At 41.7% G+C, this 72,089-nt stretch overlaps 1 protein-coding gene across 4 annotated transcripts; it reads left to right on the forward strand.

The window, feature by feature from the left end:
• The first annotated feature begins 3,306 nt into the window (after positions 1–3,306).
• On the forward strand, positions 3,307–57,119 carry LOC135706765 (trithorax group protein osa-like). Of its 4 annotated transcripts, none has more exons than XM_065228417.1 (7): positions 3,307–4,143; positions 39,120–39,984; positions 40,050–40,709; positions 55,456–55,665; positions 55,762–55,827; positions 55,894–56,192; positions 56,263–57,119. In XM_065228417.1, exons 2-7 carry the CDS (start codon positions 39,311–39,313, stop codon positions 56,652–56,654), a joined length of 2,301 nt encoding a protein of 766 aa, XP_065084489.1. In that variant the 5' UTR covers positions 3,307–4,143; positions 39,120–39,310; the 3' UTR covers positions 56,655–57,119. The 4 variants fall into 4 exon arrangements, with proteins under 4 accessions (XP_065084489.1, XP_065084491.1, XP_065084492.1 ...); XM_065228419.1 differs by having other exon boundaries at positions 55,765–55,827; XM_065228420.1 differs by having other exon boundaries at positions 55,471–55,665.
• The last annotated feature ends 14,970 nt before the right edge of the window (positions 57,120–72,089 follow it).

A 72,089-nucleotide genomic window follows, 5' to 3' on the forward strand; every position in this document is an offset into this window, starting at 1 on the left:
CGAGTATTAGTACAAGACACTGAAGAAGTCTGCACATTGTAGACGAAATACGCGTATCTGTCAAGGATAAGCAAATAAAGTAGTGGAATTAAATGGAAAATACTAATCCTTCTCTCTCTCATTATAATATACGATACGCTAGAAACGATCGCCTCACTTCCACCAGATCACTATTTTATTTTTACGGATAGTCTCAGTTCTGTCGAGGCTATTCGCTCCATGAGGCCGGTAAAGCACTCCTCGTATTTTTTCATGAAAATACGAGAGCTTTTAAGTGCTTTATCTTTAAGATCTTTTGTCATCACCTTTGCATGGGTCCCATCTCATTGCTCGATTCCGGGCAATGAGATGGCTGACTCACTTGCTAAGGTGGGCGCTATGGAAGGCGATATTTACGATCGACAAATCGCCTACGATGAATTTTTCTTCATTTATCGTCAACAGTCGCTTGTCAGCTGGCAGAATAAATGGAGCGAAGGAAGTTTGGGACGATGGCTATATTCGATCATCCCTAAGGTGTCGAAGAGTCCTTGGTTCAAGGCGTTGGATGTGGGTCAAGACTTCATTCGTATGATGTCTCGCCTCATGTCCAATCACTATTCGTTAAACGCTCACTTGTTCCATTTTGGGCTGGGGGACAGCAATCTCTGTGAATGTGAACAAGGTTACCAGGACGCTGATCACATCCTTTGGTCTTGTGCGGAGTATCGTGGAGTCAGATCACATTTTTATGATTCCCTTCGCGCTCGAGGTAGAAAACCTAATGTTCCAGTTCGAGATATTTTGGGTAGACGCGATCTGTAGTTTATGAAACTTATACATGTTTTCTTTAAGAATATTAACCTTAGATTGTAAGTTTGACTAACCTTGAGTTTAGTTTTTGTTTTGTTCGTGTGGGTTTTTTTTTAAATGTTTGTTTCTGTAATAATTGTATAATGACACTGTGGATACCAAATTGAATAGGAATAAGTTCATGTTTTAGGAATAATCAAATATTTGTATCGTAAATCATAACTCAAACCTCCTCCTCCCTCTCCCCATCCATAAAACTGTAAATCTCTACTAACCTCGAGATGACCGCGAGTAATCGGTTCAGTTCCTTTAAATCTAGATTTAAGACATCAATTATGTATAACGCAAATGATAACTTGGCTTTGTAAAGTTTATTCAATTGAGCCTGTACAAATAAATTAATTAATAAAAAATAAAAAATAAAACAAATCAACAATTTTCGATTTTTGGTAGCAGCATTGAATTGAGTTTGGCATCTTTCTTCTATGCTCAAGATTGCTTGGAGTAAAAATCACGGATCATTATGACCACATAAAGGTCTCCCCTATTGTGATAACCACTTCCAATTGCCATGCTCTTCGCACGGAACTTTTGAATTTTGTTAAATTAACGTTGTCACTTCAAGCTGGTCGTTGGGGTAAATGCCGTGTATTGGCTGAAATCTTGGACGGATTCAAACGTCTTCTCAAGTACCTTACTGACAAATACTAAGATGACAAGCAGCCTTATTTTTTTTTACTTACAACACCAACACTGAACGTCTGTTCAAGGTTGTCCTGAAAGGTCTGCCGAGTGGTGAATCCGTGGATCAAATCAAAGATAAATTGACAAAATTTCTTGGAGTTTAACCAATCCAAGTAATCAAAATGAAAGTGAAATCCCGTCCTGGCGATTCGCGCAACGGCATTTCTGATGATTTTTATTTAGTTCACATCAAGTCTAGTGAACAACTGAACAAGTGAACGTCTAAGAAACAACTAATGCTCCATGTCTTAGTGAAATGGGAACACTTCAGGAAGATGGGGAGTCATCTTTGCTAATGATTGTATGCAATTAAGAAAAAATCACGGCACTCTAGGTCTACTTTCAGGAATTGATTATTTTGCCGGTGTATCGGGATATTCAAAGGCCCGTTTTCTGGCTACCGGTTAGCAGAATCGAAATGTTGATGGCATATTTTCTCCATGCTCATGATTGCATGCAATTTAGTAAAAAAAAATCGCGAATGAAACCGCATTGTCGCAGAGGCACCTCTCACGCTCCGACTGGCCAACCACAAGTAGTTCCCTGTATATTTCGTTCGAAAGTAGATAGTCATACCTTTGAAGTAGTGACTCAATCTTTAAATTTGGTATCGAAATTGACGAGAACCAGTCTTGTCAACATGAATTGACACGCATTTCCCTCGGGACTCTTCTGGGGGTTTCCGTTCCGGCTGGCCAACCATAGGTCACTTGTTCCAAATAAAAGTAGATAGCCATACCTTTTGAATGGTGGCTGAATCATAACTATTGTCAACATGCATCGGCACGCTGTTCGTAGCCTTGGGGTTTGTCAGTTAAAAAACCCAATCCAATCTTCTGATCATTCAGTCGGATTCGCAGTCGGTATGATTTCACCGACTCCGACTCCTCAGATCATAAAATTCCTTCCACAGCCCTGCTCGCAACTTGTACATTATTTGACACTTTACAGTCTGCACTTTTCGAGCACAGAATTGATTTGTTTTCCGTCAGCTTTCTGCGTGTAACTTACTGTTGAAGCAATTAGATATGTTTGCATCTTTCAAAGCACTGCAGCAGCTCATCCCTCAATCCCTGCTGCTCTCTGTCTCTCTCTCTTTTGCAAAATCATGTTATTAAATTACAATTTCTGTCCAACTAAAACGAAACGCAACGATCAACAACAGCAACATCAACAGCACAACTCCTCCAAGAGCCTCTTGAAATGAATGAAAAACTGTTTGTAATTTGTTATAAACAAAATCATTTTTCCTGCCTGGATTGCTGCTAGCGAAGCAGCGGTTCCTCAGCACCGTGCGGTAACCTCGTCGCTGCGCCGCCAAAAGGAAACCAAACACGGAGCACTGGCGATGTGATGCAATCCTCCGTCGACCGTTTTCCTCCGGGTCATGAGGCGGATCCCTTGGATGAATTCCTCCGCCGTCGTGCTTAGGCGAAAGTGCGCACGCGTCCCTCCAACCCTCCCACGTGGAAACCGGATAGCAGGCCATCTCAGGTTCCGTGGTGCTTCCGTCCCGCTTGCTCCAGAGCGCGGGGTGGGAGGGGTGGTTGCACTCGCTTTGGTTGGTGCACCGTTCATGTGCTTGCGCTTGGAGGTTCATTCACCAACACACCGAAGCAAGCCTACATCCAGGCGCAGTTGTAACACGTCGTCGTCGTCCCTTCGAGCCCGGCCTGGTATGGGTGCTCGCTCGCACTGCACTGTAGAGGTAGCCGTGCTTCACCGGTGCGGAGGAAATTCCGTCGTCAGTACGTTGTAAACTCGGTGAAGGTAAAGATGAGTTTTCACCGTGGTCCCGCCGTTGGTGATTCGCTCTGAATGAAGAGGGAGTGCTACAACTTGTGTGTGAGAAGAAAGTTTCCAACAAAGTTTTCAGCGGCAAAGTTTCCTTCGAGAAGTGAACAACTTTTGGCTTTGGGTGGTGAAACTGCAACCGAAAAGTTTTCAAAAACTCCTAAAACTTTTGCCCGGTTCCGCGAGTAAAAGTTTGACGAACACACAGTTTTGAGAAAAGTTTGCGCGAGTGAAGGCGGCAGGGAGGCAAAAAAGACAATTATTTTTGGCTGCCCGCCATCGAGGACGACGACGAAGGGTGGCGGTAATCTTGCGAGAAGTTGTTTGTGGGTAATAATCAAGGGAACGAAAAGTTTCCTGCACACTACTGCCCCCCTTCGGTGCGAAGGAACCGGTGAGACGCCCATCGAAGGCGCGGGAAAAAGTTTTTCCCGTCAATTTGCAAGTGGAAAATCATCGGGTGCAGCAGCGAGTCAAGGACGCGGACGCGTGGCGGACAAGTTGAAGTAATTAATTTAAAACAAATCAGCAAGCAAGTTCCCCCCGGGCGGGGTGAGAGTGCGTTGTGTGGTGCCGATTGTTGTAACAATATCATGATCGGAGGTGTTTGAGGGAAAACTTTCTTGTCGGAGAAGAGTTGTGATCAAGGGGCTACTGTGGCACGCTCGAGGTAGGAAAGGTGAAACGGTTCGGCTGGGCTTGGTGGCTGCCAAATGTACCATAGAAACGAAATGTTCGAAAGAGTGACAGCAGAAGTGAGTAATTGAGGTGAAGATAGTGGATACGTGAAAGAAAACAGTTTGAGAACCAAAGGTAAGTTTGATTTGGGGGAATTTCTAATTATTTGAATCAACATTTTTCCACAATCGATTAACGTGACAGTTTTGAAAATTTAAAAAAAAAACATCTGAAACGAAAACAGCAAGAATATTTGAAGGGCTAGTTTGGTAAAATTAAAAGCTGCCGCTTGTTTCAAGAATGCTTAAAAAAAAATCAAGATTTTTCGTAGAAAGAAAGAGACAAGGATTATTAATTTCCTTTTAATTCCACTACCTACTTGCCTTGGCAAGTAAATAAGGTAGTGCAATTGAATGGAAACTTCTAATCTTTCTCTCTTTATACATTATTTTGGCAGCCCTTTTTTTTGAAAATATTTTCAAGTGTTCTACGAACCCTAGGCGCTTTTTCAGTGGTCTTATTGCACCAAAGTATAACTTAAACATCCATCTTAAAGAGGAATGAGAAAGCTTTGGAATCACGATTATGTGAAATTATTGAAAAATAAAAGTCTGAAGGGCGGAAGGGCTCACAAAATCGGGTCAATATTGTATAGGTATTCCACTAAGAAGCCCACATTCATGGGGAAACATTTTTCCGTAATTTCCCCTACAAAATAAATCGGCGTAACTTTTTTTTTACTAGCGACAACTGTTGCGAATATCAACCATGCTGTTAATTATTGTCCACTGAACAGGCATATATGCCTTGAAGCATTATGAATTCAAATTTCAATTATTATTCTGCTTCAAAGATGTTGTCAGCTGTCAACTGTTTTTTGAAGTACTTCCACAGTTGTAAATTCAAAGCGTGCTCTGCGTACCAAAGCTTGAATTTGTATATAGTACATAATATAATGTGCTCAGGGAAGTCGAGGAAATTTCAAACCCGGCAGATTTTCGAGATTGGACTGGGAATCAAACTCACCTCCGGCTTGGCACTACCGAGCTTAAACTGACTAGGCTGTCTGAAACCCTTCGTTTAAGCCCATCTAAAATGATTTATTGATGTTCCTTAATTGCTTCTTAGCACACGTAAAGTACCAGGACGCAATTTTTTTTTTCAAAATGCTCGTTCTCAGCAATGTCATAACCGATTTTCATAAATTGGATTTTTATTGAAGGGGAATAGTGGATCTAATTTTTGACGTAGATAACGCGTAGATTTGCTGAACACTTCAAGAATGTCTTCTCAAATACGCCTGCTACGTCATTGCAGATAGAGGCTGCTGTTCGTGATACGCCGCTAGACAGCATCGACTTTGGAATTTTCCAGATCAGCGAGGAGCATGTCGAAAATGCATTACGTAAGCTCAAACATTCCGTGTCACCCGGTCCTGATGGGATTCCTTCCTCTGTGTTGTAAAACTGCTCGAGTTCTCTGATGACACCGTTAGTAAAACTGTTCAAACTACATTTCATGTGCCCAGCATGGATTCTACCCGAAACGATCTGTTACTACTAACCTCACTCAGTTCACCTCACGGACTTCAAGGCTCCATTCGATCGTGTGAATCATGATATCCTGTTGCAAAAACTCGAGAAGCTGGGGGTATCTTCCGCGCTTGTTAGCTGTTTTAGATCATATCTGTCTGAAAGATCCGTGAGAGTAAGGATTGGTTCGTCACATTCGGAGCCGTTTATGATTCCTTCTGGTGTACCGCAAGGGAGTAATCTTGGACCGCTGCTTTTCTCATTATTCATAAATGACATTGCCTTTGTGTTGCCACGTAGACAGCGAATATTCTATAATGACGATGTTAAGATCTTTATGATCATCACGTGCACTGAGGATTGCCTGGAGTTGCAGAGGATATTAGATTTGTTCGAGGACTGGAGCAAGCGAAACCTACTCGATTTATGCATAGCCAAATGCAACACAATATCATTCAGCAGGAAGCGGCAACCAATCAATTTCAACTACAGCATGTGTGGACAAACTCTCGAGCGCTTGTATCAGGTTAGGGATCTCGGTGTGATATTGGACCGCAAACTCACTTTTCGACCGCATTACGAAGACGTGATTGGGGCATGTTTAAGCTTGCTGATGGATTTCGTGATCCTCTCTGCCTGAAGTCCCTTTTCTGTGCACTGGTTCGATCTATTTTGGAATCTTCCGTGCTGGTATGGTGCCCGTACAACAGAAACTGGATTGACCGTATCGAGGCGGTGCAGAAAAAGTTTGTGCGCCTCGCTCTTCGCCACTTACCCTGGCGTGATTAGTTAAATCTTCCTCCATATGAACATTGTTGTTTGCTGTTAGGCATCGATACTCTGGAGAAGCGAAGATCCAATTTGCAAGCCATATTCGTCGCTAAGGTAATGACCAATGAAATCGATGCCCCAGATATTCTTGCTGAATTGCACGTATATGCGCCGCAAAGACGTAATTTCCTGCATCTTGCTACCCGGAACAGCCGTTATGGTCAACACGATCCTATCAGGATAATGTCTTCTCGGTTTGACGATGTTAGTGGACAATTTGACTTCAATGTTTCTGCTGCCACTTTTCAACGCCGCCTCAATGCACAGCGGTGAGTATCTGTCCAATCACTGCTAGGTCCTAGGATCTAGTTCTATAGGCCATCGTAATATGCGGGGCAAAATAGTCCTGCTGCATGTCAAATCATGTCAAACTAACAAGGTAAGATCATTGAAATCAGTTTATCGTGCATCCGATGTCAAATGGCCATATTCGAATCTGTTCCTGGGGTTCCGGAATCTGTTCCTTTAGGCCATAGTACAATTTAAAGAAAAATAACAATGCAGCAAGTCAAATCATGCAAGTACGAATGCGGTATGGAAAATTCATGGACCTCACTTATTATACTGCTATGATTTGGCCTGCAGCATAATTCCTTTGCCTTGAATACGATGGCCTATAGCACTGGATCCTGGGACCCCCAGAGCCGATGTCAACGTGGCCAGATGTCATCGGATATACCATAAACTGATTTCAGTCATAAACTTTCTATTGAATCTTTCGCTATAAAGATTCCTATCGTACATATTTAAGGGTTTATGAGATTCTAATCGAATAAGTCTTAACATTAATTTGGTATGCCATCAAAACGTTTAATTTTCTTCCCTTAGGTCTCTTTGTAGTCAATTTTTTACAACTATAAGTCAGTATTTGGTCACTTATTTCTTCAACATGGTCTCTAAAATCACTTTTTTGACAGCATTGATTGCTACCAGCCCTGTTAATGTTACATTAAGTTCTAACAAAAAAAAATTAAAAAATCCATTCTAGAATGCTATTTTTTATGACAAAATTCCTCTAGACCAGAAACTAGTTCAAACATGTTATCAAGTTAGAGACTTAGGTGTTGTTCTCGAATCTAAGTAGTAATTTGCTGATCACTACAACAGCATTATCTATAAAGCAAATAACATGTTCGGGTTTATCAAACGGTTTAGCGCCTGTGGTAAAATGCATAACGGAAAATTGTAAATGTTTGAAAAATCATTAATCAACCTATTGATACCGAATAAATCTGTCAGTTTCAATTGACGGCAATAGATTTGAAATTTGTGAATAAATAGCTGAGCTATGACTTTCAATCACTGCAAGTTTGCCGTTACACAGTTTACCAAAGGCATCGTGTTCGGAGTGTTAATGATCCTTACACAATCAGAGCACTGTACGTAGCATATGTGAGGTCTCTTCTTGAGTACTGTAGGGCTCCATATCATTATCAGGGCGTCACAATATCAGCTTCAATCGACCAAATCGATGCGACGAAGAGACTGCTGGATTTTTTTTTTCTGTTAAAGTCGAACAGCTTCGCAGCATTCTAGAACCTCAGTCGGCGTGCACAAACAAATGTGCAATCGCTTGTCTCTCTTTCTCCCGTCGCTCCATTGGTCTTCCTTTCAAGCTTCGGTGAACCGGATGAGTGAAAGAGCGCTCGACTTTGATAGTTTTCTCTTTCATGAAACACATCAACAGAGGTTTCATGACGTATATGACGGAAAATGAAAACACATATTTAAAGCATTTCTCACGTGAAAACACTTGAAGATTACACGTAATATGTTTAATTTATCTTCCATCCACATATTTATCTAAAAAAACTAACGAAAACGGAACATAACGCATTTGAAACAAATTGAAAGAGCGGTGATAGAGTGTTCGTGAAAGGGGATTGAAAGACATAATGAGGTTTCGTTTAACTAGAAAATCGACGTTACTTACATTGAAAGAGATGGGCATAGCAATGACGAGAAGATCCACAGCCAGCGTTTCCTTCTAAGCGTGCTTCTTTTTCATTGTCATTTCTTGCTGATAGTCTAGCTAGGCGTTATAGAAACAGGTTTGTAAGAGAGAAACAAAACACGAGTTCATTTTAGAGCTTCGAAATTGTAGAGCCCTGATCATTATACACATCTATACCGTATTGAGTCTGTTGAAAAGCAGTTCTTGTTGTTTGCTCTAAGAAAGTTTGGTTGGACGAGTTTTCCGTTCCCATCTTATGAGTATGTCAATATGTCAATAAATTTAGATGAGCTAAAAAGCGAGGGGACATCGTCAAGTCGACGATGATAGGAGCACATACCGTGGTAGAGGTAACAATAGCAGCAATTTCCAAACCTACGACTGGATGCCTTTTCTTCAGATAACAACTGGAGTGCGGTAAAAATCGACAGACACATCGTCGGTACATGAGCGAGTCGGCGATCATCTCTTTTTGCCAGTGGTGGTGGAGGGGGAATACCCCTCACCATCCATCTCCAACGAGGGAGTTTGGTAAAGAGAGATGATCAAACCGATTTGTAACTTCCTAAAGTTGTCCTTGCTCGCTTTCTACTCTCTATATACAATTTTCACACTGCCGTACTCTCCGCATCTATCGTATAAAAATTAACACTTTAGTCTGTTATTTGAAACTAGCATCTTCAACTATGACGAAAGTTTGCAATGAAAGCATTCATAAACGATGATATTTCGCAATCAATAAACAGTCCGGAGGTTGAGAAAAATTTGAATTTTTATGCTGGCACACGCTCACTTAAGGACTAGAAACTTATTTTATGTTAACAACCAAATAACAAACAATGCCAGAAATAGACCATTGAATAGAATGATGTCTTGCTGTAATGCATATTACACATTATTTAATTAAGAATGAGCAAAAGCTCACTTGAAAAAAATTTTTTTGAGGTCAGCTAGGCCATAACATTATTTTCTTTTCTTTTTATCTAGTTCGTTTATTTGAAAGGCTCAATCGCGTTAGCTTTACAGAGCCGATAGTTCATTGTTCTTTGTTTGTAACAAAATTCACTTAATTCTATATCTAGTAGGAGTTGGGCCTAATACTAGCGGCTTACCCAAGGTTAGAGGGGTACATTGTCGAAGGATAGGAAAAGAGAAGGAGCTTGGGGGCAGGGTTTCGTTGTCTCATCAGAGCGATATCGCCAGTATGAACGGTAGAACATTATTTTCTCATAACATACATACTACATAGGGGAAATGGATGTAATGTCGGCCTAAATGCCCCTAATTTGGGCCCATACATAAATTCAGCATTCGATTAAACTTTTAAAAGAGGCCAAAAATATCCATTGGTACTCATCTAGATAAAATTGAAAATATAGTAGATTTTTAGCGATGGGCCCAATCTTAGATCCATAGGCCAACTTTAGAGACATTTCTTCTATATAGTGGAAATTTGAACTTTTTCAATTGTTTGGCATGAAGGTTCTTTATGCCAAACAATGTCGAATGCATTTCCTATGTCTATTAGACCAACTCCAGTTGAGCAGCCGTCACATTTTTTTGAACGAATGAAATTGGTAACTCTTAAGATTTGATTGAATGCCCATGGTGAAATCCAAACTGCTCATCTACAAAACTTGAGTTCGTATTGACGGGAATCATCGTTCTATTCAAAATTATCTTTTCAAAGAGTTTACTTGTAAAAAATAAATACTAATAAAAATAAAAATAAATAAATACTTGTAAATACTCTCTGTGAGTTTTTTGATGAGGATATAAAAAATTCCATCGTCAAACAATGGCCTGGTGCTTTCATATTTTAAAATTATTTAGTTATAGATGTTAATTCATCCAAATCAGTCCCCCAGGAGTCAACAAAAATATTTTACGCGAAAGAAAATAATCAGATAATCCCGAGCAAAACTCAAACTGAAATTATGGGAACTCTCGAATTGCTTAGCAAGTTAGGGTTTAATTTCGAAACATTATTTTTAAAAGGTTTGTTCCTCAGTGCAGAAAATCGCTTTTTAATTTGGTTTTTGCAAATCTCTTCAGATAACTTTCATGGCAGGATCACGTGTTCTTTGATATTGCCGCCTACGAACATTTTTCAAACGAATCAATAGCTGAAGATCGTCGTCTATTATAATTGAATCGAATTTAACCTCTCAGGTTGGTACTGAGACAGCTCTAGCTTCAACTATAGAAGTAGTCAGAGATTCAAGAGCATAATTAATTTCATCTTTGGTTTGCAAAGGAATGTTTGGATCGAAGCTATATTCCAAAAATGTTCTATATTATTCCCAATCAGCTCTATGGTGATTGGAAATAGAGCTGTTGGGATTAGAAATTATTTCTTGGGATATTTCAAAAGCTACTGGAAGGTGATCAGAACCGAAGTCAGTTGAGTTGTTTTCATGCTGAAGAAACCAAGGGTTGAAATGTGTCCATGAAATGCTTGCTCAAAATGGACCGTATTTGAACAAACTGAACAACTTAATGAATAAGTTCAAAAAAGCAATACTAAACATCGAAATAAAGTTAAAAAGTTAATTTTAATATCATATCCAAGAGGAGGCACTTCAATCATGTCGAAAATCTCATGTAATGAGTATGATAAAAAAAAAATAAACAAATGCAGTAAAATCAGCATAATGTGAGTTCATGCACTGAATTAATGAAAATTTTGTCCTTTTTGGCAAGTAATGTTACACCATATTTTTGACACGATTGAAGTGCATCCACTTTGATGTGATGTCAAAATTATTAAAAAGATATGTGTTTACTGTCTGCGAGGGAAGCTATAGTTGATCGTTCCATGATATGGTCTTTCTGTGGATAGTGTATGTTGCCTTGAGAAGAACATAAGCTGACTATGCAATTAATCTCTCTCCGCTTTGTACCAACACATATGTACTAAAGAGTGCCGTTGGACTACCTGAACCTGATAATCCGTTTACAAAGGTGGATGCTGAACTTTCTGGTATCAAAGGGAAAATAGCTAGGTAAAATGATGGAAGCAACCGTTATAAGCGAGGCTCAGAAAAAAAACGTACCGGTGCATACCATGCCATTTCACTTCAAACCGTTCTCCGAAGGTTCATAAGTCATAATCTCCATTCTCCGAGAAGTCATAAACTCCATTTTTCAAGTGAACACTCTATTTATTTACTCATTGTAATTCATCGGACAGTAGTTGTCTTAATGAATAAAACTTAGATAATACACAAAAAAGCAACAGATAAACAGATTACAAAAAATAATCACAATCTTCTCAATCGGTTTCGAAATTGGTTGATTCAAATGCTTCTTCCACAGCGGAGAATGCCCGAATCATCGCAGACATTGGCTCATGGTATCCATATGCAGTCCGATGGAATTTTGATTGTAGTAAGGATTATGGTCGCAACATCCTTTGAGGAACACGGAAGTTTAATTGTGAAAGCAGTTGAGGGCAGTTCACATAGCCATTTAAAAGATTCGCTACAAATAAGGCTTGTTGCATTTTTCTGCTGTGTTCCAATGTGTCCACATCCAGGTTGGTCTGCATAAGGTGGTAAATTCATTGGATCGCGCCACGGCAGGCTGCGCAAAGCCAACCTCAAAAATCGTTTCTGAACACGTTCTATTCGGAGATTCCATACTAGCTCATATGAAGGCCAGACCACAGATGTATTCTCAAGTATGGGCCAAACTAAAGAGCAATATAGTCCCTTCAAGCAGTGAGGGTCTTTGAAATCTCGTGCAATCTTCGAATTAAATCCCAGTTGACGATTCGCCTTAGAGATGATCGACGAATAGTGAAGATTTAAGGTCAACTTTGGGTCCAAAGGAACACCTAGATGAGTCATACGTTCCGCTCTGCGAAGCCTTTACATTGTCAATGCTGTAGTCGCAAAGGTTTGAACTCTTAGAGCGGTGAAACGTCATCACTGCACACTGATGATGAGCTTATTGTGACGGCACCAATCCACAAACAAATCTAGCAGAGCTTGTAGGCGATGACAATCCTCAATCGAGTGAACTATGACGTATAGCTTAAGATCATCTGCATAAACGAGCTTGCATTTAACTCCCAACAAAGCTGCTACATGGTTGAAGAATAACGTAAACAACAGTGGACACAGGTTACTTCCCTGAGGTACTCCAGAGGTGCTGGTAGACGTAGAAGAGACACAAGATCCTAGTCGTACTCGAAGAGTTCGTCCAGTCAAGTAAGAATGTAACCACGACCTAAGTTGCTCAGACGCTCCTAGTCGGGAAAGCGTGAATAACAAAACCTTCTGATCGACTTTGTCGAATGTGGTTTTCAGATCAGTATATATGACGTCGACTTGTGCCTTATCCTCCATCGGGGTGATGCATGTACTGGTGAAATCCAAAAGGTTAGTAGCTACCGATCTACCGGGAATAAATCCATGCTGATCAGTTGAAATGTAGTTCTTCGAGCGATTTCGGACAAATTTGCTCAAGATGATCTCAAACAGTTTGGACACTTCCGAAAAACTGATTATACCTTGATAGTTCTTAATATCCCGTTTATTGCCAGCTTTGAAAACAAAAGGATGCTCAAAGGATGCATCAAATATGGCTGCTAATGGTTCTGTTAAGGCAGCTGAGCAACGGCAGAACACCACTGCCGGAATTCCATCTGGACCAGGAGAGAATGAGGTTTTCAGTCTCCTTACTGCTGAAAGTACCATATCCCGAGTTATTTGGAATGTGCTCAGTTCCACTTAGTCACTAGACGTATCAGAGGCAGCAGATTCAGCTTTAACGTCTCTTGTCATATTTTTATCGAAGGCAGATGCAAAGTGTTTAGCAAACATCTCACACGATTCCCTAAGAAAAGTGGACTCTTTCCCATCGAGTAAGGCCTGTACTCGAAAAAAAAAAAATGCACCAGACAAAAGTGTTCTTTTTTTTCTTTCCTTTATTTACCGTCGGTCTCTGTTCCGCAATCTAGTGCCAATCACCGACGGACATCGATTGCCATCCATTGACGGTAACCGAATGTGCAGGAAGGCAGCTTCCACACCTGCGTAGGATATCGCACCCATTCACAACACACATGGGCCGGGACCAACGGCTTTACTTCCCTTCCGAAGGAAGACGTGACCAGAGATTTTTATGCCTCAGAAAAATCCCACCGACCTCGGCTGGGGATTGAACCCAGACCCATTGGGGTGTTAGAAAGCAGTCACGCTTACCACTACACCCCCGGCGCCGGCAGACAAAAGTGTTCGTCAAAAGTTTATTTTAAGTCAGATTTTCTTGAAACTTTCAGGGAATGAACTAATCCATATGGATTAAGTTTCGGCATAATTACTTTATTCAATTTTTTTTTCCATCGCTGAAAGCCTGCACCTTTCCCTTAGACCCCTCATTACATTTTGTGCAATGGTGGTGCCGACTTTTTTTGTCACTTTCATCCATTCTTTCTTCAACTCCAGCTCCGGACGAATCTCTGGTGAATTTGGGGGGTTGGCGGTTTGTGGTACAAAAACAACGTTATTGTCTCTGTACCAATCCAACGTCGATCGCGCGTAAAGGCATGATGCCAGGTCCGCCCAAAATAATGTCTCGCCTCCGTGGGACCGCAGGAAGGGCAACAGACGCTTTTGGAGGCACTCGGTGCGGTAGATTTCGCTGTTGTGATGTACGGTTTACTCAGTTTACCGCATTGGCATATGGCCTGCCAGAGAAAGTATTTTTTGGCGAATTTGTCCACTTTCTTCTTCCTTATGTCTTTCGGAACATCAAACCGTGATTTGGCACCGTAGAACTCCCCAGCCCCGGTATCTGCTTTGCTTCTGCCTTGATGTAGGTTTCGTCATCCATAACCACACACATCGCTTTCGTTAACCACTCTCGATACAGCTTCGTTGCGCGGGATTTGACCGCCGTGTTTTGTTGATCACGCCGGTTCGGTGCCTTGCGGACCTTGAATACACGAAGCCCAGCTTGTTTCATGGTTTTCTGAACGAACCAGGCGGAACACTTTGCCTTCAGAGCCGCGTCGCGAATCGAAATGTTCGGATTACGCTTGAAATAATCCAACACCTTCCGGGCCTTCACAGGGTCAGCTGTCTTCGATTTTCTTCCACTTCCAGCCCGCCGCTCGGTCGTCTGGGACTTCTTAAATTATTTTACCACCCGAGACACAGTTGTATGGGTGATTCCCAGTTATCTTCAGATCCATCTCATGGTCGCAGTCGGATTTTCCATGACATCTCAATAACCACTGAACCGATTGTTATGAAATTTTGCACATGTAAACAATTCACTCCAAACTAGTTATACCCAGAGTTGGTTGGAAATGCTAACATGAAGCTTTAGTGTGATGATTTATTAGCTAGAGAATGATCTTTAGAAGAGGGTAGGTGGATAGTTCCGTTAGAGTACGGCAGTATGAAAATTGAATAGAAGTTGAAAATGAGCGAAGGGCCATTAAAGCGACAGTTTTCAAGATAGACGCATTAATGGCCCTTCGCTCATTTTCAACTTCTATTCAATTTTCATACTGCCGTACTCTAACGGAACTATCCACCTACCCTCTTCTAAAGATCATTCTCTAGCTAATAAATCATCACACTAAAGCTTCATGTTAGCATTTCCAACCAACTCTGAAATCGTTAACTTCGCGTATGAAGTAACATAAAAAACACTTTGAATGTAGTTATACCCAGATTTTCATCAATTTTTACCCACGGATAAAAAAGTTACACACGGATAAAAATATTTCGGGGGCTACACCGCAAATTCCACTGGACTCTGAGGACGTGTGATTTGTGCAAGGCACTGTTAACTTTAATGTAAGCGATACTGGTACGCTTGAAGCCACGCTTCGTGTCAGCTTTTTTGTGACGACGTAGTTTTCTCTGAACTTCGTTACACTCACCATTCAGCACTCTAAGCTGAGGAGTACTCCAAGCTGGGGAAATTGCAACATTTGATTTCAACCAATGTTGAAGAATGCTACAGAAACGCACAGTCATCTCATCAACATCAATGCATTCAAACACATCGGCCCAGTCTTGTCAAAAAGATACTGCAGTAATGAGACATAAGCAATTTTCTTGACGCCTAGAAGAGATGGGTGAGATGGCCTGTAAAGTGGAGCAGGTAGCGACAGAATTAAGGAAGGATGGTGAGCTTCAATAGGTAAAAGCGGCACAGTGGATTCGTCGATATCGAAATCATTTTCACCGTTGCAAAATACCAAATCCAGCTGTTCATTTCGGACTGTATTGTGTTGACTGAGATTAACGATATATGGTATGAAGTTATGAGGCATGAACTTATTTTTTTGCAATGTTCGATTTGATTATTGTATGCCAAACTGTTTTTGTTGAAGATTTGATCTGTAAACAAAATTTTATGGTTTTCAATAGACCATATACAGGGTCTACGAAGTGCGGTAATTAAGCTTTATAAACAAGGAATTCGTCCGTGCCCGTATTGCAAAAACATTGCAAATGCCTTTGCAAACAGTTCGGGATGCTATAAAATCGGTACCATGAACTCGGAAATTTGTAGGACCGTTCAGGAAAAGGCAGAAAAATAAGTGCGAGGACCTCTCAGAACTGGAACATACTTCGCCTTAGGATTAATCGAGATTCTAGACGGTGTATCCGAAAAATGGCGGAATCATTGAAAATCGACCCAAAGTCAGTACGAACTATTCTACGCAAGGATTTAGGATTGCATTCTTACAAATTTTCGAAGAACCATTACCTAAATGACAGGATGAAAAGGAATCGGTACCAAAAATCCAAGATTTTATTGAAGGATTTCGGCAATGGAGGGCATCGCATGATTTTATTCACCGATGAGAAGATTTTCACTGTTGAGCAATACCACAACCACCAAAACGATCGCCAGGTTCTTCTAACCGTACGAATGCTGCCAGATCACATCATCCAGCTTCGGTGATGTTTTGGGCGGGAATTACGGCTTCCGGTAAAACTCCCTTAATATGTATCGAAAAAGGCGTCAAAATCAACCAAATAGTCTACCAGAAGCTGCTGACAGACACAGTTGCACCTTGCGCACATACGCATTTGGGTAACAACGATTGGACATTTCAACAGGATTGGACACTAGACTGATGCAAAATTTTACTTTTTTGCTCCACAGTGCTTAAATGGTTTCAAATCGGGTCCTGATAAGCCTTCCAAAATTACATCTCATTTGGTTAGAAACAGACTTCGCACAAGCCATTTGAAGTTTACATGTAAATTACTATGGGAAATCTCAACTTTTTGTTCATTGCCTTCTAGTCTTTTTCCATATTGAGCTGCGAAACAGTTCGATAGCTATTTTTATGGAAAATTTTCTCAGCTACATCTTTGCTCAAGATCGTTTCTATGTAAAACGAGACAGGAAAAAGTTATTAATTATTTAAGAGATTAGTAAACTTATGACATGATCAAGCAGCTGCTCTGCAGGCAACACTGTATTTTGCAGTCTGACATAGTAGCCATGATTTTTGTGTCCTATTCAACGCCCCAGAAACACCAATGTTGCCTGCTGAGCAGTTGATTGAGCATGATCATAAGACATCAGCGCATTGAACCATTGATAACTTTCGATCCTTGCATTTGATCAAAAAGTGGTTTTAAGCAAAGTTGTAGCTGGGAAAATTTCCTACAAGCACAATTGAAAGCTTTTGAAGCAGACCGACCTGGTGAATTATTAGATCGACATGCACAAAAATCTTGGTTCTCCCATAGTAATTCCCATACAAACTTCAAATGGTTTGTGCCATCTCAGTTTCTCACCTAATGGGTTCAAATTTTGAGAGGTTAGTCAGGATCCGATTTGGAATCGTTTAAGTATTGTGGAGCGAAAATTTCAAATTTTGCATCACTCTATTGGACACCATCGCATGGAGCGAAAAAGACGCTGGAGCTTTGTAGCAAACTTTTTCCTACATATTTGACAAAAGATGAATGGCCTTCAAACTCTCCTGATTTTAATCCAATGGGCTATTCCGTCTGGTCTATTCTTGAGTCCAGAGTCTGTACTAAGTCACACATATCTTTAGGTTATCTGAAAGCAAGTTTGACAAAAGTCTGGGATGCAATATCTGTGGAGGAATTAACGTCCGTCGTCGATAATTTCCTTAAGAGGTTGAAGGCGTGCGTACGAGTCAAAGGAGCAGATTTTGAGAAATTGTTGTGAATATCATAAACTATATTGGTGTACCTAAATGTCCCATAAATATGTTGTAATTCAATACACAAGCAATAAAATTACGACTAAATCATTAAACACGGATAATTATTCCTCACCCTGTAGGTCAATTGAATCATCCACCATTTTCATCTCCCACCATTTTCAAAATTGGTTAGTTAGTTAGTTAGTTAGTTAGTTAGTTAGTTGAATGAACAAAGACAAATGTTGACTTCGAAACTTAGCGGTTGCCCTAATCATGAGAATGTTATCTTTTCAAAATTCAAATTCATGCAGATAGTTGGTTTATCTTTCAAGGTTGCCTTCATTTTCAGCTTCAGGCGGGAGACATCTATGAATGTGGTGGGTTCCGTGAAGTTTCTGCGAAAAGTTACTGCTCATAACATAATTTTTCAATATTTTTCTGCGCAACCAAGTGTATTTTGTCGGAAATCTATTCAAGTTTTAGAATCCATCAGGAAAAATTTGGATCAAAACATGGTTCCAGAGTTATTCCGGTTTCCATTGGGGTCACTTTGGATTATACACACGGTGAACATAATATTTTCTCACTCAAATAATGAAATTGGACCAATAATGGTCCATGATTACATTGACAATCCCGGAAAAGTTTTGGTGCCCCTGGGGAGGGGGTCAATTCTCATCAAGAACCAAAACCCGTCGTGCGACATATCAAACTATCCATGAGGCCGGTAAAGTACTCCTCGTATTTTCTTATGAAAATACAAGAGCTTTAAAGTGCTTTATCTTTAAGATCTTTTGTCATCACATTTGCATGGGTCCCATCTTATTACTCGATTCCAGGAAATGAGAAGGCGAACTTACTTGCTTAGGTGGGCGCTATGGAAGGCGATATTTATGATCGACAAATCGCCTACGATGAATTTTTCTTCATTTATCGTCAACAGTCACTCGCCAGCTGGCAAAATAAATGGAGTGAAGGGAGTTTGGAACGATGGCTATACTCGATCATCCCTAAGGTGTCGAAGAGTCTCTGGTTCAAGGGGTTGAAGGTGGGTCGAGACTTCATACGTCTGATGTCTCGCCTCATGTCCAATCACTATTCGTTAAACGCTCACTTGTTCCGTGTTGGGCTGGGGATAGCAATCTCGGTGAATGTGGACAAGGTTACCAATACGCCGATCACATTATTTGGTCTTGTGCAGAGCATCGTGGAAACGGCGCCGGTGGTGTAGTGGTAAGCGTGATTACCTCTTACCCCAGCACCCCAGCAGGCATAACATCTCTGATCACACCTTCCTTCGGATGGGAAGTAAAGCCGTTGGTCCCCGGTTCATGAGTTGATGGGTCGATAGGTAGGGTCCAGGTGTGGGAGCTGCCTTCCTGGCACGTCGGTAGCATTGGTGCTCAGCACGGAAAACAAGATCGACGGAAAAAACAAACCAAAGGAAAAAAAAGAGCATCGTGGAGTCAGATCTGACAACCTAATGTTCCAGACAACCAGTGGAGTTTATGAAACTCATATATGTTTACTTTAAGACTATTAACCTTAGATTGTAGGTTTGATTAACCTTGTGCTTAGTTTGTATTTTGTACGTGGGGTTTTTTTAATGTTTGTTTTCGAGATGAATAGAAATAAGTTCACGTTTTAGGATTTATTAAATATTGCTTTGTAAATCACATTTCAAACCTCCTACTCCCTTTTCCCATTCTAAATATTGTAAATCTCCACTAACCTCGAGACAACTGCGAGTATTCGGTCTAATTCCTTTAACTTTAAATATAAGACAGTAATAATGTATAACAAAAATGAAAACTTGGCTCTGTTAAGTTTATTCGATTGAGCCTGTACAAATAAATTCATACAAAAAAAAAAAAACATATCAAACTTCACGGTTTATCAAAACTCAGCTGGTAATGGCCGTATTGAGAGACCACGGTAACTTTGATCATCCCGCAAATGTTCCAGTGCCCTCGAGGAAGTTCTCATAAAAGAATAAAAACTCGTCGTGTGATAAATCAAACATCATGATTTTGCAATACTCGTCTGTCAATGGCCTTTTTGACAGTCCATGGTCACACTAGCCCTCCCGAGCATATATCGGTGCTCCCAAAAAATTTCCGGTACCATCGGGGAAGTGTCCAATTCTCGACAGGAACCAAAACACGTCATGATTTTACAAAACTTGGAGGGTAATGGCTTTATTGAGATGCCATGGTCACATTGGCCCTCCCGTAAATGTTCTGGTGCCCTCGGGGATGTGACCGCTTATCAACAAGGCACATCAAACTTCATGAATTTGCAGAACTCGGCTAGTAATTGCCTTATTGAGAGTCTACGGTCACAATGGGTCTAACGGGCATGTTCCAGTGCCCATAAAAATGTTCCGATGCCCCCGGGGAAATGGCCGAGTTCCATCATGCACCGTATCAATATCGATGATGCTCTCACATTCAGGGCACCTGAATATTCCCAAGAGTGCTAGTGTGGCCGTGGACTGTCAATAAGACCATTACCAGGCAAGTTTTATGAAATCATGAAGTTTGATATGACGCACGACGAGTTTAATACAAGTTGAGAATTGGCCACATCCCCAAGGGCACCGGTACATATCCGGCAGGGTTAGTGTTACCGTGGACTCACAATAAGGCCATTACCGGTCGAGTTTTGATATGTTGCAGGGCCGGTTTTGGTTCTTCCCAGAACATGCTTAAAAAGGACCGTGGACTCTCAATAAAGCCTTACCGGCCAAGTTTTATGAAATCATGAAGTTTGATATTCCACATGACGGGTTGTGGTTCTTGTTAAGAATTGGCAACTAGAACATTTCCGGTCTCAAGATAGCCGCGAGTAATCGGCCCCCGCTTTACTAACGCTATTGTTTATTATTGTTTATTAAATTATTTGATTAGGCTCAACCGAATTAACTTTACAGAGCCGAGGATTCTTGGTCACTATACAGTACATCTTAAAACTATAGTCAAAAGGTACAACACAATAAACACTTTATCTTCCGCTATCCAAAAAGCCTCCTCCATCAGAACTGGAGCCGCTTCCTTGTAGTTTCATTGTATGGCAAATTGTTGCACGCCAACGAGGGTCAGAGCGCGTAGATTGCAGCAATGGACGTAAAACGTGGTCAGCACTCACACACTCATCACGAAACGGTTGCTTTCCAAAGTCGACGACGCATCGACCGAAAGAACTGCTGATGAAGAACAATGAGGAGGACCACACAATGGTTGCTGCAGAGAAAACAGACGATCGCGTAGCACACATTGAGAGTGGCCTACTTTTGTCAACAGTCGATTGAACACTGAATACTAACGCTAGTTGTAAGTAATTTTGTGATCCAAACAATGAATATCGGCTCCGCGAAGCTACAGCAAATGAGCCTGGAAAAATAAATGCATTATAAAAAAAAAAAAAAACATTTCCGGAAGTTCTAGTGCGACCATGGACTATCAATAAGGCCATTATCGGCCAAGTTTTGAAAAATCATGAAGTTTGATATATCGCACGGTTGGTTTTGTTTCTTATAGACAGTTGACCACTTTGCCGGGGGCACCGGAAAATCCCCGGAAGGCTAGTGTGACCCTGATCTGTCAATGGGTTTTGTTGAAAATTTCTCACTTCCCCGGGGCCACCCAAACATTTCCGGGGGCACCGGAACATTTCCGGGGGCACCGGAACATTTCCGGAGGCACCGAAACATGCCCAGGAGTGCTAGTGCGACCGTAGACTATCAATAAGGCTATTACCGGTCATGTTTTGTAAAAACATGAAGTTTGATATGTCACACGAAGGGTTTTGACCACATCCCCGGGGGCACTGGAATGCCCAATGTGATCATGAATCTTTAGTATAGCCGTTAATTGTCCAATTGCATCATTTGAGTGAGAAAATATGATATTCACTGTGTGTATGATTATTACAGAACAGTAAAGCCGAATCCCAAGCCAGAGTGACCCCAACGGAAACCGAAATAACTCCAGAACCATGTATTAGTCAAATTTTGTTTTCAGTTTCAAAAACTTGAATAGATTCCCGGCAAAATGCAACTTTTTGGTGCAGAGAAGGATTGAGAAATTATGTTTTTAGAGCTAATTGAATTATGAATTCTATGCAAATTTTAAACGTTTGTCACGCAAAGTTTTCCTAAGATTCTTCGAGTTTTTCAATACACTGAAGTGCATAAATAATTGAGCGTACTGTTTTCCTATATGAAGACCACCTCTGTTGCATTGGAATACAAAACCTGTTTCAGCTCCGTTTGCAAATTGGCATCGTCAAATAACAATGGATATGCGGAAATGCTGCCTTTCCGAGATTCTTTCATTCGTTGCGCGCCTTAAACAACAGTCATCAGCGTCTTCACGCACCATTTGCGTGTTAGCCAGGTCCTGGGTTCCTTCCCGGGAAAATAAAAGCGAACAATCGAACATCGCAATTGATTGAAGCTTCCTGGGCTGTGTAGCGCTTCCGGATTGCCATTCATATACACCAGACTCAAATTCCAATTTCCTTCCGGAAATCGGTATAAGCGGTTCAATTTCTTCATCAAGCTCAATCAACTCCTCCGGTAGCGTGGCAGTGAATTAGGAAAGCCGAGCTCTCGGTGCACAGCCTTGCATGTCATCACGTAAACCTGCGACTGCTGGTTGACTTCGAGCCGGGGCCGGGGCGGGTTTTCTGCATGTTCCAACGCTAATCGTCCGGAGCGGAATAAAGTGCCCCTTTATGATTTGCTTGGTTTTCCTTTGGATTTAGAAGGGAGCAGGAATTTGTTTCCTGTGCTGCGTGAAAAATGGCTACAACGTAGCATTATGATTTTGACGTTGCTGATGAAACAAAAACTGTGACATTCACGAATGAAAGCGAATGCGTTCTAGGAAATTTCCTCAGTCTCCATTTGAGCTAATTTCCCAACTGGTTTCGGTGAAAGCGCGATGTCATAAGGCTTACATTTTCGAACGTTTGCCGTCGGGATTGCCGCGGCTGTCAACGGTTGGACAAGTGAAATTGGTAAGAACTTGTAGGCTTGAACATTGTACAACGTGTACCTGTCATGGCGTCGTACTGCACTGAAGGTTGTCTGTCAAACATCAACCTTAGGAACGTCGGTCACCCATCACCACCACCACTGCCACCACCGGTTGACAGTTGTTGACATTTTGGTGGGGATAATTTTATTCGTCTTTGGTTTATAGACCACGGAAATGACACAATCCGTGGGAAATTGCTGTAAACGAGACTGCTTATTAAAATGTGGTCCGGTGTGTAGGAAAACATGTGTTTTAGCGCTTTAGTTGCCGTTTATTATCGGGTGGTGAAAGCTGTAAAAACCAAGCATTAATCGTTGTTTGACATGAAGGACGGTCGGAGGTGCCTTGTCGTTTTGGATTATTTTTAGGTTATAAATACATGGTATGCTATACGTTTAAAAATAACGGGGAATGGGTTGACATCAAGCTTTCACAAGACATACTTTTTTTTTACTAAAGGCAATGAAAAGAACGAAGCCCTATTTAAGTAGCCGGTAAAGCAATTGCAGGGTTCACTGATTCTCTTGCGAGTTAGTTGTATAGAAACATTTCATAACGAAAATACTGGCACATTTTATGTTCACTGCATCAGTACAGTGATCCAGTGTTGGCCAACAAAACTGTTCTCAGGGTTGTTCTTGATTGACGAACATTCAACTTTTTTTTTTACGATGTATACAAAACGATTGTATGACAAAGGTCAAATGATAAAAGGTCGAACGATTCAAAGAGGGACAAAAAGTCGAACGATTCAAAGAGGGACAAAATAAAAAGCTCGAATCGATAAAACGCCAATAAACAAAAGGTCTAAGGTCGAGCATGTTGTTTGGTCATGTACCCTACACCATGTTGTCAGATCTGAGTTATCCACATCCCTTAAGGCCCGAGGTACCCGTTAGAGATGTCTTGGCTAGCCGAGATTTCGACTATTTGAATTTAATTTATGTGAAGTAATGAAATTGGGTTGTTAGAGCAATGGTTAAATAAAACAGTAACAAAGTTATCTTCCATTTAATTCCACTTAATAAATTTTGGTATCCATGACAGATACGTATTTCTACTACAATGTGCAGTCTTCATCAGTGTCATTCCCACTAAAGAACTTATCAAAATCTAACCCCCTTAAGTACTCATCTCATAGGTAAAAAAGTCAAGATCACAGGTATAAAATTGAAACTACAATGTGTTGAATCGGAACCTACCTAACTAATAAAAACCAAAGGTTTAAGTAGACAAAAGGAGAAAAATCTATACAACTCTCTAATAAGTGAAGAGCTTTGAGTGGGTTGGTATATTTCCTTTTAATTCCGTTATAATTGCTTATCTTTTGACAGATACGCGTATTTCGTCTACTACTTGCAGACTTCATCAGTGCCAAGTACTCAACACCACTGAAGAATCCATCTTTAATCTACGAGTTATATACTAATCAATAGGTACTAAAAATCAGCAGGTATCCACTGCCATGTCAAAATTTACCTAAACAGGTACCTAAATTCAGTCTCCAACAGGTAGAGGCATGCTACGATGTGTTGTTTTAGGTAGCATGCTAAAGAGTCTCGAGTATCCGTTTCCTTGATCTCTATTAAGCAATGTTGATGGATTATGTTTAAATATTTCTAGACTTTCGGCTACGTCTAGTTTCCAAGGTGAAGATACAGTCCGCAGGATCACTAAGAGGAAGAGTTTGCATCCTGTGAACCATGTGGTGAAAAGCGGCCATTTTGTGTTGATGGGAATGGTTTGAAGTGCTTGGTATTACTCTCTTTGTGTTTGTTGGTTTCCTATAGATTTCGAAATTGAACGAAGACGTTTCCCTGATGATAAGGAAAATCCCAAAGGCTTGGTAGCCATCATAATGAAGTACATAATGAAATTGGGTTGTTAGCGGAATGCTTAAATAAAACAGCAAAAAAGGTTATCTTCCATTTAATTCTACTTAATAAATTTTGGTATCCATGACAGATACGTGTTTCGATTGTAGTCGAAATACGTATCTGTCATGGATACCAAAAATTATTTAGTGGAATTAAATGGAATATAACATTTTTTGGTGTTTTATTTAATTTATGTGTTTTTAAAACAGATAGTTCTGAGGATTTAGTAGTTAGTGTCAGCATGTGTTTTCCAAAGTCAAAAGCTGCCCATTTTTGTCTTTTTCATCAGTATGTCGCTTAGTTCGAGATCAAGAGCACATTCCTCTCCAAACCTTGTGTTCGCAATCCCTACCCTGCCATCCATTTGTTACAATTTGTTTCCCCTAACCTCGAGATAGCCGCGAGTAATCGCTCCCCGCTTTACTAACGTTAGTTTTAAGTAATTTTGTAATCTAAACAATGAATATCGGCTCCGCAAAGCTACGGTAAATGAGCCTGGAAAAATAAACTTATTATTAAAAAGGTCTAAGATACAAATGTCGAATTTATAACTGGTCGAATGCTTCAAAGCGAGACAAAAGTTCTAATGATGAGAAGTGGTCAAGCGCAAACGAAAGCTTAAAAGCGAGACACAACGTCGAATGACGAAACTGAAGGTCAAATGGACAAAAGGTTGCATGATAAGAAGGGGGACAAAAGGTTTAATGATAAAAGGTCGAATGGTGGTAAAATTTTGTTGTGAAACCCACTTGACCAGTTCATTATGACCCACCCTAATTCAGTCCTTTAATCAAAAATTCCCTTCGGTTTTCCGAACTATTCACAGAATGTCATAGAAGATTTCAGTGAAATTCCAATTGAGTATGAGGACTTCAAAGGTGACTGTGAGGATGACTTCAAGCGAAATCTATACAATATAACTTTTGGATGTGCCATCCAGACTTAAGGTTTAAAAAAAACACTAGTTAACTCTACTGAGGTCTAAAACCAACTTAAACTGATTTATTGAATTATATTATTACCAAACCTACCGAACCCCTATCAATCAGCTGAGTAAGATAAATTTTAAAAAGGAACATGGTCGCCGTGTTGCTGTTGCAAAGGCGACAAAACTGCTGAGGTTGCTTCCGTAGTTGGCGGGTTCAAGGGTTGGTGACATTGTTGGCTGCCGGATGGCCATTTGCTGGTAGGAATATGCCGTGATCGTTACTGTGCTACTTTTGTGTTGCTGGGGAAGAATTGCTGATGTTTGGACTTGGGCGCGGATTAGTGATCGTGCTGGCTGCTATGCCGATTGCTGAGTCTTAGTCGTCGTCATTTGCGTTGTCGTTATTGTTGTTGTTGGTATGGATGCTGACGATGATGACGATAATTTTTATTTCCTTCGGTTTGTTTTCCGTCGATTTTGTTTTCCGTGCTGAGCATCAATGCTACCGACGCCAGGGAGGCAGCTCCCACACCTAGACCCTACCTATCGACCCATCAACTCATGAACCGGGGTCCAACGGCTTTACTTCCCTTCCGAAGGAAGGCGTGATCAGAGATGTTATGTCTCAGAACATCCCGGCGGCGCCGACTGGGATTGAACCCAGGCCTGCTGGGGTGAGAGGTAATCACGCTTACCACTACACCACCGGCGCTGCTAACCTGATGACGATAATAGAGATGTACCAATGAAGTGATTGGTTGCTGTTGTTGCTAATGGTATGGATGACGGTGATGATGATAATAGAGATGCACCGATTAAGCGGTTGGTTGTGGTCCAAGAGGGTTCGTTCTTAACTTATATACTTCCATAATAATTCAGAGGACCACCTAATTCCTGGTGGGTCTAAAGCATAACTCCAAGGAAGTTCTGGAATGGTTTGCAAGTTAATTTCAATGCAGATTCTAAAGAAATTTGAATTTAATCTTAAAATTAATCCCAATGAAACATCCATCGAGTTTGCTAATAGCATTCTAAATAGAAATCTAAGAATATTCTGACGATAATTTAAAGTACTACTTGCAATCGTCTAGCTCGATGTACTCCTCGACCGGCAGTGCGCAAAAACAGTCAGGTTCAATGAGTCACTTTCATATGAATATGAACTGCCATCTGCCTCATCATTCACTGCCTTGTGAGAGTCTGGAATGATTGAGAGGTAAACGAGTCACTGACAGCCGAGCACTCATTCTGTAGCTCAGTCAGCACGTTTATTCTTCCGTGATGGTACGCAATCCTTGTTTTGAATAGCTGAGCGTACATTTGCTATGTTGAGAAGAAATTCAACCGGACTTTGAAGCATGATTCTATGGGATATTAAGAGATACTCTTAGGAAAAAAGAATTGTGATGAAAATACCTTAGAAGTTAATTTTTATGAGAAGTACCCGAGTAGCACACTTTCATCACAATAAGTTACAGCAACTTGTTTATAACTGAAATAAGTCGTATATAAGTTTCTACAATTGATTTGTGACAAGCGTGCTACTAGGGTAGTCAATAGAATTTTCTTACAAAAGTTGTCTGACTAGAAATCCAAAATAATTATGGCATTAGTAGGTTAATCTAATGGAAGTGGGAGCTGTGAAATCTAATGTTAATTTCAAGCTAGTTTGGGTGAAATTCCAGGTTCATTCTGAGGAGTAAACGATGGTAGCAATTCTAAAGAGATTTCGTATGAGAGTTTTGAAACAAATTTCGTGAGTATTCCTATACAGTTTCTAGCAGAATGTCAAAATTACTAACTCAGCTAAGCTTTGCTTGTTCGGTAATGTATTACCGAAAATATTCGGTGAACGAAGAACATTACAGATTTTTCGGTAAGCAGATTTAATTTTACTAATTTTCTGTAAAGTTTGAACGAATCTCCGATAATCCGATTGTAAAATTAACGAACTCAGTGAAAAAATTACAGTACAAACTGTACAATGAGACAAACGCCGAATTCGGTGAAAAACTACCGAACATACCGCAAATTTCAAATCAGTTTACCGAACTCTTGTAATTTCTGACTGTCATATCCTGAGATCTTTGTAAATAATTTAATAGTGAAAAGTGCGACCGGCATACTCAATGGCACAAATGTTAATGTTTGGTGATGGACAAGGTATGGAATCGAATTCTTAACGAGGTTGACGTATTTCACAAGTAAATGATTGCTTAATAAGCTTGATTTTTTCCAGGCCTCAGCGATATTGTGTTTTTCGGGCACGATCAGCTGATGTTTCCTGATTGCATTGTGACATTGAAAAAGTTGTTCAAAGAGACAGAATCAGCGAATGAATGACATTTCTTATGATAAAATTCTAAACTCTGTAAGAAGAATCCCGAAATTATTACAAAGCCATAATAAACTATCAAATATTCACACCGCAATAGTTTTTAATAAAAATAAATCGAATATATTATTTAAATAAAAAAAGATTGAATATTTTCGTTTTACAAAACAGTTCGGTAAAAAATACCGAACCGTTCGGTAAAAAACAACCGAAACGTGCAGTAATGTTGACAGTTCATCGATAAAATTGTTTACGGATCGTTCGGTAGTCTTTTCGATTACCGTAGAAGCACCATATTTGACGCGGGTCCAAACTTGACGCACTTTCCAATCAATTCGATCATAACTCCTGTTTCGGTTTGAATTGCACCAAAATTGTAATTTTGTGTCCTTTGTTTACACTCATGCCACCCATTCATAACAAAAAACATACTTTGTTTATTGCTAATAAGCAATCAAAATCAAAACGAAAAAGCCATCTGTCAAATGCGTCATTTTTTTCTCATCGTAGCAACAACGCTAAGGAGCAAGTTTAATGTCTATTGTTAGTTTTCACGCAGAAAATCAGTTTTTGTGTAATAATACGTTACTAACTATTAAACTGCAAGTATTTTTAACGTTTAACAGCTGATTCAGCAATATATAGTATGTTTAGAGCACATTATTTAACGAAAATGTTTTGCGTCAATTTAGGCTCACAGTGGCCCTTATTATTTCCTATGTGAAACATGGAGCCCAAAACAAAGTACATGACCTACAGCAAGACTGCACTCGGTAAAGCCGTGGACATGGCACGAAGAGGTACATCAGTTCGGAAATCTGCTGCCTCGTTTGGTATTCCGGAGGCCACCGTTCGTAGGAAGATGAATCTACAAACGCAGCGGTCACCGGGAAAACCTACCCTTTTGACCATGGAGGAGGAGAAATCAATTATCGATTGGATTTGTTTGGCGGCACAATCGGGCTTTCCGGTTGATGCACAACGATTAAAGACATCAGTTGCGTACTTCCTTCGATTGTCCGGCAAACTTAATCGATTCACAGCAGGTATTCCCGGCCGTAAGAGGCTGAAGTTATTTCTCCGGCACCATCCTGAAATCTCTCGCCGCATACCAAGTGCTCTCTCCAAGCAACGCACTGCAGTTACGGAAAACAAGATCAGGATCTGGTTCAACGAAGTAGGTTCTTTTATTACCAAACAAAAACTACAGCAGACTCTCGAGAAACCTGAGTGCGTGTTCAATATGGATGAATCAGCGGTTAGAATGGTTCCGACGAAAGAACAGGTCTTCGCAAAAACGGGTGAAAAATATGTGCATACGAAAAATGGAAACTCTGAAAAAGAAAGCTACACTGTCCTGTTTGCAGCCAACGCTGCCGGCACTCTGGCACCACCTTTGATTCTCTTCCCGTACAAACAACGGCTCCCGGCAGAAATCGCGCGAAGTGCACCCTCCGATTAGGCAGTTGGACGGAACCAATCAGGATGGATGACACAAGAAACATTCTTGGATTATTTGAGGAAGGTATTTGTTCCTTGGGTAACAAAGTCCGGAATACCACTGCCGATAATTATTTTTGTTGATGGACACACATCACATGTGTCGTACGAGACTCTACAATTTTGCCGTTCGAACCAGATCACCCTGATTTCCTTATTCCCCAACGCAACTCATATACTCCAGCCATTGGACGTGTCCTTTTTTCGACCCTTGAAAGTCCAGTGGAACAAACGTTTAATTGAATATCGGACTTTTCACGCCGGGGAATCATTGCCGAAGCATGAAATCGCACCGCTATTGAAAAAAGCGGTTGATGACATGAAGAATCAGAAAACCGTAATAGCAAATGGTTTCCGTAAATGCGGAATCGTACCGTGGAATCCAAGTGCGGTTAACTACGGTATGCTTTTGCAAGGGCAAGATAAGTCGAACGGGGAAACCAATACGAGTACTGAATCGGATACAGATAAGAACAGCGAAGACACCGAGGCGAAAATTGGCTTAAAATGTCTTGAATCTAGACTCACGGTTGGGCAGCTGAAAATGTTTGAGAAACATGAATCTGATGTGATGTGGCCGGGTCCAATAGGTGACACCAACCTGTTCTACATTTGGAAGGGAATTAAAAAAGAGGTAGTCCAGGCTCCGAATCCCCCCGTAGCGGTCGTAGATGGATTTTGTGGATACAATATTGATGATATTGAGGGTGAGTATACTGAAGCGCATTGGAAGAAAATCAAATTATAAAATTTACTTTGAATCAATTCACAGAAAAACGGAACCAAACCAGGCTGGCGTGGGATACATATGAAAATTTACTGAACCAAACTGTTTTAACAACGCCTAAAGATGGAAGCTCAGCGAAAATACATCCGGAAACACTTCCGGCAGAACGTCCAGAAGAGACTGTAAACGTTGAAATCCTGAAAGAGCAACCGGAAAAACAAGTCAAGTTGAGTGATAATCGTGATCGACTGGGTGGGTTAATGATGAATTCAAATCACATGCTGGTTGGAGCGCTCCGGTCTTCGGTGCATGGATGGAGGTAGCTATGATGACAAAACATTCCTTGAATTTTTGATCTAACATTGAAAAGAAAAAAAAACTTAACTGGCATGCGGGAGTCAGTTGGCTCCCACAGGCGCCCAGCACCTCCGATGACGCTAGTTCTCACGAGTAGAAGTTCCGTCATTGTCCCGGATGGGTAACGGACAATTTTTTGAGATGGCTCGGGTAAAGTTTCCGTTCATTGTCCGTACCGTAACAACCCTTACATTTCCATCGGGTCCAGCATGCACTTGAACGACCCGACCGAGAAGCCACTTCAGTGAAGGAAGATGATCCTCCCTTAAGAGTACCAATGCTCCAACCGAAAGATTATTACGTTGTATCGTCCATTTGGCACGATTGTGCAGCGTTGACAAGTAGGGTAGAGCGCTACTTCGTCGTAATTGCCCATTTCCGTTCTATCGATCAGAAAAGATCAATAATATCAATGACTTCACCGTGCACAAATCAAAAATAGGTTTGTTCCGATGCGTTAGTTCATTAGCTACAACATAAATCCTGTTAGAGCGCATTGTATGAATATTTACGCTCATTGTTCTCAAAACAAAAGAAGCGCTCCTAGCGAATCCCCTTTTTCTACGTTCATCCGTAGGACGAAGAAAATCTAATGGCGTTTCAATGCGTTTGGACGGCATTGAAACTCGTAGAACGAATTTAGAATCAAGAAGCAGTATTAGATTTTAAACAATATCTCAACAATGTGTGACTCTTTATCTAATCCAACGGTACGTATGGAAAGGTGAATACATTTAGAAGTCATCTTTGATAAAAATATTCCATTTTTAGTTAAAACTCGTTCAGAAAAGAGAGATAAAGTGCGCGTTGTGCTTAGTAGGACGGAAATTAGATCAAAAACCCTACTGCGTCGACCATTTAACCCACATGTTCTGCATGTACCGTTGAGCGCGCCTCCATCTGGTAAGTTGATGTTCATGAGCGTCTGTAGGAATCTCTGGTTCCGGTATCGCAGTAAATGGATGATAAAATGTCCTGGAGTTAATACCTCCAAATCACTGGCATCCTTACTCATAGGCGTCAGAGGGCGTGAATTTAAGCACGCTTCAATTTGTATCAATTGACCGTTTCAAATGGTATTTCATGGATTTAACGGCGGCTTCCCATAAGCCGCCAAAAGTAGGAGATTTTGCCGGCATGAATTGAAATCTAATGTCTTCATTAGCCGCCTCTGTTACAACTCTTTCCTGTGCTTGCTGAGATTGCAACATCCGTCGCATTTCATCAAGTTGCCGCCGAGTAACTCGGAGTATGCCATTCACCAACCTGGGATCGAGAGTGTTCAGACGGGAAGTAGGTTTAACCTGGCAGTTGTTCGATCTCTTGCCTAAAACACTCATGCTGCGCAACTCTTGCCAACTGTAGGAGTGCTTCATGTCGTTCTTCGGATGATTGTACACCAATGCGTCTTTTTGACCGCTCTTGCAGACAGTTGAACTTAAATCTGAGGAGCCAGCAAATCATCGAGTGATGATTTTTATCCAAATATGTTGCTAGGTGGCAGGACGCTGACAGCTACAGACATGGGTGGATTCTCCTCCATCAGTGATGGATCCATTCGGTTAACGAGAACTTTCTGTTTCTTAGACCAAATTTGCTCATCCTTGACCAACCACGTTCGTCCGTGCCACCATTCCGTATCATTCCTTAGTTGAAGTGGTGTTGCTCCACGAGAAAGAACGTCGGCTGGATTTTCACAGCCTGGTACGTGGCTCCAAGAACCGGTTCTGGTAAGGTATTGCACTTCGGATACTCTGTTGGCTATGAATGTTTGCCAACGTGAGTTTGATGATGCCTTTGCAACCTTGTCGTAGATATGAGCCAATAGCAAGGCGGAGGACAGTTCTAGAAAGGATTGGTTTGTGGAGGGATGAAAGGTTTGCTGGGAGTATGAGTATTTGGATTTTTAGGTTCTCATTCTGAGGGTGTTGACAGTGGTGTTTGTAAGTTTTGTGGGTTCTGCGGTCGCTTGTTCGATTGCGGGAATTTGTTTGGACTTACGGGCAGCAAGGAGTGATGACGTTGACCGCAGAGCTTACAGGAACTTCTCGAACAGGATTTGGACATGTGACCTCGCGAAAGATAGTTGCGGTTTTGTTGCGACTACATTTCTCCGTTCATCTACTTTCATAATCTTGAACTTCTTGCACTGGAAGACTGAATGTTGAGATTCTTCACAGAAAGGGCAACTGTTTAAGTTACTCTGAATACCAGCGTGACTAGTGAATGGCCTTGAAGGCTTCTTCGTATCGGAAGGAAGAGTGATCCTTCCAGATACCGATTGTAGCACCATACAATGGTTTTTGAGGAAATCCATCAACCTTTTATAATCAGCAACGTCTTTCGATCGATGTTCCGTTTCCCAGAGGCGCATTGTAGTTGGATCCAGCTTACTCGACAATAGATGCGCCAAGATAGTACTCCAGTTCGCTGTTTCTTCACCCAATTTGTCAGGCATCTGCAAGTGCTTGTCGAATTCACTGATGAGAAAATTCAAGGCCTCGAAGCTCTCCTTTTTCATAAGATTTATGGATAGCAGTGAGTCCAGATGCGATTTAACCAGTAGTTTTCGATTTTCGTATCTTAATTTCAACGACTTCCAGGCTATTGAGTAGTTTTCGGCCAAAAGATTAATGGATGCAATTTCTTGCAAAGCTTCGTCTGATAAGGAAGAACGTAAGTATGTAAACTTATCGATATCAGACAGTTGAGTGTTGTCTGAAATCAAGTTTTTGAACGTGTCTCTGAACGTAATCCACGCTCTCATGTCACCACTGAAAGATGGTAACTTAAGCTCATGTAATTTAACACACATGCCAATTGGAGCAGCCTGTTGGCATTGGGATTGAACTGCAGGAACCATCGATGAAACTGGTTGCTCTGTGGAAAGGAGTGCTTGGAGAGTTTGCTTGATGGAAAAGTATTCATCGATGAAATTCTTCATAATTTGTTCATTTTCGCGGTCCCTTTGCAGCTGCTGGTCTTTCAATCTTCTCACACGTACTGCTTTGCTTTCATCGATGTCAGAAAAATCCTCATCTTCCAAAAGTCGTTAATTTCGTCCAACTTCTGCATCCTGGTTTGCACTGATCCTTTGTCTCGTGATTCATCGTACCTTGAACAAAATCCTTCAGGACGTCCAACACTAGTCGTAGTTGACGTTCCTGATTACCAAGTTCACGAAGAGTTGGCATTTTTCTTCACTTGCACTATTTGCAACCAGACTGATAACCGAACCGCGCGACCGAGTATCGTATCGAACCCACCGATTGACAGAGATAGAATCACACCAGACAAAATTGGCCAACAAACCTCAGGAGAAACAACTCAACTCAGCGGACTAATAAACCTATTTTCATCATGAAATTGAAACGTACGCCATGCGTTTTAAATCTTTATTTCATCGCTTCAATAGGACAATCAATTGAACGAAATGATCTCTTTGTCATACATACACAATGGGTTGCTTTTCATATGCTTCCAGAGCACACCTTAGACAAATCTGCTTTCAGTGTACTTATCTAAATTTCTACGCCCGGTAGCCCAAACAGTAATCGGCCAACATGCAGCACACAGCAAACAGAAAGTAGTTCCCAACGGCGACAGCATCAACAGCAGTGAGGGAACTTCGGAACCGATGGAACATGGACGGCAACAACAGCAGCAGTGAAATATCAGCAATGGCGTACCAACGGAATTGAATAGTTTAACAACAAAGGTGGAAAGTTGCATACAATATATGGAATATTGCATCGATCTTTCCTTTATTTAACGTCGGTCTCCGTTCTGCAATCTAGTGCCAATCACCGACGGACATCGACGGCAATCGAATGTGCAGGAAGGCAGCTTCCACACCTTCCGAGGATATCGCATCCATTCAACAACACACATGGGCCGGGACGAACGGCTTTACTTCCATTCCGAAGGAAGACGTGACCAGAGATTTTTATGCCTCAGAAAAATCCCACTGACCTCGACTGGGATTGAACCCAGACCCATTGGGGTGTTAGAAAGCAGTCACGCTTACCACTACACCACCGGCGCCGGCAGGAATATTGCATGACATGTCTCATAAATTTACACGATTTATAATGTAAATTTGTATGATTTATGCCGCTCAATTTATGTGCATCATAGTAACGGAAATTTACTCTCCTTTTTTTTAGCTGTGTACTTTACAGCTAATATAATATAAATTAAATATCTGAAACATCGCAATAGTTTGTAAACGCTGTACTTACAATTTTTTCAAGATTGCTTTTAAACTTTACTTGGGCCAAATTGCCAATTTGTGTCCTATCGAGCAGGAAACATCAAATATATGTACCTACGATTTCGGCGTTAATGAATTCATTTTTCTTTTGGTACGATATTTCAGCTGGAAAGCTTCAACACAAAGCGTTTAAGAGCGCAAAGTATGCACATTTAAACCCTTTGTTATCAAAGACAAAAGAAGCTCTCCTACCGGATCCACTTTTCCCTGACGATCGCCTCAAATTTTCAAGTTAGGCCGGAACAAATATCTAGTTTTTCTTTTGTCATTCCCCCCTCCTCCCTTCAACAGTTGGGAATATCATAAAGGGGGAAATATTAAAAAAAAAATCAGTGTATATTTATTTTTCGAGCATCGCTATTTCATTTTCCAAGGTCGAGCCAAAGAACCAACAAATTTGGCTTCAAGCAAAACGTTGGCGGATGACGTTTCTGCCTCCGTGGTCAATATACGCCGACGCGGATTGAGCAGGACACAAACGAGACCGGAAATCCAAATCTGAGCATTAAATCATGTTTGGAGGAGACATAATCCAGTGGGGTTCCAGAAAGCAGTCGTCTTCAGCTCTGCCAATCACGGTGTTTTGAAGACAATCAGAGCTGCATCAAGTTAATTGAAAGTGAACGTTTGGAGCGTAGGACCAAGCACATCGAAACAAAATTCTTTTCCTTTCGCGATCTCCACCGAACAACAACTAATCAATCTGCAGTATTGCCCTTCGGAGCTTATGCTTGCCGACCTGTTAACGAAACCACTGCAACGAGTTCGTTTCGAAAACATGAGGAGGCAAATGGGAATAAGTCCAGATTTGCACGAGGAGGAGTGCCAGTAGTAGCAAGCGTGCTGAATTGGTAAGCACTGCTTTCGTACGCAATAAATAATCATTAGTAAGTTTGTTCTCACCTGAACAAGTACTTTTATTCGTCGGCTTTGTCCAAAAGTTGTGAATGTTTGTGCTCATTACTAAAAATTATAGATCTTAATTATAGATCGTGTAACGACTCTTTTCGCTTTTTTTTTGACGTAGGACTACGTCTGTGATTTCTATACGGGGGTACACTTTGTGAAACCAAAAATGGAACATGTAACACAATTATGAAAGATTTTGAGCGTTAATAACTCTGCTACCCCTGGACCAATTTCAACAATTTTATCACCAATCGATCAGAGATATTTCTACGCAGAAATTTGTTAATTAATTTATTTGATAAGGCTCAACCGAATTAACTTTACAGAGCCGAGGATTCTTGGTCACTATACAATACATCTTAAAACTATAGTCAAAAGGTACAACATAATAATCACTTTATCTTCCGCTATCCAAAAAGCCTCCTCCATCAGAACTGAAGCCGCTTGCAGTGGCAGTTATGCCATCGTGGGCAAAGCGCTTCCATTGCAGCAATGGACGCAAAACGTGGTCAACACTCACACACTTATCACGAAACGGTTGCTTTCCAAAGTCGACGACGCATCGACCGTAAGAACTGCTGACAAAGAACAATGAGGAGGACCACACATTGATTGCTGCCGAGAAAACAGACGATTGCGTGGCACACATCGAATGTGGCCTGTTTTTGTCGACAGCCGAGTGAACACTGAACTAGAAATTTAAGACTATCATTTTACAAAATGTCACTTTTGAAAATTGCACGAAAGTTCATCTGTTGCTATGATAACTAAAATTAACACCGATTGCCTGCGAAAAGCGATTTCAAAGTTTAATTCCATCCGGTCTTACCAATCGGTGGTTATTCAATCACCGCGTGGTGAGTGGTGGCATTCTCCAGTACACAACGAAAGATTCCCCGCAGGCAACTAGCTATCAAGGCTGCCCTCAACCGCTGATCGGATTCAGTTCCAATCACCGTGTGTGGTGGTGTCCGGTCGTCGGCATCAGCTGGGCTGTCGGCATCAGCAGTGCTGTCGGCGAGTGGCATTGAACATTGTTCTCCAGTACACAACGAAACACTGCCTGCAAGCAGCGAGCTGCCGCCCACATGACCATCCATAGAAGGAAGAAGAAACCGCACCGCTATTGATCGTAATCAGTAGCTCTTCGTGAGTCGCTGTGGGTCATATATGCCAAGCGCGTCATACTAGAGTATAAACAGAGAGAACTCTGCTCAAATTCCTATTCCTACTCAAAACACAAGCTCCTGCTGCAATTAACATTTCATTGCGTACAACCCCATAGGGCTGTCCCTTGTAGTTTTTTTTTTAAAGTAGGCCACCCAAGGGGCAATCAACTCTGAACATTGTGCCGAAATACATCGTGGCACACTGATATGCGGGTCATGGCACACGATGACAAGTATTACACAAAAGATTATATAAAATGGCATCACTGTTTTGTGTTGACATTTTGCCAATCGTTGCTAAGGTTTGTTTTTTCGTTTACTTTACAGTAAGGGGAAAGGGATTTTTTGTCAGTGCCATTTTCCAGCGAAATTGTCTCCAATCATAATAAGAGATTGTATAACTGACAAAACGCTCTTTGTCCTTATGCCTTCTGGGGGATGAACCTCTATAGAAAGTCCACACGGCTTTTGAGAGATGTCCATAGTTTCAGGGAAGTCCAAACGAACTAGTCAGAGTCAGCACGCCCCACAGAATACGCCAGAATTAACTAGAACTAAGTATTAACTAGATGGCCATAGGATCCGGACCGAGAGTCAATTATATGGGTAAGGAGCTTCTCCCACAGAACACCCCGGTACGATTGAGGGTTCACCAATCAGTCAGCCTTTCAGCTTATTCTATGGACTGAACCCGGATTCGATTGACTGTGGAGGTCTCTCTACGCTCTTTCGCAACTGTTCGTATCACCGACGGCAACAGCAACATTAAGAAAGATGCTGCTAACAGAATTGTGAAGGTAACCACACCAGAGATAACAGAGCCAGTCTGAATCGCTGTCCGCAATCGGAACCGGCTGCAGTTTCAGGGAGCTTAATATGCGATTCAGGCATGACCAAGGATAAAAAAAATATGAAGGAACAACAGGCAGATATCGAGATTCTGGACCGACATTTGGATAATCCATGGATTGGGGGAGGGGGGCTTATTAGGTGTCAGTCAGACGAATTTAGTACCTAACCACGACTGTTGACACTGGGAAACTACTGTAGGTCTAATGCTGATACTACTACCGCCGGTGGGCATTATAGGTCGAGTCCTTCCTATATATATATATATATATATATATATATGGAAAAATGAAAGTAATATTGCAAAGCAACGTGGTGAAAGCTAATGGAGTTAGTTGTTTTGTTTTATCGACAAATGGACATAGGACCTATTCAAAAAATAATCGAGAAATGATTATTTTTAGCAAAAAAGGGCCGGCTTGTGTGTCAAATTTTCTTCAGTGCACGAACTCTTGTATCTCCAGGATTCAAGCCAAACGTCATTTTTCGCGAGACTGAAGCCTAACATTCTATTCAAATAAAACAAACGAAGTGGCTTCAATCTAAGACTCTGAAGATAGTTACAAAGATACGCTTACTTCACCGTTTTCCAGAGTATTATAAATCATTTCAAGGCTAGATCATATTTTATTTATGTGTAAATCAATTCACTAAATCATTCACTTTGCTACTTTCGCGATTCAAATCCACTTCACAACATGCACCCATGAATAAATGTATAACAATGCGATTACATACCGAGCCATGTACAGACACAGGAAACACGCCAAATCCACCTTTTTCCCAAAACAGGAAAAAACACGACATGTCCTCACCAATGTTTCCACCGCCTTTCCGATGCACCAATATGAAGCCATCCTCAGAACAGAGCACACGACTCCACGCCACCTTCCCGTGAGATTTAAACGGCATTCCGGATTCTCCACTCTCGTCTACTTTATCGTCCGTATAATCAATAAAAATTATGAATGTCACAAGTGCTCTTTACTGTCATCGTCACTATTTTTCCTTCAAAGCACACGTATAAGGTAGCAGCCAGGCAGCCAGGCAGGCAGTCAGTCAAAAGGGGTTCTTTCTTCGCCGAAGCAGTCCTGAACAAGGGGGAAAGAATAAAGAATTGTCATCTCCGGTTGTCGCGTGCGGGAAGCAGGGCGGGGGGTGGCTGGCTGGCAGCAGAAGGCAGAACGATAAATCATATCCTTCATGTCTTTGGCAATTCCTTTAGGACACACTCGTTCGCTGCTGCTGTTGATGCTGCTTGCTGCTCTTCACGGCAGGACGACGGAGGAACACGATTTTATTTCCGTTGCAGAGATAAATATGATGGTTTGCTATTATCTCTCCTAGTGCGGTCCCGCCGACGGCGCATTCCGAATCGCACCGAGTGTTCCAGCATGTATGAGGAGAAATGCGAAAGGGGTGCAAGGCCTCTAGTTGCTCATTATCTTTTTACGGCTACGAGATGGTTCTTTGAAAGAAGGGTGGTGTGGCCCGATTTTTAATGTAAGCGAATTTGCCGTTGAATGGGTTTGTGTTTTGCGGAAAGGGGAAACAGGGCGACCGCAGGCGGTCAATAATTAAAGCCGAATGAAGAAGTTTTAAAGATCTACCTTGCTTGGTGTGGATGGTTACTGATTGGATATCTATCTCTTTTTTTCCTTTCAGATTTGAATCCGGAAAATTTACCAATCGGATCCCAACAATTCAACGATAAGTGTTAGAAGAAACCCTACAATATACTACAAGTGCAATATCTATACGATCTCTACCGAATATCACCAATTATACTCTAAGCAGTGTTACTACGTTAGTGTATATTTCTAAGTGTTACCCCGATTAGTGCAAGTTAAGTCAAAATGATCGATAACAGTTACTCGTACGTTACGCGGGATAACCTGCGATATACGGATCTCAACGATGGGCGTTCGTACGCTCAGATGAGCACCCTGTCGTCACCGCCATCGATGGGTAACCGACTCGGTGAATACGACACCTCGGCGTCACACCTGACGAACCATCGACCTTACGAACCGGCTCCGCAGACAGCTTTCGAACGATACGACACTAGCTATCCACCGCAGCGAAGCAATCTCTATTCCTCGTACGGATACTCACAGTCCATCCTCGATGAAGAACAGAAATACATTTCGGCAGAGCCTCCAGCACCTCCGGAAATTCAACCCAGTCAACACCACTTGGGCTTATCCACTGGTCCAACGGATCGGCACCATCCCATGATGAAAGTCGAAATGGATGAAAGTGCCGGTCCGATCTACCCCAGACCCATGTACCACTACGATCCCACATGTGGTACCATGCCTCCGGGATTCTCGGCAATCAACTTGAGCGTGAAGGAAGTGAGCCCTCCCATTCCCTACAAAAACAGTGGTACTCCTTCCCCTAATCCAGGCAGTCGGAAACCGGACGATCAGCGAACGAATAAGATCTCTTCGACAAGTCCCGAACCTGGTGCCAGCCCACAGCAACGCAGCAGTCCACAAGCTACCCTAGATCTCAGTTCAAACAATAGGTAAGTCCATCTTCTCGAACTCCCCCTCTCCCACCTATACTAAATCGAACTCCTCTCCTATCTAGCGGTGGAACGAGTCCTCATTTTGCAAGAAACTCCACCACCGGAACAACGAACGTAAGCAACCCCACCACGAACCCAGCCACTGTGAACAACAACAATACCAATCCCAATAACAACAACAACAACAACAACAACAATAATCCAGTGTATACGAACGAGGTCCCGGAGTCGCGCAGTACTACGGACGTCAACCAGACCGAATTTAGCGGCAGCAGCGATCGTCCGCTGGGGATTGGCTTCGCTCGGCCACAGCCCCCGTCGGCTTCGTACAGCCGCGAGTCCACTCCGGACAGTGGGGGTTCGTACTATGCGGACACCTACCGCGACACCAGTGGCGAGTGCAACGTTCCCCCATCGTCGTCGGCGACGGCAACCGATCGTGGCCAGAGCTTCTTCACGAGCGAAAACCTTTCTCCGTACTCGGCTGGATACAGTCCGCACACTAGCTACGGGATGGTGGTTCAGCCGGACTATACCAACGGCTATCCGGGCTATGCGCCGAATGCGTACCAGTACAGTGGACCGTATGCCAGTTCGCTGGGATCGGGAGTTTACCCACCGACCGTTCCCTCCGGATATCCGCCGAGTTCAAGTTCCAGCTTCGTAACGCCACCCGCACTGGGGCAGCACATTTCGCCGCACGATAATCTGCTGAAGGCCGGGTGAGTGGATTTCTGCTGCTTTCGTAGCCATTTGTTTGCTTATGATTTGTTTTCTTGGGTTTGGCGGAAGAAGTATTCTAACGGGTTGATGCTCATGTATTTAAAGCCTCCTGAAATAAATTCTTGACCAGAGTGTTTCCGATCCGATGGATTTGATGCGGCATGGAGGCTGGAAAAACTTGCCCAGTTCTGCCGTAATTAGTATTAGAGCTGAAGACTGCCTTGGTTGGAAATCACTGGTTCGGCCTATGCTTAAATATCTTATCAATTTTCTCATGTGAATCATTTACTGCTTTTCAGTATGTAAAAATCAACTATTAGAATACATGAGGCATCACAGGACATGCACTTAAGAATGCTTAAATTATACAAAGTGCTAGGTTTTGAAATCCAAAATGTCCAGAACTTTTCAACAAAGGAATTCGTTCCCCAAAGGCAATCATTCTTTTGCATATATAAATAAATAAATGATCCATAAACAATTGATAAACGCTTCTTAAAAAAAAAAACACCCAAATGATCCATAAAACTACGGTGAAAATCCCTAAAAAAGTGAGAATGATGCATAAAAAATGTTACTATCGTCCAAATTTAACGTAAAATTTGACAAACACAATTGTTTAAAGAATGAGCATTGAAATTGTTCGAATTACCCATAAACATATCTCGAATGATCCAGCTAATTAAATTGATCCACAAAAATTGTTGGAATGATCTAAAAAAATTAAATTTACAATATTATGTTCGGTAAGCAAAATTGGTTGCTGCTAAGCCACCGAGCTGCTTTCATCACTACAAACCATTACGACTTTTAATCGCTAAAGCTTGGCAACATGAAGCATTTCAAATGGAATCGATTTTTCCCGGGTGCAAACCAAATTTTTCTGGTTTTATATAAACAGCAAAATTGTATAAAGCTTGGTTGATTTTAGCAATCTTTTTGGATTGTCAAATTATAAACCGTAAAACGGGGTAACATTGATAGTTTTTTAAAGTATATTCTAAAAATGTTTTACAGTAATTAATGTTGTTCAAATTTTATATTTTTAAAACAAGTACTGAAGATCTAAGAGTCAATTCGTTAGTAATATCACAGACAAACAGACGTAACTCTATGAAAAACTTGTTCTTGAAAACATAGTATCTCAAAACATATAACCTCAGTAACGACATCTCTCTGGCTTCCCGCGGAAAACAAGCTTGCTCGCTAACTCGTAAACAATATTGCATAAAAGTTCTATAGAATGTATAGAAACGTCAAAGTGATCCGATGCCAGCGCTGCGGCGAGTAGTTCGCGGAACTGATAATATTCAAATCAACCGTTAAATGCATGAACGAAGATACACAATGAAGAGTTACGTCTGTTTGTCTGTGGTAATATGTTGAACGAAAATTAAAGCATTTGCACCATTTTTTTAGTTTTGTGACCGAACTTCAGTATTTTGATTTGGGGTTACTTTGATAATGCTCGATGAATGTAGAAAAAAATGAGTGAAACTCAAACAATTTTGTTCTTTAAATATGAAACTTTGAATGAGTATATAATCAGAAAACGTCATAACCAATAAGAATACAACATTGAATTTGTGATGGCTGTATCGGAAATACATTTCATAAGTGATGGTTTGAGTGCTTTTTCAAAAAGGCTTTAAACACGAAAATGGTTTTTTAATATTTTTGTAAAATATGTAACACATACTATTTAAAAATTATATACGATATCAACGGAAATACCCTAAGCTACAATGTGAAACCAATGTTTCTTATTTGGAAAAAGCACAGCGAGTAAATTTATTCTTTATATTATATTATCAAAGTGACCCGCATTTTCAAAGATACCCCGTTTTACGGTACCATAATTTTGATATTTTTTTTAATTCCAATATTTTATATGTTTTTATAGTCGCAATGTTTCGAATTTTGAACACAAAATAACTAATGGGTTAATGGACTCGGTTAGACGTTAAACATTTTCCCGGTTATTTTTAACAACTTTATAATCATATTAGCATCAGCATGGAACCGTCATAACATGTGTACCAGCTAACCAACACCAAATATTTCAAAGAAACAAATAAAAAGTAAAACGAAATTGTGTTTAATAGAAAAGGTTCGGTTTTAATTCAACTATTTGTTTTATATTACTTATGCGTAAAGTCAACGATTTACATACTTGAAGATGCTAATTTCAAATAACAGACTAGAGTTGTAATTTTTATACGATAGACGAGGAGATGAAAGTATAGAGTTGATAGTTTTGTTACAGTACGGCAGTGTGAAATTGTTTACATAGAGAGTAGAATGCGAGCAAGGACAACTTTAATGAATGAAGGTGCAAATCGGTTTGATCATCTCTCTTTACCAAACTCCCCCGTTGGAGAGGGGTGGTGAGGGGGTATTCCCCCCGCCACCACTGGCAAAAAGAGATGATCACTGACACACTCAAGTACCGACGATGTGTTTGAAACAGTTCTATCGATTTTTACCGCTCTCGAGTTGTTATCTGAAGGAAGGCATCCAGTCTCAGGTTTGGAAATTGCAGCTATTGTTACCTTTACCACGGTATGTGCTCCTGTCATCGTCGACTTGACGATCTCAAGAGGACACGGGTAAGGTAGGTGCTGCTACTGGTTACACGTTAGAGTAGGAACTATCAACTCTATACTTTCATCTCCTCATCTATCTAATCTAATCTAACACCAACACAGCCAGTTCTTGAAAGCATCCTGGAAAATGATATATATACCTTCATCATTTTTCTTGTCTATTTGATATATGTTTCACATCGAAGATGCGTCACACATATCAAAACGGCCAGGCCTACTGTGCAGCATTTAAGGGACAAGATGATTCAGAAAACATCGGGCCTGTTAAAATCAAAGATTTAAACACGATGCTTCAGAATCCAATAATTGGATGAAACTTGGACATCTCGTACCGTACGTTCCGATTTTGGTAATTATATGATTGCTTGGTCGTTGGAAGCATCAAAGTTAGAAAGACTAAGTGATGCTCCACTTTCTTCTGACGGTTGGGACATGAGCACTAGCTCTTGTCCTAGTCTTTTATGACTATTGGCTATAGCGCCATTACTCGCATTCTGAAAAGAGAAGAGAGAAAGGAAAAGGAGAAGGACAAAGGGAAAAGCATTATGTGAAATCTATGAACATAAACAATATTTTGATTTGAACATGAATGAAATATATGAAATGAATAAAGAAATGCATAACGGCGGTGGTCACTACCCGAGTCTTGTCACTATTATCAAGTCATAAAAAATAAAAAGGACTAAAATGTGATCCTTTGATAACTGGAAATACTGATCTCCTTAGTTTGAAGTTGTCACGACTGCTGTCAGGGTTCGGTGGTAGATGTTATACCAGTAACGCATCACAAAAAGGTGATCTCCCAACGTTACTGGTTTTAAAAAGACAAAAATTTACAAAATGGAACGAACTCACCAAGTTTAGCCAATTGAACCGGAAGGCTGCTTGACATGTGTTGATGTAGAAGTCCAAATTGTAGACGAAGTTTGACGAAGATCAACATGAACTAGTCCGGTTTATGGTAGTTGCGCGGAATGTCTTCCGTCGTTTTGAGATAAACAAATTTTCGTGGCCAATAGTCAGGTTCAACGCTGCGACTCAACGAATGATGGAACTAATGATGGGACGAATGATGGAACGTCTCGTGGAGGTTCAACTTGGCTTCGGAACTGCTTATCAGCGGCAAATAATAGGAACTGAGGAACTAGAAATTGTCTCTTTGGCCTGGTTTTGGAAAAATCAGCAACCGATTATAGATTAATAAAAAAACTCCACGGAAAAAACAAACGTCAGGTTCGATCACACGTACAGCCTACTCGTTGATCGTTTGCTCATACTTTCATTCCCTTTCGTCTCCTCATCTATCGTATAAAAATTACCACTCTAGTCTGTTATTTGAAATTAGAATCTTCTACTATGTTCGGTTTTGTTTATTAAAAACGTGAGGAGAAATAGTACACTTTACTTCTTCGGCTCACTAAGATCTGCGTCCAAAGTAGCAGCTTCTTTCTCTGCGTCTACCAAAAATTTGACTCTCTTCATTTCTAGCATCTTGATTGCTCAGACAGCTTCCCTATTCCGGTTGGCTTCTTTATCTTTGGCGGAATCCTCAGCTCGCTTTCCATCCAAACATTCCTGGTAACGACTTCGTGCACATCTGCAATATTGAATGAGCTGCTTGTCAAACACCGTCAGCAGCAATCATCCCATCATGTACTATTCGTTGTGCTACCACACCATCTTCGGACTGGTTAACCACTAGGCACTCCTTGTTAACGGATAATCTTCCCTCCTGAGCTGCGTTTCCGTGGGATAGACTATGGATCATCTTGATAAACGATTGCAAATTATAAAGCTATTTTCCGGAATTACCATCAACCAAAAGCTGTCAACCCGTGTCTCCTGTCTGCTGTAACTTGAACAAGCTGCTTTGAAGAATGCCATTGCAGAAAGCTCCGAATCTTCATTCTTCACCATGTCCGCAACAATAGTACTTGCCAAATGATGATGATCGACCAAGTACTCCAAACAATTCTCAAGCCGCTTCCTTGCTACATCCGGAGAGTTTTCGATCACACTTGGGTTCAAACAAGAAACATGCCTTGTTAAGGTATACCCGTAACGTGGGTAGGTCACCTTTTCCTGGTACGTTACGCGATGTAAGACATACCACCGATTCCTAGTTCTAGCTACAGTCAGGAATCCTTATTGGCGGATTCCTTATTGTCGGGCTATCCGCGAATAAGGATACCCACAGCTTGGCTTGGCTATGGCGGATTATCTCATTTGTTTCAATATATAGAGCTATACTCCCAAGTAACAATTCATGCTGAACAGTAAGAACCGAAGCTGATTATTGGTTGATTTAAGGTGTACAAAGCTGATTAACAGCAGGCTGAATATTTAGTGGATTAGAAGTGCGTGAAGCTAATTATATCCCCATAATTCAACCTCAATTAGTTAGCTGATCTAAAGATTGAACAAGCCTTAGTTTAGCTTAACACAACTCCACAAATCAGTAATGCACTAAACATATTTTGATAGCCTGATTTGTTAAATGTAGTCAGTGTCACTCGTTGCATTTCCAGCATTGTAGTTCTTCTAAATACACTGCCTACCTTTCTAATCCCAAGCAGCGGCAGCAGTAGAGACAAGGTAGAGGAGCTTTTTAGGCATACTTCCAGGTAGAAGTGGGCTGTGACCACGTCGGAAGCATTAAAATTTGTATTTCTGTGTTTTGACTGCTATATTGCACTGAATTATCAGACAGAATTCCAAAAATATAACCCAATTATGGTACTAAAACTGCTTCCACATGACAATTGAAATAAATCGCACTCTTGTGTCCACATTGTGTTACCTACACTTGAAAATGAAAGGAATGTTTACAATTCTGCATTGCTGTTTAATAGCCTTCCGGTTGCTGTTATTCAACTTAAATTTGACGTGTTTCAAGCTAATGATCATACATTTTGCCACACATATGGTTAAGTGGTACAATAGGTATGATGGATGCCTGTAAATCAGCGACTGCCGGTTCGAATCCCGAAATTAAAAGGTGATTTTCAGACTTGTAGTAACAATATAAATATATAAATACAATTAGTTAGTCAGCACCTTGTTTCAGTCCCATAAAAATATATAAGATGTGAAGCGGTCTTCATTTTTTTTTTTCTAAATAAAACTAAATAAAGAAGGCTGAACAAGGGTTGGAAAAGACTGTTATTTAATGCCTTGAAAAGATAATAATTTAAATAACTGTTAAGCTTTTGGCTGATTAAAATCACCAGATTTAGATGTTCAAAAGCTGAACAAAGGCTAACGTGGTCTATGTACAACAATTATTCAAAAAAGGCTGAATTAAAATCGATTGAATAACACTTGTTAAGCATCAAATTGTTACCTGGGCTGTCTTCAAAAAAGTTGTTTTACTGGGATAGACCGACAAGCCTGTGTCATTGGATTCATGTTTAATTGGGAACTAAGCCGCTAGAGGCGCTTCATTTTTATGTTACTTATGACGGGCACTAAATATATGGATCTTAGGTAGAAACATAGAATATTTCGTGAATCTGACCATATAGAAAGTTACTATCTTCAGCAAAGTTGTTCCAGTGACCAAGTCCGTTCGGATGGTGGCCATATTAGTTCAGAACTCTCTCACTATGCAGCGCGCTAGTGTGCACATGAGCTTCCATATAAGCTGCATCTAAAAATCCTGGTCATATAGAAGGTTACTGTCTTCAGCAAAATTGTTCAGGTGATCATGTCCTTTTGTATGACGTTCATATTAGCGCTAATGTGAATGTGAACTTCCTATCTAAACTGTATCTCGAGAACCTGGCCATGTAGTAAGTTGCTGTCTACATGTTGTAGTTGTTCAGGTGACCAAGTCCTTTTGGATGGTGGTCATTTCATTTAAGAACTCTCTCACTTCGTGGCGCTAGTGTGCGGAAAAGGGATGACGTGTAGAGGCTGGAAATCGATGCCAGACGTCATTTTGGAATCCAAGATGGCAGCCATCGATTCAAGAAAAACTGTCAAATACCCTACAATATGGGTATTTCCGGAAAGAGGACGTCGTGTAGAAGCCGGAAATCGATTCAAGTCGCCAATTTTGGAATCAAAAGTGGCATGCATCGGTTCAAAAGAAACTGTCAAATTATTATCCACGGTGTAGCTATAAATGATGACTGCTGTTAAGCAGGCTTGCTTCCACTCACTTGCTATAAAAACATGATTTTCTGAATTTTGAAATCATTAGATGTTATAATCATATTTTGTACTTGTTATATACAAGAAGAGGTTGAAAGGCAAGTGTTTGACACATGAAACCTGTCAAATTTGCTTTCAGATAGTCACAATCAGCGATTTTACGACTCGCGAGCGCTCACTCTGAGTGAACACTCATGAATCATAAGATCGCTGATTGTAACACCGTAACCTTACTTTCGTAAAGGAAATTTTTATCTAGGAAACGTTGTGAACCACCTTAGCTACTTTAAGAAAAAGTAGAATGCCATGCCCCTCGAACATGAATGCGTGTTGAGAACGTAATCGTCGTTACGCAAATCTTAGAAATAACAACCAGAGATGTTTGTGCTATTACAATTGATGTTACCATTGGAGATCTTAATAGGCAATACGTTTACTGTTTCAGGGTTTAACGTTTATATCAGGTTCTTGATGCGGAAGTTCCCAAGAGCTCGTGGCATTCAGTGGATGCAAAATATCATGACACTCACGTGACACTCGTCTTCGCATCAACCGACTATCGCTGACAGAACGTGGTGTTGTTGAGTACTTGGCACTGATGAAGTCTGCAATTAGTAGACGAAATACGCGTATCTGTCAAAAGATAAGCAATTATTGCTCTTCTTTCATTGCATGTGTGCGGTGCACAACGTAAAAATCTCCGGAATGGAACTCCCTTCGGGGAATAATCAAAAATTGCCACTGGATAACAACCAACAGGCCAGAGATTGTTGGATTCTCTAGTTGGTGCTCCAGCAGCGGGTATTTGATTACAGTTAAGCAATAGGTGATCCGTGTGCAGTCAAAACGGTATCCACATTAGACTACCACGGGAGGGATCTAATTGTGGACCGAATCGAAGGAATCAACACTAATTGCTTCCTTGGGTGCTGCTCCGATGAGCAACGGGACGGGTGGACTGTTCGGCAACAGGTTCAGCAACAGCAGCGATCAGATGCTTCAGTTCCGCAGTGGATAGGATCGGAATGATGCTCCCTTTAGTGGAGAAATGAAAAATTCGGCTTCTCTGTGTAACAATGTTTATTTTCTTGACTTTTATCGTAAGACGACTAAAATACCAAAATTCGGAGACCGAGGTGGTATGAATTTCCAGACGATTTCTCGAGCGCTACAGAATTCATCAATCCTTCCTTTGACCTGATCATCCCGGAACATTAAATAAAGATCGTGAAGATCCGACCTTGCTCCAGCAAAGTTTGTGCCGTGGTCAGAGTGAATTTCCTCTACCAGACCACGACGGCTAATAAATCGGAGGAGAGCTGCTACAAAAGCCGCGGACGAGAGATCAGAAACTAATTCTAAGTGAATGGCCTTGGTAGCGAGACACACAAAAATACAAATGTAGGCCTTTACTCGCACGGACTTCCGAAGACCAACCTTTATGAATACCGGCCCGGCAAAGTCCACACCGGTGCGAGAAAATGGAGCGGAAGGAACGACACGAGCTTCGGGCAAACGACCCATCATGGGCTGTAAACAACGAGGGCGAGATCGAAAACAGGTAACACATTTTCTCAATACCTTACGAATGGTTGATTTGGCGTTAATCAACCAGAACCTCTGTCGCAGAAGTGACATCAATCCGGAGGGTCCAAGATGAAGATTTTCCAAATGCATATCACGAATAAGCTGTTCACAAACAGGGCTCTTATTCGGAAGCAATAATTGGTGTCGAGCATCATAAGGCAGGCGAGAATTCTCTAATCTACCACCTACTCTCAACAGGCCATCCACCAACACTGGATCTAGCGTTGCTAGATGACGACTAGGCTTTCCACACGAAATCAGATTAATTTCATCCGACCATTCCAGACGTTGAACCAATCCAATAATAACAGTCATCGATTTACGTAATTCGGGTACGGTCAAATTTTTATTACACAAACGGTCCGCTCGGCTGCATCTGCAGTTGTTCACAAAACGTAAGACATACCCAACAACCCTCTGCAATTTTCGGAATGAACCGAAAGCTTCAAGAAAAGGAACGTCTTGCTGAACAACCGGAACAGAGGCAGCAGTTATAACCGAAATAACATCTGGTAATTCTGATTCTGGTAACGAATCAGGAACGGCGACTTCATACTGGTGTAATTTCAAAAAGGACGGTCCACTCCACCACAAACTATTAATCGCTAGAACCTGTGGAAACTGTCCTCTGGACACAACATCGGCTGGGTTGTCTTCAGAACGGATGTATGACCAGTAACATCCGTCGGTGTTTGAATTGATTTCCGTCACGCGATTGCGGACAAACACTTCGAGCTGACTGGCAGACTTCTTCAACCAAGCAAGCACAATACGACTGTCGGACCACAAGCAGATACGCTGAATGTCAATCTTCAAAGACGAGACGCACTTGGGGACCAGTCTGGACAACAATAAGGCGGCACATAATTCCATTTTGGGAATTGTCAAAGGTTTCAGGGGAGCAATCCTTGATTTACTGCAGAGCAGCGAAACCTTGACCTCGTTAGCAGAAACCACTCTCAGATAAACGACTGCTCCGTAAGCACGATTGGAAGCGTCAGCGAACCCATGTATTTCGACGCGTCTGACATCTACCAATCCAACGTAGCGGGGAATTTTGATCATATCAATGTACTTCAACGAATCTCTAAATGTAAGCCAAGATTGCAAAACATCACCTTCCAACGAGTCGTCCCAACCCAAACCATCCTTCCATAAACACTGCATAATCTCCTTTGCCAAAACGATTACTGGAGCAATTAGCCCCAATGGATCAAATATCCTAGCAATCTCAGAGAGGACGATACGTTTGGTTGTGATGGGCGGAGACTGAAACTTCAGTTCACAATGATAACGAAAAATATCCTCATCTGGATCCCATAATAGACCCAGGGTTTTGATGACCTTGTTGAAATCTGAATCCACTAACTCCATGAATTTCTCACGATCTTCATCAGGAACTGTGTCGAGAATGGCTGGATCACTCGCACACCACTTGTGGACTGGGAAACCTCCAGAGTTCAACAAATTTGTCAACTCCACACGAAGAGCAATGGCCTGCTCAATGGTGTCAGCTCCTGATACCACGTCATCCATATAAACATCCTCTTCTAAAACCTTGGAAGCTGTTGGAAAATGGTGGGATTCATCACGGGCTAACTGCAACAATGTTCGGGTGGCCAAGAATGGAGCACTGGCTGTCCCATATGTAACGGTTGTCAACTCTAGTATCTGAAGTGGGTCATCAGGGTTTTCCCTCCAATAAATTCTCTGAAGGGGAGAATGATCCTCATTAACCTTGATTCTTCTAAACATTTTTGAAACATCAACCTTTAATGCAAAACGATGTTTGCGGAACCGCAGATTTAGTGAAAAAATGTCAGGCTGAACCGTCGGACCAATCATCAAAACATCATTGAGAGATGGACCAGTTGTTCGAGCCGAGGCATCGAAGACAACTCTTAAACGGGTGGTGGAACTACTTGGTTTCAAAACCGCATGGTGAGGTAAATAGTGAACCAACTTCCCAGGGACGTCATCTACCTCGGAAACTTCCTTACAATGGGACAACGACTTATACTCGTTGATGAAATCAACGTAAGCACCCTTCAAATCGGCATTCTTACTGAATCGATGCTCCAGAATGTGGAAACGCTTTAGGGCCAACGATCGGTTATTACCTAACTCACTTACGGATTCCTTCAACGGAAGGTGGACAGTGTAAGTACCATCAGGGTTTCGAACGGAAGTGGAACTGAAAAGCTGCTCACAATCTTGCTCCTCCTTAGACACAGCATCACTAGACTCAATCGACTCAATCGACCAAAACCTTTCCATGCATTCTGTGAGGGGCCGCAAACTAGCCGTGTAGCAATGCTGAGTCTCATCTGCACCCTCAGCACCACCAGCAACAACCCAACCCAATCGGGTTTCCCTTAGGATCGGTAACTGATTTCCCAACATCAACTGCCCGGGTAACATCAAGTGGAAGAACAGTTTAACACCAATCAGCAAATCGACTTCTCCGGGTGTATGGAAGGTAGGATCGGCAAGGGATAAACCTGAAGGAATTTTCCATGATCGGGTATCTAGTTTTCGACCAGGGAGAGGACCAGTAACCACATCGGTGACCAAACATTCTATTTGGGCCTGAAATTCCATGCAACGAGAACGGATCGAAAGTGTCACCCTTTTGTCCAGCACCGATTTTTTACCGGTAGCTCCGAAAATTTCCACATGTGTAGGTTTCTGTTCAATTTCCAAATATTCAACAAACGAACGGGACACCAAATGTGGTTGGGAACCACAGTCGAGGAATGCACGGCAAGGGTGGGGATTTCCATTACTGTCTAGGACATCAATTATGGCCGTAAGCAAAAGCGTGCCATCCGATCGAGGAACCTTATGAACCGGATTGGACAATGACGATACACTTTCAACCAGAGCAGGAACTTGGGAATTAACGACAACTTTGGTGGATTCTGGGTTGGACCTTGGAACGAGGCTTGGATCAGGTTTTGAAACTTTGGGCTCATGAAGTAACGTATTGTGTCTGCTTTGACACTCCTGGCAGGATTTACTCGAAGGGCATTTAGATGCAAGGTGGCCCTTTCTCAAACAGTTAAAACAGAGATTAAGCTCTCTTACCTTGACTCTGCGTAGGGGTACCGTCAGAGATATAAACTTATCACACTTAAAGTTGGGATGGCTCGCACTGCAGATCTCACATTTCGCATCACTATTAGCTACGGGTGTAGCCATAGCGAACGATTTCATCGTAGGGGGCTTCGGGATAGACTTCTGACTGCATTCCTTGGCTGACGACGACCTTGGGTGACTGGCTTCACAACGCTCCAACAACGAACATCGCTCCTTCAAAAACGTCACGGTGTCTTCGTAATTCGGAATCTGCTTATGGGGAATGGTGGCCTCCCACTGCTTCCGCGTCTCGGGATCGAATGCATCGGATAGGACGACGACAACAAAACGCTCGGAAACGCCTTCCAAATTCTGCTCCAACAGCCTTAAACCTTCAACGTGGCGGGTTAATTCGTTTATGAGCTCCCTCATCTGCTTGGAGCACTCCTTGCTCATACGTTTCAAGCTCAGCAAGCCATGGATATGCGAATCTACTGCCTTTCGTTCGACCTCGTAAACGTCAAGCAGCAGCTCCCAAGCATGGATGAAATTGCCTTCACTGAGCGTTTTTGGGTCGATGATCTTGGCGGCAGATCCACCCGCAAGTGCCCTCTCAAGATGGTGTAGCTTGACTGCATTGGAGTCCCTGGATCTGGCCATGATATCCGAAAACACCTGCTGGAACCTTGGCCAATTCTCCGGCTTCCCATCAAACGAAGGGATAGGAACCGGAAGCGGTTGCTGCTGTACAACAATTTGCTGTTGCTGGAAACCTGGCGCAGGCATGGGCACTACTGTGGGAGGAGTGGGTTGCGGTATAACGGACTGGATCAGGGCTTCCACCATCGTAGCGGTTTCGATGTGATGAGTCTCAAACTGAATGTACGTATCATCGTTCTGATCTAGCTTTTCCGGCGGCAGCAATGCAATGATTTGGTGATGGAAACTGAGGTACTCTTGGAAGTGGGCCTCCAGATTCTTGGCATACACCTTTAGCTGGGCGAGGGTAAATTGAACAACGCCAGCTTCCGAAGTCTCTTCAATGGCTTTCCGTATCCTGGTCACCTTGGCTTTCGCTTGGCCATGAAGATGTACGAGCGTCTTCACATCGGCCATCTTAGCAGCACCTTTTTGGGGGGTGTGGAGCAGCGACATAGATGCGTGGAACTTGCGACTGTTTCTTCAGCCCAATAGGGCACACTCACTACACTACTGTTCTTTCTTCGTCCCAACTGGGCACACACACGACTGTACTGTCTTTTCTTCGTCTCAACTGGGCACACACACGACTGTACTGTCTTTTCTAAAACTCGTTCGGACGTGCTTCAATATTTTCACTTCACTCGCGCGAACTGTACTTTCGGAACGCGAACGATGGTGATGGATGGTTTCTCCACTAGAGCTACTAAATTATCCAACTGCAACTGCAAAGCACCGATGCTGAATCCGGCTCGAAGGACCAAACAATGTGCGGTGCACAACGTAAAAATCTCCGGAATGGAACTCCCTTCGGGGAATAATCAAAAATTGCCACTGGATAACAACCAACAGGCCAGAGATTGTTGGATTCTCTAGTTGGTGCTCCAGCAGCGGGTATTTGATTACAGTTAAGCAATAGGTGATCCGTGTGCAGTCAAAACGGTATCCACATTAGACTACCACGGGAGGGATCTAATTGTGGACCGAATCGAAGGAATCAACACTAATTGCTTCCTTGGGTGCTGCTCCGATGAGCAACGGGACGGGTGGACTGTTCGGCAACAGGTTCAGCAACAGCAGCGATCAGATGCTTCAGTTCCGCAGTGGATAGGATCGGAATGATGCTCCCTTTAGTGGAGAAATGAAAAATTCGGCTTCTCTGTGTAACAATGTTTATTTTCTTGACTTTTATCGTAAGACGACTAAAATACTAATAAAAAAACTGCGCCCTTTGACGTTCACTTACATACTAACACTTTCTCTGTCGTGCGTGAGGGTTATACAGAATAGGCTCCGCCTATTTACATGGGAATGTCGAAAGAGGCACAAACAAAAATATGGATTGGACACTGACAACGGGAAAGACGAGGGGTTCTAGATGGGCAAAAAGATTCAACTTTTCGTTTGGAATGTAAGGGAAGATAGGGACAAAATGGACATATTAACGCAAATTCAAACGTTCGGAACCGAACAGCATGTGATGCAAAAACACCAATCCAAATTCACTTTAATTTATTGAAGATAATCAAAGGTCAAAAATTGTCCAATGTACAGTTTGAAATGATGGGTGCATGATTGTTATTTCGGTCATTTGGACTACCTAACATGATAGGTACTAAATTTCTAAAGGCGGGACAATATAAAGTTAAGTACTCTGCTCTGAAATCTGTGAATGGGAATCTAGTATCATGTAGAAAAAAGCGTCCACTCATTGATTATGACATTGAAAAAAATCATTCAATGTAACATGTCGGATGTAAAAATTGACTAGTCAAAACGTCCTATGTGGTTTTTCTATATTGTAGCATGAAATTCAAAGTAAAACTGTGATTTTAGCGTTGCTACTGAATTTTCAACGTTATTATTCACTGACTACATTAAAAATAGTATTGCAAAATGTATTGTTTCTAAACAGTTAAAATAACAATCTGTCGAACTTCAACTTTGATTTTCTCAAAATGACGGATATGTTACATTGGTCTATTTGAAAAGTGACGCGAGAGTTGTCCGAACGATTCTCAGTTGAGTGTGACCATTGTCGGCACTGAGTCGGCAGTCTATTTTTCCTGGGCAACCATTCCGTATGAACTGCGCGTTATCTAGGCAACTTGAAATCAGCCGTATTTTGTAGTACGTATAAACCAATCTGGCATAACACGTTTCCTCAGTCGTAAACATTTAATCAGATTGAAGCTGAAAGACTAAGGAATCGTGTAAATAGCTTCAGCGATGCGTTTTTGGTCAGAAAATACTGCAACATATCGTTTAAATGTTGGTTGCCTAAAACAGTCGATGGGTGCCGAAGCCATCATTTACCCTACCTAATGAATGCCAATATCAGACTAAAGAGAAAATTTATAAGATAGATGCGAAGATGAAAGTATAGAATTGATAATTCCGTTAGAACACCGCAGACCTTGAAAAAATGCTGTTTTACTGCGTAGCTACTCAGAATTTGCTTCCCTAAAATTCTTCTTAAGAATTTTCTTCTGGAAGCTTCTTTAGAACTTTCTACCTCCGAAAACCCAAACTCCGTACATTGATTAAAAAATATGTATGATTTACTTTTCAAACCGTCAAAAAGCTAAATTCCACCAAAATAATAACAAAATTAAACAAGCCTTCCATTCTGCAGTCTTACCGGATACCAACGCCTGGAACGACCGCAGTTCCCATCGCAATCGCAAGAACTGAAATGTCCAACCCCCGGATGCGACGGATCCGGTCATGCCACCGGCAACTACAGCTCCCACCGGAGTCTCTCCGGGTGCCCCCGGGCGTCGAAACCGAAGAGCAAACCCCGCGACGGCCAGGAATCCGAACCTCTAAGGTAAAACCTTGCCACTTTGCCAGGAAGATTCCTATCCATTCATTTGTGCCGTATTTTCTTTCCCTTTCTCTGTCTTTTCGATTCCTCTCCACCAAGCAGATGCCCTATTCCGGGTTGCGATGGATCCGGTCACTCCACGGGCAAGTTCCTGTCACACCGAAGGTAGTCATCAAAAGCTAAACCAGTTACCCTCAAAACCTTACCAATGTCTGTCGGTTTCTTCAACAGTGCGTCCGGCTGTCCGATAGCGTTGCGCAACAAGATGCATATCCTGGAGAGTGGCGGTACCATCGAGCAAGCGAAGGCAGCGATGGCCCAAGCCGCAGCCGGTAAGTTCGAACCGTTCCAGTGTCAGACACCGGGTTGCGATGGAAACGGGCATATCGATGGTACCTTCAGTACCCATCGCACGACGGCCAGTTGCCCGACGGCTCAAGCTGCCGCCGGCCAGCAGGCGAACAAGAAGCCACGCTACAGCGACGAGGTCCTCATGAACTCGACCTCGGCGGCAGCCAAATCATTCAACGGTAAGCTGATCGAAGATTGACCCATTGTGTAGGTGTGTCCTAAAGATCTGGATCTCTATTGCTTCGACAGACCTGGCAACGAACTATAATCCGACAAAGAATGGCCTGCTTGGCACTAGCGGAGGATCGGCCATCGCAACGGGACCGTCTCTTGGGGGTGTCCTCGGCAGTGGCACCACTTCGGATGACCATCGCGCGAAGAACAGTCACCCGTCGGATCCGGGATCGGTTCCGGTTGCCGTAGGAGGAACTCCGGCACAGTCCCAGTCGCAAACCAATGTTGGATCCGGCGGCAACGAAGACATTCTCACTTTGGACGAGGAGATTTGCGAGCTTAAGCGAGAGAATGCCCGCGTCGAGCTGCAGATGCTGCGACTCAAATCGAACATCAACGCGATGGAATCGCAGCTGAACAACAACGAGCCGAAGCTCCTCGAGATCGGGACTCGGGGGATCACATGAAATTTCCTGACCTGTTAGAGCTTTTTAGTTTCCGCATGAGTGGGATTTACGGATGTGTGGGATTCCGTGAGTGAGTGATGTGAACGAACCGGAAAACAAAAACTAGCACTGTATACTAACGGAGTGATAACCGAAAACGAACGATTGACGAGTATTTAGTGAAAGGACAAAGGAAAGTTCGGTGGACGAAGTTATAACGATTAAATCTAAAACCAAAACAAAAACACACACACACACAGAAACAATGAAAAGAAGTGAACCTAGTCGAAATGTGCTATACGACTCATTTTAATTATTAATATTTGAAGATGAAACAGGCAGAACGATGGCGAAGAAGAAGAAGAAGAAGAAACCACAAATTACCGAAGAATAATGGGGATGGTACTATTTTAAAAACGAAACTCGTACATTCAAAAATAGCAAGCTGTAAGGAGAGCGTGAAGAGTTAACTCACACTGAAAGAAAAAAAAAGAAGCAGACACATTAGCAAAATTGTAAAAAGTCATTATTGTATGTAACCCAGTTATGAATTTTAATAATGATAATAAAAATTACATATTTGTGATACTAATATTTCCGAGTTGTATCGACTACTTCTGTGTGCAAAGAAAATCTCCTTGGGTGCTGGAGTGGTAGTCTGAACAAGTGTGGACTTATTGCAGTGATGACTTAGGTGAGTAATTGATTGTAAGCATGGCATCGTATTCGGATATTTAGATTAAGATACTCTAGGATTGTTTTAGAACAGCATTTCTGCGTCACAAGAGTTGTGGCAACTCAGAGTAGAACAAAAATGCGAATTTATGTTCTGAAATCATGGTGCGATAATTAGTAATTCAAGGGTGTCCCACAAAAAATTGCATCACGCAAAAAACGCTGTAGAAAATTACCTAGTAAGATTTTGGCATGTTTATTTCATTCAACTTCAATACCATAACCGCATGCTCGCACCTTACGCTTCACTCCACTCATTAGGTTCTGTACAACATCTGGCTGTAGCTTCTTCTGTACTGAGACCCATTTTTCTGCATGTATTTTGTATTAGTATTTTTCGATGGGCCTTAGTTTCGGTACGTTGGGGGGTAAATGTCCTTGGATACGAAAGTGACCCCGTTGGCTTCGTACCACTCCAGAACACCATTTGAACAGTCAGTGGAATGAAGCTAGATCCGGCAAAAAGATCGTAGAGCCCTCGTGCTGCTTTCAACAGAGGAAGCAGACGCTTCTGTAGACACTCCTTGAAGTAGATATCCCCGTTTACAGTCCCGGTAGTCGCGAAAGGCGCACTCCGTTTGCCACATGAGCAGATCACTTGCCAAATCATGTATTTCTTGGCAAACTTTGAAAGTTTCTGCTGCCTTACTTCCTCCGGAACATCAAACTTGTGCTGGGCGGTGAAGAACAATAACCCCGGAAGCTGCCGAAAGTCCACCTTGACGTAAGTCTCATCATCCATGATGAGACAATGAGGCTTTGTTAGCATCTGGATGTACTGCTTACGGGCCCGTAAAGGCTTTCACGACACGCTTGTGATCCTGATCACTAATAGAACATCCAATCGGACCGCATTTATCCTTCCGTTCGATGCTCAGAGTTTCGTAGTAACGTTTAATCACACGACTCACCGTTGACTGCACGATTCCGAGTTGTTTTCCGATGTCCCGATGAGAGAGTTGAGGGTTCAATTCGTGACGTTGCTTTTCGGGTGACGCCATTTTTTCCGACTTTCGAAAAACTGACAGCGATAAAAATACAGTGTAAACAATACACTCTAAACAACTTCTACCCAAATTTTCAAGAGAAAATACCCAATGGGTAACAAATCTTTATGTTGCAGAACTATGAAAGACAAACGGCTTTCAACTTAAACTTATTTTAGTTATCTTAAATTCCGTTTATAGTCACCTGTGCTCAGTTAAAAATCTATAGAATAGCAAACGTTGCAAATGAATAAATGGAATGTCAATTGGGTTGTTTCATGGAAGCATATTAAACACCCAATAGAATACTCCATACATAAAACATGGCCCACTTAGCAATCGAACAACATCATTTAGGTCTATTTCGGATTTGAATTAACGGATTTGAAAACGGTTTTCACTCAAGTGCATAATATCCTTATATTTTAAGAAAAACATACGAAACGAATTATTCGTCTCAGTTTGAAAGGACTTCTCGAACTTTTCTCTTAATTCGACCCATCAAGCGGCGCACAACGGTCTCGTCCACTGTGTTGACAATTTAATTTAACCCCTCCCCCCATTTTTCATCAGAACTGCCGTTTTGATGACTTTACCTTTTACCTTCATAATTGCCCAGTAATTTTCAATGGGCGTGAACTGGGGATAATTGGGCGGATTGGGGTTTTTTGGAACAGACTGGACTCCGTTGTCATTGTACCATTGTTGTACTTCCCGGCTGTAGTGACAACTCGTAAGATCCGGCCAAAATGTCACCAGACTATCATATTACTATATGAAAGGTAGAATCCGTTTCTGGAGACATTCGGTTTTGTAAACCTCCTAGTTCATCATTTTCTCAGTGACGAAAACCTTTGTCTTCTAGCCGCAGCTGCAAATTCCCTGCCAGATCATACATTTGTGTGTGAATTTATCCGCCAAAACAAATTAAAATTTTCCAGGGACTTCGCCTTGTAAAATGTTAGTCCTGAAAGCTGTCCGAAGTCGACCTTTACAAAGACTTCATCATCCATAAGCTTGCACCCACTGGACTTGATCAGCAGGTTGTCATACAGCTTTCGAGCACGGGATCTAGCTACGGTATACTTGAGTGATTGATTTGGTTGTTAATTTTCTAAAATCGTTTGTCACTCAGCGAATGAGTAACCTACGCTTTTATAAATTTCTCCTCCATACCAATGAGTAAAAGTGACTCACTATTTGAATAAGATTAGTGCTTAGTCTTTTTTATATTAAAGTCACTTTAACGCTCTTGGGTCATTCGTGACTTGTTTGGGGTGAGATTTGAACTCGTGACTTTGGCGTAAGAGGTATGAATGCTAACCCCTACGCCGAGGTCGCCCCCGTTTGTGTTTAGTGAATGTAGACTGATTAAGCAAGCCTTTTGAATCAAATAACACTAACGCTCCATGGTGAGCAGTGCGCAAAATAGTCAGGTTCATTAAGTCATTTTGATATGAATATGAACTGCCATCTGCCTCATCATTCACTGCCTCGTGAGAGTCTGAATGATTCAGAGTTAAACGAGTCACTGACAGCCGAGCACTCAGTCAGTAGCTCAGTCAACACGTTTATTCTGCCGGGATGGTACCCAATATTTGTTTTGAATGACTGAGCGTACATTTTCTATGGAAAAATGACTCAATTACATGCTGTGTGAGCGAAGGCAAGCGGTGTGCGTCGCCTGCTCGTGAGTGACTGAATGTTTTTGTTGGCTCTTTCATTGTCTCGTCCTTTACCGTTTGGTACAAACGGTCTGCACAGAGCAATGGATTGAATAGTGCAGTGCTTTCACTCTCAGCCTAAGCAGTCAATGATTTCAAGCTCTGATGGTGAGTGTATTCTGAACTCAGAGACCAATCATGGTCGTGCTGTAAGGTTAAAGCATAAATTTTTTTGCAACACTGATTTTGATCATCCAATCGATGATTCCTATCGATCCTTATGCACTCTGAATCACTTTTTTCTAGCTTAGATGGCAAACTACACAGAAAACGAGTAAGTCACTTTAACTCATTCGTATGGAGAAGCGTAGATTACTCTTGGTAGTCAAACGATGACTGCAGTCAAATTTTCTACGTTTCCCTTACTTAATCATCTAGATTAGCATTCCTAACCTCACCTTTTTTCTCTACTTTGCTGATGTAGGTCAATGAATAGAAAAAAAGCAAAGAAGCAAATTGCATTGATTATTGAGTGGTACCGGCTCGTCTCTCTGTTCTATCGATAGTCATTGCAAGCGAGCACGTGATTGGTGAATTACGGCTAAAAACTTTTATGAATTATCATTATTTATCCATTGATAAACAACTATCATCTTTATACCAAACAAATATTTTATTCAAGCTGAATAAACGTGTAATTAAAATTGAATTTCATTCATAAATGGCCATGTTGTAAGCATTCAAAATCTAACACCACAGACAAACAGACATAACACATTGAATATTTCTCACTGTAAAACATCGTCGCTAAAACATTACCGCCATCTGTTGAGTACACTGTGGTGGGTAGTACGCTGAACAGATGGCGGTAGTGTGTAAACGTCAAACTCAAGGGAAATTACTATACGCGCCACAGGTGGCGATACTACCAACTACGATACTTTAAAATTGACCGTTAAATTCTTGTTCGATGAACAACTTGCGAGTGTTATGTCTGTTTGTCTGTGCTAACACTATTACGTCACACCATTTATTTTTATTTGCACTCCAGTATAGTCCACAAAGACGTTGTCCTACGACAAAATTAACGGAATTAATCTATTAATTCAAGAGCAAATTTTCATTACGTCGAATGTAACAAAGGTAAACAAAGTCGAGCTATCAGTGTCAATCGATTCTCCTGCTATTACACTATATACTGTCCGAATATAGGATCAAATCCCATTTTTAAATTTATTTACCAGTCAAATTGCTTTTTGACGTAATCACCTTCCGATCAAAATAGTTTTCGATGTTACTTAAGTCACCCAATTTCTATGGAGATGCCGTTTGACTTAAGTAACAGCGCTGAGAACCCGTGAAAAGTGTACGTTCGTCGTTTCGCTTTCTCATTATTAAAGTGAATAAATCGAACTGTTTGTTGCTAAGATGATTTCGGTAGTCCTAAAATGATGAATGGGCTGCACGTAAGGAGACGTAATTGATAATTCTCCCGAATATCCTGGTAAATACACTTTGACTTAAGTAACAATAGGGGCCACCAAACGACGTATAATAACTTTTGACTCAAAAACCAGTATTTTTTAGCATGAAAGCTAGCGATTTGCATTTGTATGATTAAAACCCTGCTAAATATGTTAAACATTGCTATCACTATGAGATTATATGTGTTTACTTGGAAATAGGAATAACTTTTCGGTCATCAAAACAAAACTTTATTTTTCTCGGATTGGTGCGAATGTTACTTACGACATAATAAAAATTTGCTCTTGAATTGTAGTTTGTTTAACAATAATTTCCAGCAAAAAAAGTGAATGTCAAAGTCGTTATTCGTAATATTTGAACGGGACCCAAGAAGAAAATAATATTGTAGTTTCACAGAAAATCGGTCAATACCGCCGATTTATCCCAGGAATATAAATGTTAGACTGAGAAAATGAACAACCCTAGGACCAGCCAATTGCATTCTGTGTGAGCTCTCTATTTTCTCCGGTTCAGTGACTCTCTTTCCCGAGGTGATAGCAGAGATGATAATACGTAGTCAGTACTCAGACAGAAGTGCAAAGGACCGGTCCTGTTGCGATACGCGACTTTCGAATAAATTGTTGAATTCAAAGTTACGTATTCACCCATCCATATTAATCCGAATTCCATTCCCCAATACGGTTTTGTGGTTGCGTTTTGTATAAAGCCAACATAAATCTTTATGTGAAAATGTGTGGTCCTAAAAAGGACCGATTGTACGATTTCCAGTACGTTGTGCGACGTGAAAATGAGCTTCGGATCGACATCTTTCTTAACTTAAAGCTGCCACCAAAGTTGCAAAATCTCACGATTGTCACGAGAGCGTACGTAGCCAAAGGAAAAGACAAAAGCATGTTTAAATGAATCTCACCGATGATACTCACCATACCAAACCCCGACTGACTTGTTGAGCTATCTGACAATCCTTCGAAAGAGTGACGTTCATATCTGACATTCGGAACCAGAGTGTCGTCTGAGTGACTAGATGATGAGACGTCAAGACTGAGTGTGATACAGACAACAAGTAATGACTGTTGTTGTTTTGATGATCGTGAGCACCGTTTTTGTGTTAACAAATTGGAGAACTTTATGATTTGGACGTATTTACTTTTGTAACAAAACACGCCAATCACCGATTTCTCGCAAATAATCATGGATACACCATAATTAGGTAGAGGAATGATTCCTATATCATTTGATATTGTCTACTTGTGAGATCGAGCCTTTATTTGCAAGAAATCGGTGATTCACGTGTTTGGTTACAAAATCAGATACGTCCAAATCTCAAAGTTCTCCAGATTTATTGACACAAAAACGAACCAGGCCTCAAAATTATCCGGATAGGCATGGATAATATATTTATCCGAATGGACCTATCCAGTGGATGGAAATAAACAGAGTCATCCCTATGCACATTTCTTTACGTCCGGATAATATCCTAGCAAACAATTATCCGGATGATTTTAACTTGCATATTATCCATTATTTTTCTGTCCGGATAGTATCCGGAGATAGCGGCACCGGTGGTGTAGTGGTAAACGTGATTACCTCTTACCCCAGCAGGCGTGGGTTCAATCCCAGTCGGTGCCGCCGGGATGTTCTGAGTCATGAAATCTCTGATTACGCCTTCCTTCGGAAGGGAAGTAAAGCCGTTGGTCCCAGGTTCATGAGTTGATGGGTCGATAGGTAGGGTCCCTCTTTTCTACAACAGGTGGCCACCATCTTGCATTCCAAAATGGTGTCGAACATCGATCTTCGACCTTCACGTGTCGTCCCCGTTCCGATAATACCCATATTGTAGGGTATTTTCCAGGTTTTTATAAACCAATGGCCGATTTTCAGCCTCTACACGTCGTTTCTTATCCGAAAATATCCATATTGTAGGGTGTTTGAATCTTTTTGAAACCAATGGCTGCCATATTGGATTCCAAAATGGTATCAGGCATTGATTTTCGGCATCTACACGTCGTCCCCGTTCCGAAAATATCCATACTGTAGGGTATTTGCCACTTTTCATGAATCCGATGGCTGCCATCTTGGATTCCAAAATGATGTCCGACAAGGATTTTCGAAATCTACCAATCACCCCTGTTTCGAAAATTCTCATATTGTAGGGTATACCACTTTTTTAAACCCAATGACCACAATATTGAATTTCAAAATGGAGTCGGATATCAATTTCCTGACTTTATACATCACCCCTAATATATTTATGGGTATATATTTGATATCAAACATCCCTATTCTAAACCTAAGCTGTTCGGAGTACTCAGGATACTATTCTGATAGAAAAATAATGGATATTATCCCTATCCACATATTTTTTCTATCCGGATAATTTTACAACTATTCTATCCGGATAATTTTAACTCGGATATTATCAGTTTCAAAATTTCCGGATAAGGATAGGTATAATATCCAATGGTAGATTGGATAATGGATAATGAATAATTGATAGGGATAATTTTTATGCCTAAGCATCTCAGCGCTGCACGACCTGATAAAAAATTCCCCTGCGATCAAAGACACCCCGTTTTACGGTAACTTTTTCTAACAACCATTCATAAAGCAGAATCCTTCAGGAGATATTAATCAATGAAATATACTTTTTTCTTCAGGCCACAAAACCTGTGCGCTAGAACCGGAGGCTACTATAGGAAAAATGAATGTCACGATTATCATCAATTATAGGTAAACGAATGTCATCAATACTGATTGATAGAAAAATTGCTGCTGAGATGACACTCACTATGAACAAGAGTGTAAACAGCACGACTGATTGAGTCGAGCGGTGAGTGACCAACTTTCATTGTCAACTGTCAAAAGCAACAAGGTACATTGCTTGAGTGAGCGTCCGATTCGGGAGTGATAAAATAAAAAAGGGTGACTATGATCAGTCATTTCGTGACTTCTACAGTGACAGTTTGCAAGACTGGCTGCCACCTACCCCATATCATCCGACTCTCCACAAATGAGAGATAAATATGAAAAACCGCCAGTCGGATCGAATGATATCGGGTAGGTGCGGATAGCTAAAACAACTCGTTGAAGAGGTGAATCTCCTTCAACCCCATTAAGGTGATCACGCCGTCGCTGATGGGAAAATGTTTCTGCACGACGGCAGAGGGAAAAATTCTACCTTTTACCGCTGACTTGCTGCTGGCACTTTCGACAAAATATTGGGGGTTCGATTGGAAAAAAAAACCAAAATGGATCGCGTTACGAAAAGAGGTCAGGATTTAACCACTTATAACTCTGCCAATAGCGGATGGATATTAATTCTAAACAAGCCAATCGATTAGAATGTCATCTACAAATCTGCTAAAATTAATACTTTATCAATTTTCAAAAGGTCACTATTGAAAACTGCACGAATGTACAACTAATGCTATTATAATGAAAATTATCACCAATTGACTGAGAAAAGCGCTTCCCCTAACACAGATTTCATAATCGAATTCACTCCGGTCTCACCAAAACAACTCGTTGAAGAGGTGAATCTCCTTCAACCCCATTAAGGTGATCACGCCGTCGCTGATGGGAAAATGTTTCTGCACGACGGCAGAGGGAAAAATTCTACCTTTTACCGCTGACTTGCTGCTGGCACTTTCGACAAAATATTGGGGGTTCGATTGGAAAAAAAAACCAAAATGGATCGCGTTACGAAAAGAGGTCAGGATTTAACCACTTATAACTCTGCCAATAGCGGATGGATATTAATTCTAAACAAGCCAATCGATTAGAATGTCATCTACAAATCTGCTAAAATTAATACTTTATCAATTTTCAAAAGGTCACTATTGAAAACTGCACGAATGTACAACTAATGCTATTATAATGAAAATTATCACCAATTGACTGAGAAAAGCGCTTCCCCTAACACAGATTTCATAATCGAATTCACTCCGGTCTCACCGAATGGTGTTAATTCAATCACTGCGTGTGTTGATTGGATGCATGTAATGCATTTTCGCTTCCAGAATAAAATCAAAAACGGTTTATTTTTTAAATTCTGGTACGTATTTAGAATAAGCAATTTGAGTATAAATATGATCAAATATAAAAATTTAAAACAATCTCACCAATTTTCGCTGTATTTTAAATCTTCTGTCAAATTTTCGTGCATATTTGTGAACTCGTTGTCCTTCTCTGCATTGCTGCTACACAGCAAAAAAGTTATTTAATATCACATCAAAGTGGAAGCATTTCAATCGTGTCGAAAATATGGTGTAATATAACTTGCCAAAAAGGACAAAATTATCATTAATACAGTGCATGAACTGAAATTACGCTGCTTTTACTGCATTTGTTTATTTTTGAGGCCATAAAAATTACATGAGATTACCGACATGATTGAGGTGCATGCTCTTGGATTTAATATCAAAATTATTTTTTTGTTGTGTAATCTCCCAAAAGTCTACCAGTCTTTTGTGTTCCACGACAGTTCGACGTTCATCATTTTTGTATAAAACCGTAATATCACACATTAAGAAATAACTTTTTTTACACGAGACGTAATCCATCTTTGACGTAAATTATGGAACGTAAACAAACATGTCATGTGAAAGTAAGTGTTCCCAAACCGAAACATACGCAACTCGACGAAAAGCACGCTTGATTGAATTGATTTTCTCGTTTCTTTCAACTGATTGTTATGTGATTTGGGTCGCCTGCATGTGTCGGTCCTAGGGCATGCAAATTTACATGACTTTTTCGTAGTGTGCAGTGCGGAAAATTGACAGTGCCTCCGGGTATTTTCTTAACGAGCATCACTCCATTGTCGTATCGCATGTGCTCCATTTTGCAGCTCTTCGTTCACTTTTACTTCGTTGACTCCATGGTACCGGGAAAGATTTAGATATATATCGATTAAATTTTCGAAGGGACCTATCGGCTTTGTAAACAATGCATTTGATCGTTGGTTTGGCGTAACTGGTAGCTAACCCACGCATACTAACATCACTATTTCCCTGTTTCCCTATCTGATAGCAGTTTTAGCATGCGTGAGCGAGCTACCAGTTACGCCGAACCGACCATCAAATGCATTATTTACAAAAACTGATATGTCCCTTCGAAAAAGAATCACAACTCGATGGCCGTTCAGAATGGTATAACGGATGTCAAATGAGAGAACTTGTGTTTTAAACAAATAGTATCAATGTTCTGTCATATCGTATCTTCAAGTGATATTCGCAAGCGCCACATTTCATGCAGGCTCTGTGGAACTACTACCTTTTAAAGTGAATTGCACATAACAATCACTTACTCACACATGAAATCTGTCTCGACCAACCTGGCAGAACGTGCCATAACCGTCACTGAATCATCAAACTCACACAGTTGAACACTCTGATTCAAAATTAGATATGTGACTTAACTTTACCAGGTCAAATTTTTGGAATTTGACCTAGAACGCTGTACGTCGCTTTGCTGTCACTCAAAGCTTCCTTTGAGCAACAAATGTATCCTTAAAAACTTCATGTATCATCCATTCGATAATACATTCTCCTACCCACGCCCAAGCAGACATATTGCACAAGCTTATATCAACCAGTCGTTTAAATTGCAAAATCATGATATATCCATTGGTCATGCCGATCAACGTAAAGCCAAGTAATCCATACCTAACGGTAGAAGCTACCCATTTTCCATAAATCAACTAACCCCCCCATCCAAGCGCTCGCCAATCAACATGTTACGCTTCACATGTTCATCCCCCCTGTATTGATCGCTCGGAAGGTATCTGTTGCATTGTCCCACCTGACAGCACCAATATCATCACTCCAAACAAACATGTTGTACTTACCAATTAACTCTAATACTCTTCAAACGGGAAGTCCTTCCCCCCACACGGTTATAGACACAGTCACATTCAATAGTGGGAAGCCGGAACACAGTCAGACTCGCGTACCGTGGAAAACCAAACAACCGAAACCGCCATCAGAAGACAGGCCGTGTCATTCCACGCGACCACAAAACCACCACCACCACCCGCCTTCCACCTCTACCACAGGCAACACCAAATCAACAGCAGCGCTTCATTGAGGATGTGCAACAACTCATCCACCAAAGCCAAAGCCGATGAGAAGGGAGAAATCAACCAAACGACGACGACGTGATGGCCAATTCAAACAAATGCACTTTTTTATGCGATACCTTCCTTCTGTTTGTGGGACTGATGAATGCCCGGAAAAAAATAAAAGAAACAAAACTCCCCCTCCGGTTGTGTTTGCACATTGCTGCCAAAGGGATGACTCCCCGAGACCGTTAGCTGGCGATGACTCTTTTTTTTTGCTGCTGCTGCGGGTAAGTGCTGCCGCAGGTGCAGGATTGTAATAGGTACCTTCTTTTATGCCTTGTATGCGTGGCAGGTAACGGAACTGTCTGCTTGTCGTCGGAAGTCCGTCGTCATCGGTGTGGTGCCGGGATGCCTTATTCTTTTCTATCTTTTTTTTTGGCGATTCATTGCAGGAAAAGGCGTTTGACGTTTTGGATCGAATTCTGGATAACCAGCTGGGAGAGAGGAGAAATGAGGTTTTGCCCGATTGACAACCGGGAAATGCTTTTGACTCAAAAATACTTTTGGCTTTCTTTTTCGTCCCATCTGAAACTTCACAGCTACCCTCAGCTTAACAGTGATACCAACCGGTGGAAGCTAACGATTTTAAATTGGCTCACTACTTGACTAGCCTATTGGTCCCAAGTACATCTATAAGCGTACTCCATTCTAGTCAAAATTCTAGCACTAATCTTGAAGTTACTGATCTTAAAGTTACCTCTATGGTGATACTGTTGCCCGCATAAACGGGAACCATAACTTAACCTTACCAAAAATGGTTAAAAATTGCTTCAATTTAACTGAAATGGTTATGGAACTTTTCATGAACGTTTGGGTGACATTCTGAGAACCACTATATCGTTTTGCTACGGAATGGCTGTATGTGTGTGAGTAATAGTTGCTCGTTTGTGCGTTTAAAACCTTTACGCATCCATTGAGTACGTGTGCTTTTTGGAGTGATGGATACTTCTTCATATAAAATGCAGAATTTTCGTGTACGTCAGTTTTTTCCGCATTGGTTTTAATTTCTACTCCCTCAAATGAGTAACTTTTAGCCTTCAAATAAGTAACTGCTTCATTTGTAGGAACCAGTAACTCATTTATACTTCAAAGATAACCCATCAGGTGCACGTTTTTGAACAATAAAATAAGCAAAAAAGAATTGTTCCGGATGTTAGGGCCGCGTTGCCTTGGATCTATAGTCGGGTCACAACTCCGAATACATTCGAATAAGACGTCGTGGTTTCGAGAAAAAAAAACCGCGGAGCTCTAGAATCAGTTTCATGAATTGACGACTTTTCTGGATGTGCCTTCTAGTGGACCATCCTGTGATTTGCAGTGTCCGTGTTCCGATCATAACTCCGTATTCATTCGGCTAAGACGTCTATGAGTGGTTTCGAAAAAAAAAGCCCGCAAAGGTCTAGGATCAATCTGATGAATTGACCACTTTTATGGATGTTCCGGATCTTACAGTAGACAATTTCATGGTTCCTTGGGTCCATATTCGGGTCCAAACTTCGAATTAATTCTGATAAGACGCCTATGGGGTGGATCTTGCCGAGTTTGGCGGCCAACAACTATACCGGCGAACGGAACGGGAGACAAAATGGCGGTCTGGGTGTAATAGACACTTTTCGGGCAGTCGATGAAAAAATTCGTGTGGTGTGCTTGATGCCTACTTTTCAATTCTGATTTTCATTTATTCTCTCTCCGTGTGCGTGTTTCGTGTTACATTTCAGCGTTCGTGTACTAAGGTAAGGTAAATACAAAGGTAAGGTCAAATTTTCAACTGTGTGTCATTTCAAATGCAAAGAATTCTACTTAGATGATAAAGTGAGTATCAACATCCGCAACATCTCGGCCCCCGTTCAACCGACAGAAGATGAAGTAGGTTCATCGGTCAGCTGAGTTGAGTCAGTCGACCCAGCTGCTGTGTTACCTGGGATGTCATCAATCGGTAGCAGACACAGCTCTGTTGTTGCACGACGACGAATTCCTGCTTGAGTGCGGACATCCACTACCCGTATTATGTTGTCCTTGTTTGGGTAGACTGCTACAACGCGTCCGAGAGGCCAATGTTTGGGTGGAGCGTTGCCGGTCTTCAACACAACCATAGCACCGACCCCAAAGTCGGTAGGGATCTTCCTCCACTTAGCTGGACGCTGATGCAGTAGGCCGATGTACTCTTTAGACCAGCGCTTCCACAAGTCGTTCATGGCTCGCTGTGTCGTCTGGAAGTTTGAAAGCCGATTAAGGGCAATGCTTGAATAGTCTGGCTCGGGAAGCCAGACGGCTGGTTCGCCCAGCAGGAAATGTGCAGGAGTGAGCACGGAGAGGTCTTCAGGATTATTGGAAAGTGGAGTTAAAGGTCGGGAATTCATGATGCTTTACGACTGAGCGACAGTCGTGCGAAAATCGTCAAAGTGGTAAGGTGATGGCCAATGATCCTGACGAGATGGTCCTTGAAGCTCTTCACCGCAGCTTCCCGCAGCCCACCACAATGCGGTGTCTTGGGGAAATAAACTGGGACTCGATGCCCTTTTTCAGGCACTCGTTAGCCCATCCGTTAGACTTCAGCTGCTGGACGAGTTGCTGTCGCATCTCCTTTATCTCCAGGAACGCGCCGACGAACAAGGTGCTGTTGTCGCAGTGTATAACGCGAACGCGACCGACGCGACTCCCAAAGCGCCTCAACGAATTGACGCACACAGTAGCTGGCATCCCGGCGGCGATGTCCAGCACAACAGCTTTGACGGCGAAGCACACGTACACTGCGACCCAGACTTTGACTGAAGCGCCCCTTCCCGCAAGTTGACGAACGAGAAACGGCCCGCAGTAATCCAGCCCCGTGTAATCGAAGACTTGAGATGGCCAGAAACGTTGCTTGATGGTTGCGAGCAGTTGTGTTGGTCCAGCGTGCAGAGTTTGATGATGAATTGATCTGGCAATCAACCTTGATAGATGATGATCGGCAAGTAACAGGATCGGAAAGTGACTGTCGAAGGTGCCAGGTGATTGCACTAGGCGGCCGTTCAAACGAAGAAGCCCTGCGTCGTCGATAAACTCGTCAATGTCCTTGAGCGGAGACTTGAAGTCTCCTTTTCACAGAGCCAGAGACTCTTGGACGTGGTTCTGTAAATATCGCAATTCCTGATGGAAGGTTGCTCCTTGTGCAACTCGAATGAGAGATTTGAGGGCATTGTTGTACTCGATCGGTGTGATTTGCCCGAAAGTTCGAGCATGGCTCGGTAATTGGCAGTTCTTCGCGAAACGAAGGCAGTACGAAGCAATCTTAAGAAGATGAGACAGTTGCGAAAAGTGCTTCATGAGCGAACGTGACACAAACGATTGTTTTTGGATGTCGGATGTTGGATGTCGGTCGAGGTTAATGGTACTATTGGATCTGGCCAGGCTTCTGGTTCTGAGAGCAGGTATGGTGGCCTATGCCACCAAAGTGCATCATCGCTGATGTCCTCGGAGTTGGAACGTGTCACCATTGGGAGCCTTCTGTGGTTTTGAGGACCTCTGCTATTCGATTGGATATGAATATTTTCCACGAGGACGGCGGGGAGTTGATTCAGTGCAAAACGATCGTCGAGTCCGACCAGAAGGTGATTTTGGCGTTAAACTTAGTGGTTTTACAGATGCTGTCAGTTACCAGAACCACTGCACAGAGTTCCAAACGTGGCGTGGAATAGCCGCTGATTGGAGCGACCCGGGATTTCACTATGAGGAGATTGCTTGTTCGCGTGGCAGTCAGCCCTTGCGATACTACGTAGATACATGCTCCATGTACTTTCGAAGAAGCGTCGACAAAGCAGTGCAGCTCGTACCTTACTACATCATCTTTGAATACCCATCGTGGTATACGAAGATCTCGGATGACACAGACCGATTCTCGAAAGGACAGCCACCAAGATTGAAGAGTCTCCGGAAGTCCATCGTCCCAATTCAGTTGCTCCTGCCATAGCCGCTGAACAAACATCTTCGCACTGGCGACTACTGGACCGATGAGACCCAAAGGGTCGAAAAGCTGTGACATCTCCGACAGGACAATGCGTTGGTGGCTCGTTGTAGTTGTGGAAGATGAGGAACTTTGAACGCAAAATCGTCGTTTTCCGGGGACCAAGTGTTTTGATGGATGAGGTGCGATCAAGCTCTAGAGATGGTTGATCCTCCTTGAGTTCGTCTGGAAAGTGTTCCAGGATACTAGGATGGTTCGCGCTCCACTTGCGCAGATTGAAACCACCTCTTTCTTTAGGAGGTCGTCCAGTTGGGTGCTTGTGTCGACTAGTGTTTCGATGCTGTCAGCTCCGGTTAAGACATCGTCAACATAAAAGTCCTTGAAAATGGAGGCAGCCAGTGGAAAGGCATGCCCTTCATCGTCAGCTAACTGATTTGGGACCCGAGTTGCCAGATATGGAGCACAAGATGTGCCGTAGGAGGCGGTGTTCAAACAACAGGTTTTCAGTGGCTCTGACTCCTTTCT

This window comes from Ochlerotatus camptorhynchus, unplaced genomic scaffold (genome assembly GCF_037179485.1).
Source record: "Ochlerotatus camptorhynchus isolate MF236.1 unplaced genomic scaffold, CSIRO-AGI_Acam_v1.1 ptg000290l, whole genome shotgun sequence".
NCBI classification, from domain to species: Eukaryota; Metazoa; Arthropoda; class Insecta; order Diptera; family Culicidae; genus Ochlerotatus; species Ochlerotatus camptorhynchus.

Bases quoted from the DNA above. Each gene is read 5' to 3' on its own strand.
- LOC135706765 (XM_065228417.1), top strand. From the start codon at position 39,311: ATGATCGATAACAGTTACTCGTACGTTACGCGGGATAACCTGCGATAT. The intron at 40,710-55,455 runs GTGAGTGGATTT...AAATTAAACAAG, and splicing joins GATAATCTGCTGAAGGCCGG to CCTTCCATTCTGCAGTCTTA. The intron at 55,666-55,761 runs GTAAAACCTTGC...CTCTCCACCAAG, and splicing joins CAGGAATCCGAACCTCTAAG to CAGATGCCCTATTCCGGGTT.